The sequence below is a fragment of the Ovis canadensis genome, chromosome 7, assembly GCF_042477335.2.
Source record: "Ovis canadensis isolate MfBH-ARS-UI-01 breed Bighorn chromosome 7, ARS-UI_OviCan_v2, whole genome shotgun sequence".
In the NCBI taxonomy this organism is placed as follows: domain Eukaryota; kingdom Metazoa; phylum Chordata; class Mammalia; order Artiodactyla; family Bovidae; genus Ovis; species Ovis canadensis.
The window spans coordinates 3423680-3493528 of record NC_091251.1 but is presented as its reverse complement, the minus strand read 5'-3'; positions in this window follow the sequence as shown (position 1 = coordinate 3493528).

The following is a 69849-nucleotide window of genomic DNA, read 5'->3' as shown; positions in this document are numbered from 1 at the left end:
CCTCGAGCAGCCTCAGCGGAAATGGGCCTCATCTCGCCTGGAGGGCAAAAATCGCCTGGATTTTCTCGACTTGCGGCAGGTGCTCTCGACTTACGACGGGGACCTCAGGGAACCGCTCTGGTGGCCTCAGGAAAGGCCAGTCCCCATGCGAGTTCCTCGGGGGCCTCTCGGGATTCCTCTCCCGTCGATGCCGGGGCCTAAGACCTTGTGTGGAGTCGGGGCCGGAACCTGAGGATTCCTCTCCAGTGCTGACATGGATCTTGGGGTACTTCTGGAGTCTCCCCAGGGAGTCAGTCCTCGTCTCGAATGCGGGCATGCACTTGCGCTTTCCTCCAGAACGGTAGCAGCAGTGTCACGCAGTCCGCCGCGTGGATCAAAGGATCTATGGTTTTCCCTCGAGTCTTTCCCACGAGGCTTTCCCACGAGGCTTTCCCACAGGGCTGTCCCACGTGCACACGTCGTGGGAGTCGATCCTCGGCTTGAACGTCAAGGCAGTGCAGGGAAAACAGGTTCCTCTGGAATGGACTGACACATCTGGGGGACTCTTGGAATGGTGGCACGACCCTGGAGTTCCTCTCACCTTTCCTGTGGAGAGCGCCTCCTCTTGATATGCGACGGGAACCCCGGCAATTCTTTCCCTACGAAACAGAGAAAGGATCCCTCATCTCGAGCTAGGAGGCGGAAACGGGGCTCCCCTGGATGTGTGCGGGACCCCACGTGCTTCCTCTCGAGTGGAGACGGGTATGTCGGGGAACTTCTTGAGTTGCATCAAGGGTGTGAAGGACCATTTGGAAGTTCCAGTGGTTAGATGTGATTGGCCTCGAGAAGCCTCAGCGGAAATGGGCCTCATCTCGCCTGGAGGGCAAAACCTCCTGGATTTTCTCGAGTTGCGGCAGGTGCTCTCGACTTACGACGGGGACCTCAGGGACCCGCTCTGGTGGCCTCAGGAAAGGCCAGTCCCCATGCGAGTTCCTCGGGGGCCTCTCGGGATTCCTCTCCCGTCGATGCCGGGGCCTAAGACCTTGTGTGGAGTCGGGGCCGGAACCTGAGGATTCCTCTCCAGTGCTGACATGGATCTTGGGGTACTTCTGGAGTCTCCCCAGGGGAGTCAGTCCTCGTCTCGAATGCGGGCATGCACTTGCGCTTTCCTCCAGAGCGGTAGCAGCAGTGTGACGCAGTCCGCCCAATGGATCAAAGGATCTATGGTTTTCCATCGAGTCTTTTCCACGAGGCTTTCCTCGAGGCTTTCTCACAGGGCTGTCCCACGTGCACACGTGGTGGGAGTCGATTCTCGGCTTGAACGTCAAGGCAGTGCAGGGAAAACATGTTCCTCTGGAATGGACTGACACATCTGGTGGACTCTTGGAATGGTGGCACGACCCTTCAGTTCCTCTCGCCTTTCCTGTGGAGAGCGCCTCCTCTTGAGATGCGACGGGAACGCCGGGAATTCTTTCCCTACCAAACAGGGAAAGGATCCCTCATCTCGAGCTAGGAGGCGGAAACGGGGCTCCACTGGATGTGTGCGGGAACCCACGTGCTTCCTCTCGAGTGGAGACGGGTATGTCGGGGAACTTCTTGAGGTGCAGCAATGGTGTGAAGGACCCTTTGGAAGTTCCAGTGGTTAGATGTGATTGGCCTCGAGAAGCCTCAGGGGAAATGGGCCTCATCTCGCCTGGACGGCAAAACCTCCTGGATTTTCTCGAGCTACGGCAGGTGCTCTCGACTTACGACGGGGACCTCAGGGACCCGCTCTGGTGGCCTCAGGAAAGGCCAGTCCCCATGCGAGTTCCTCGGGGGCCTCTCGGGATTCCTCTCCCGTCGATGCCGGGGCCTAAGACCTTGTGTGGAGTCGGGGCCGGAACCTGAGGATTCCTCTCCAGTGCTGACATGGATCTTGGGGTATTGTTGGAGTCTCCCCAGGGGAGTCAGTCCTCGTCTCGAATGCGGGCATGCACTTGGGCTTTCCTCCGGAGCGGTAGCAGCAGTGTCACGCAGTCCGCCGCGTGGATCAAAGGATCTATGGTTTTCCCTCGAGTCTTTCCCACGAGGCTTTCCCACGAGGCTTTCCCACAGGGCTGTCCCACGTGCACACGTGGTGGGAGTCGAACCTCGGCTTGAACGTCAAGGCAGTGCAGGGAAAACAGGTTCCTCTGGAATGGACTGACACATCTGGGGGACTCTTGGAATGGTGGCACGACCCTGGAGTTCCTCTCGCCTTTCCTGTGGAGAGCGCCTCCTCTTGAGATGCGACGGGAACGCCGGGAATTCTTTCCCTAAGAAACAGGGAAAGGATCCCTCATCTCGAGCTAGGAGGCGGAAACGGGGCTCCCCTGGATGTGTGCGGGACCCACGTGCTTCCTCTCGAGTGGAGACGGGTATGTCGGGGAACTTCTTGAGTTTCAGCAAGGGTGTGAAGGACCCTTTGGAAGTTCCAGTGGTTAGACGTGATTAGCCTCGAGAAGCCTCATCGGAAATGGGCCTCATCTCGCCTGGAGGGCAAAACCTCCTGGATTTTCTCGAGTTGCGGCAGGTGCTCTCGACTTACGACGGGGACCTCAGGGACCCGATCTGGTAGCCTCAGGAAAAGCCAGTCCTCATGCGAGTTCCTCGGGGGCCTCTCGGGATTCCTCTCCCGTCGATGCCGGGGCCTAAGACCTTGTGTGGAGTCGGGGCCGGAACCTGAGGATTCCTCTCCAGTGCTGACATGGATCTTGGGGTACTTCTGGAGTCTCCCCAGGGGAGTCAGTCCTCGTCTCGAATGCGGGCATGCACTTGCGCTTTCCTCCAGAGCGGTAGCAGCAGTGTCACGCAGTCCGCCGCGTGGATCAAAGGATCTATGGTTTTCCCTCGAGTCTTTCCCACGAGGCTTTCCCACAGGGCTGTCCCACGTGCACACGTGGTGGGAGTCGATCCTCGGCTTGAACGTCAATTCAGTGCAGGGAAAACAGGTTCCTCTGGAATGGACTGACACATCTGGGGGACTGTTGGAATGGTGGCACGACCCTGGAGTTCCTCTCGCCTTTCCTGTGGAGAGCGCCTCCTCTTGAGATGCGACGGGAACGCCGGGAATTCTTTCCCTACGAAACAGGGAAAGGATCCCTCATCTCGAGCTAGGAGGCGGAAACGGGGCTCCCCTGGATGTGTGCGGGACCCCACGTGCTTCCTCTCGAGTGGAGACGGGTATGTCGGGGACCTTCTTGAGTTGCAGCAAGGGTGTGAAGGACCCTTTGGAAGTTCCAGTGGTTAGACGTGATTAGCCTCGAGAAGCCTCAGCGGAAATGGGCCTCATCTCGCCTGGAGGGCAAAACCTCCTGGATTTTCTCGAGTTGCGGCAGGTGCTCTGGACTTACGACGGGGACCTCAGGGACCCGATCTGGTGGCCTCAGGAAAGGCCAGTCCCCATGCGAGTTCCTCGGGGGCCTCTCGGGATTCCTCTCCCGTCGATGCCGGGGCCTAAGACCTTGTGTGGAGTCGGGGCCGGAACCTGAGGATTCCTCTCCAGTGCTGACATGGATCATGGGGTACTTCTGGAGTCTCCCCAGGGGAGTCAGTCCTCGTCTCGAATGCGGGCATGCACTTGCGCTTTCCTCCAGAGCGGTAGCAGCAATGTCACGCAGTCCGCCGCGTGGATCAAAGGATCTATGGTATTCCCTCGTGTCTTTCCCAGGATGCTTTCCCACGAGGCTTTCCCACAGGGCTGTCCCACGTGCACACGTGGTGGGAGTCGAACCTCGGCTTGAACGTCAAGGCAGTGCAGGGAAAACAGGTTCCTCTGGAATGGACTGACACATCTGGGGGACTCTTGGAATGGTGGCAAGACCCTGGAGTTCCTCTCGCCTTTCCTGTGGAGAGCGCCTCCTCTTGAGATGCGACGGGAACGCCGGGAATTCTTTCCCTACGAAACAGGGAAAGGATCCCTCATCTCGAGCTAGGAGGCGGAAACGGGGCTCCCCTGGATGTGTGGGGGACCCCACGTGCTTCCTCTCGAGTGGAGACGGGTATGTCGGGGAACTTCTTGAGTTGCAGCAAGGGTGTGAAGGACCCTTTGGAAGTTCCAGTGGTTAGATGTGATTGGCCTCGAGAAGCCTCAGCGGAAATGGGCCTCATCTCGCCTGGAGGGCAAAACCTCCTGGATTTTCTCGAGTTGCGGCAGGTGCTCTCGACTTACGACGGGGACATCAGGGACCCGCTCTGGTGGCCTCAGGAAAGGCCAGTCCCCATGCGAGTTCCTCGGGGACCTCTGGGGATTCCTCTCCCGTCGATGCCGGGGCCTAAGTCCTTGTGTGGAGTCGGGGTCGGAACCTGAGGATTCCTCTCCAGTGCTGACATGGATCTTGGGGTACTTCTGGAGTCTCCCCAGGGGAGTCAGTCTTCGTCTCGAATGCGGGCATGCACTTGCGCTTTCCTCCAGAGCGGTAGCAGCAATGTCACGCAGTCCGCCGCGTGGATCAAAGGATCTATGGTTTTCCCTCGAGTCTTTTCCCCGAGGCTTTCCCAGAGGCTTTCCCACAGGGCTGTCCCACGTGCACACGTGGTGGGAGTCGATCCTTGGCTTGAACGTCAAGGCAGTGCAGGGAAATCAGGTTCCTCTGGAATGGACTGACACATCTGGGGGACTCTTGGAATGGTGGCACGACCCTGGAGTTCCTCTCGCCTTTCCTGTGGAGAGCGCCTCCTCTTGAGATGCGACGGGAACGCCGGGAATTCTTTCCCTACGAAACAGGGAAAGGATCCCTCATCTCGAGCTAGGAGTCGGAAATGGAGCTCCCCTGGATGTGGGCGGGACACCACGTGCTTCCTCTCGAGTGGAGACGGGTATGTCGGGGAACTTCTTGAGTTGCAGCAAGGGTGTGAAGGACCCTTTGGAAGTTCCAGTGGTTTTACGTGATTAGCCTCGAGAAGCATCAGCGGAAATGGGCCTCATCTCGCCTGGAGGGCAAAACCGCCTGGATTTTCTCGAGTTGCGGCAGGTGCTCTCGACTTACGACGGGGACCTCAGGGACCCGCTCTGGTGGCCTCAGGAAAGGCCAGTCCCCATGCGAGTTCCTCGGTGGCCTCTCGGGATTACTCTCCCGACGATGCCGGGTCCTAAGACCTTGTGTGCAGTCGGAGCCGGAAACTGAGGATTCCTCTCCAGTGCTGACATGGATCTTGGGGTACTTCTGGAGTCTCCCCAGGGGAGTCAGTCCTCGTCTCGAATGCGGGCATGCACTTGCGCTTTCCTCCAGAGCGGTAGCAGCAGTGTCACGCAGTCCGCCGCGTGGATCAAAGGATCTATGGTTTTCCCTCGAGTCTTTCCCACGAGGCTTTCCCACGAGGCTTTCCCACAGGGCTGTCCCACGTGCACACGTGGTGGGAGTCGATCCTCGGCTTGAACGTCAAGGCAGTGCAGGGAAAACAGGTTCCTCTGGAATGGACTGACACATCTGGGGGACTCTTGAAATGGTGGCATGACCCTGGAGTTCCTCTCGCCTTTCCTGTGGAGAGCGCCTCCTCTTGAGATGCGACGGGAACGCCGGGAATTCTTTCCCTACGAAACAGGGAAAGGATCCCTCATCTCGAGCTATGAGGCGGAAACGGGGCTCCCCTGGATGTGTGCGGGACACCACGTGCTTCCTCTCGAGTGCAGACGGGTATGTCGGGGAAGTTCTTGAGTTGCAGCAAGGGTGTGAAGGACCCTTTGGAAGTTCCAGTGGTTAGATGTGATTGGCCTCGAGAAGCCTCATCGGAAATGGGCCTCATCTCGCCTGGAGGGCAAAACCTCCTGGATTTTCTCGAGTTGCGGCAGGTGCTCTCGACTTACGACGGGGACCTCAGGGACCCAATCTGGTAGCCTCAGGAAAGGCCAGTCCCCATGCGAGTTCCTCGGGGGCCTCTCGGGATTCCTCTCCCGTCGATGCCGGGGCCTAAGACCTTGTGTGGAGTCGGGGCCGGAACCTGAGGATTCCTCTCCAGTGCTGACATGGATCTTGGGGTACTTCTGGAGTCTCCCCAGGGGAGTCAGTCCTCGTCTCGAATGCGGGCATGCACTTGCGCTTTCCTCCAGAGCGGTAGCAGCAGTGTCACGCAGTCCGCCGCGTGGATCAAAGGATCTATGGTTTTCCCTCGAGTCTTTCCCACGAGGCTTTCCCACAGGGCTGTCCCACGTGCACACGTGGTGGGAGTCGATCCTCGGCTTGAACGTCAATTCAGTGCAGGGAAAACAGGTTCCTCTGGAATGGACTGACACATCTGGGGGACTGTTGGAATGGTGGCACGACCCTGGAGTTCCTCTCGCCTTTCCTGTGGAGAGCGCCTCCTCTTGAGATGCGACGGGAACGCCGGGAATTCTTTCCCTACGAAACAGGGAAAGGATCCCTCATCTCGAGCTAGGAGGCGGAAACGGGGCTCCCCTGGATGTGTGCGGGACCCCACGTGCTTCCTATCGAGTGGAGACGGGTATGTCGGGGACCTTCTTGAGTTGCAGCAAGGGTGTGAAGGACCCTTTGGAAGTTCCAGTGGTTAGATGTGATTGGCCTCGAGAAGCCTCATCGGAAATGGGCCTCATCTCGCCTTGAGGGCAAAACTTCCTGGATTTTCTCGAGTTGTGGCAGGTGCTCTCGACTTACGACGGGGACCTCAGGGACCCGCTCTGGTGGCCTCAGGAAAGGCCAGTCCCCATGCGAGTTCCTCGGGGGCCTCTCGGGATTCCTCTCCCGTCGATGCCGGGGCCTAAGACCTTGTGTGGAGTCGGGGCCGGAACCTGAGGATTCCTCTCCAGTGCTGACATGGATCTTGGGGTACTTCTGGAGTCTCCCCAGGGGAGTCAGTCCTCGTCTCAAATGCGGGCATGCACTTGCGCTTTCCTCCAGAGCGGTAGCAGCAGTGTCACGCAGTCCGCCGCGTGGATCAAAGGATCTATGGTATTCCCTCGAGTCTTTCCCAGGATGCTTTCCCACGAGGCTTTCCCACAGGGCTGTCCCACGTGCACACGTGGTGGGAGTCGAACCTCGGCTTGAACGTCAAGGCAGTGCAGGGAAAACAGGTTCCTCTGGAATGGACTGACACATCTGGGGGACTCTTGGAATGGTGGCACGACCCTGGAGTTCCTCTCGCCTTTCCTGTGGAGAGCGCCTCCTCTTGAGATGCGACGGGAACGCCGGGAATTCTTTCCCTACGAAACAGGGAAAGGATCCCTCATCTCGAGCTAGGAGGCGGAAACGGGGCTCCCCTGGATGTGTGCGGGACCCCACGTGCTTCCTCTCGAGTGGAGACGGGTATGTCGGGGAACTTCTTGAGTTGCAGCAAGGGTGTGAAGGACCCTTTGGAAGTTCCAGTGGTTAGATGTGATTGGCCTCGAGAAGCCTCAGCGGAAATGGGCCTCATCTTGCCTGGAGGGCAAAACCTCCTGGATTTTCTCGAGTTGCGGCAGGTGCTCTCGACTTAGGACGGGAAAGGCCAGTCCCCATGCGAGTTCCTCGGGGGCCTCTGGGGATTCCTCTCCCGTCGATGCCGGGGCCTAAGTCCTTGTGTGGAGTCGGGGCCGGAACCTGAGGATTCCTCTCCAGTGCTGACATGGATCTTGGGGTACTTCTGGAGTCTCCCCAGGGGAGTCAGTCCTCGTCTCGAATGCGGGCATGCACTTGCGCTTTCCTCCAGAGCGGTAGCAGCAGTGTCACGCAGTCCGCCGCGTGGATCAAAGGATCTATGGTTTTCCCTCGAGTCTTTCCCACGAGGCTTTCCCACGAGGCTTTCCCACAGGGCTGTCCCACGTGCACACGTGGTGGGAGTCGATCCTCGGCTTGAACGTCAAGGCAGTGCAGGGAAAACAGGTTCCTCTGGAATGGACTGACACATCTGGGGGACTCTTGAAATGGTGGCATGACCCTGGAGTTCCTTTCGCCTTTCCTGTGGAGAGCGCCTAATCTTGAGATGCGACGGGAACGCCGGGAATTCTTTCCCTACAAAACAGGGAAAGGATCCCTCATCTCGAGCTAGGAGGCGGAAACGGGGCTCCCCCGGATGTGTGCGGGACACCACGTGCTTCCTCTCGAGTGCAGACGGGTATGTCGGGGAAGTTCTTGAGTTGCAGCAAGGGTGTGAAGGACCCTTTGGAAGTTCCAGTGGTTAGATGTGATTGGCCTCGAGAAGCCTCAGCGGAAATGGGCCTCATCTCGCCTGGAGGGCAAAACCTCCTGGATTTTCTCGAGTTGCGGCAGGTGCTCTCGACTTACGACGGGGACCTCAGGGACCCAATCTGGTAGCCTCAGGAAAGGCCAGTCCCCATGCGAGTTCCTCGGGGGCCTCTCGGGATTCCTCTCCCGTCGATGCCGGGGCCTAAGACCTTGTGTGGAGTCGGGGCCGGAACCTGAGGATTCCTCTCCAGTGCTGACATGGATCTTGGGGTACTTCTGGAGTCTCCCCAGGGGAGTCAGTCCTCGTCTCGAATGCGGGCATGCACTTGCGCTTTCCTCCAGAGCGGTAGCAGCAGTTTCACGCAGTCCGCCGCGTGGATCAAAGGATCTATGGTTTTCCCTCGAGTCTTTCCCACGAGGCTTTCCCACGAGGCTTTCCCACAGGGCTGTCCCACGTGCACACGTGGTGGGAGTCGATCCTCGGCTTGAACGTCAAGGCAGTGCAGGGAAAACAGGTTCCTCTGGAATGGACTGACACATCTGGGGGACTCTTGGAATGGTGGCACGACCCTGGAGTTCCTCTCGCCTTTCCTGTGGAGAGCGCCTCCTCTTGAGATGCGACGGGAACGCCGGGAATTCTTTCCCTACGAAACAGGGAAAGGATCCCTCATCTCGAGCTAGGAGGCGGAAACGGGGCTCCCCTGGATGTGTGCGGGACACCACATGCTTCCTCTCGAGTGGAGACGGGTATGTCGGGGAACTTCTTGAGTTGCAGCAAGGGTGTGAAGGACCCTTTGGAAGTTCCAGTGTTTAGACGTGATTGGCCTCGAGAAGCCTCAGCGGAAATGGGCCTCATCTCGCCTGGAGGGCAAAACCTCCTGGATTTTCTCGAGTTGCGGCAGGTGCTCTCGACTTACGACGGGGACCTCAGGGACCCTCTCTGGTGGCCTCAGGAAAGGCCAGTCCCCATGCGAGTTCCTCGGGGGCCTCTCGGGATTCCTCTCCCGTCGATGCTGGGGCCTAAGACCTTGTGTTTAGTCGGGGCCGGAACCTGAGGATTCCTCTCCAGTGCTGACATGGATCTTGGGGTACTTCTGGAGTCTCCCCAGGGGAGTCAGTCCTCGTCTCGAATGCGGGCATGCACTTGCGCTTTCCTCCAGAGCGGTAGCAGCAGTGTCACGCAGTCCGCCGCGTGGATCAAAGGTTCTATGGTTTTCCCTCGAGTCTTTCCCACGAGGCTTTCCCACGAGGCTTTCCCACAGGGCTGTCCCACGTGCACACGTGGTGGGAGTCGATCCTCGGCTTGAACGTCAAGGCAGTGCAGGGAAAACAGGTTCCTCTGGAATGGACTGACACATCTGGGGGACTCTTGGAATGGTGGCACGACCCTGGAGTTCCTCTCGCCTTTCCTGTGGAGAGCGCCTCCTCTTGAGATGCGTCGGGAACGCCGGGAATTCTTTCCCTACGAAACAGGGAAAGGATCCCTCATCTCGAGCTAGGAGGCGGAAACGGGGCTCCCCTGGAGGTGTGCGGGACACCACATGCTTCCTCTCGATTGGAGACGGGTATGTCGGGGAACTTCTTGAGTTGCAGCAAGGGTGTGAAGGACCCTTTGGAAGTTCCAGTGGTTAGACGTGATTGGCCTCGAGAAGCCTCAGCGGAAATGGGCCTCATCTCGCTTGGAGGGCAAAACCTCCTGGATTTTCTCGAGTTGCGGCAGGTGCTCTCGACTTACGACGGGGACCTCAGGGACCCTCTCTGCTGGCCTCAGGAAAGGCCAGTCCCCATGCGAGTTCCTCGGGGGCCTCTCGGGATTCCTCTCCCGTCTATGCCGGGGCCTAAGACCTTGTGTGGAGTCGGGGGCGGAACCTGAGGATTCCTCTCCAGTGCTGACATGGATCTTGGGGTATTTCTGGAGTCTCCCCAGGGGAGTCAGTCCTCGTCTCGAATGCGGGCATGCACTTGCGCTTTCCTCCAGAGCGGTAGCAGCAGTGTCACGCAGTCCGCCGCGTGGATCAAAGGATCTATGGTTTTCCCTCGAGTCTTTCCCACGAGGCTTTCCCACGAGGCTTTCCCACAGGGCTGTCCCACGTGCACACGTGGTGGGAGTCGATCCTCGGCTTGAACGTCAAGGCAGTGCAGGGAAAACAGGTTCCTCTGGAATGGACTGACACATCTGGGGGACTCTTGGAATGGTGGCACGACCCTGGAGTTCCTCTCGCCTTTCCTGTGGAGAGCGCCTCCTCTTGAGATGCGACGGGAACGCCGGGAATTCTTTCCCTACGAAACAGGGAAAGGATCCCTCATCTCGAGCTAGGAGGCGGAAACGGGGCTCCCCTGGATGTGGGCGGGACACCACGTGCTTCCTCTCGAGTGGAGACGGGTATGTCGGGGAACTTCTTGAGTTGCAGCAATGGTGTGAAGGACCCTTTGGAAGTTCCAGTGGTTAGATGTGATTGGCCTCGAGAAGCCTCAGCGGAAATGGGCCTCATCTCGCCTGGAGGGCAAAACCTCCTGGATTTTCTCGAGTTGCGGCAGGTGCTCTCGACTTACGACGGGGATCTCAGGGACCCGCTCTGGTGGCCTCAGGAAAGGCCAGTCCCCATGCGAGTTCCTCGGGGGCCTCTCGGGATTCCTCTCCCGTCGATGCCGGGGCCTAAGACCTTGTGTGGAGCCGGGGCCGGAACCTGAGGATTCCTCTCCAGTGCTGACCTGGATCTTGGGGTACTTCTGGAGTCTCCCCAGGGGAGTCAGTCCTCGTCTCGAATGCGGGCATGCACTTGCGCTTTCCTCCAGAGCGGTAGCAGCAGTGTCACGCAGTCCGCCGCGTGGATCAAAGGATCTATGGTTTTCCCTCGAGTCTTTCCCACGAGGCTTTCTCACGAGGCTTTCCCACAGGGGTGTCCCACGTGCACACGTGGTGGGAGTCGATCCTCGGCTTGAACGTCAAGGCAGTGCAGGGAAAACAGGTTCCTCTGGAATGGACTGACACATCTGGGGGACTCTTGGAATGGTGGCACGACCTTGGAGTTCCTCTCGCCTTTCCTGTGGAGAGCGCCTCCTCTTGAGATGCGACGGGAACGCCGGGAATTCTTTCCCTACGAAACAGGAAAAGGATCCCTCATCTCGAGCTAGGAGGCGGAAACGGGGCTCCCCTGGATGTTTGCGGGACCCCACGTGCTTCCTCTCGAGTGGAGACGGGTATGTCGGGGAACTTCTTGAGTTGCAGCAAGGGTGTGAAGGACCCTTTGGAAGTTCCAGTGGTTAGATGTGATTGGCCTCGAGAAGCCTCAGCGGAAATGGGCCTCATCTCGCCTGGAGGGCAAAACCTCCTGGATTTTCTCGAGTTGCGGCAGGTGCTCTCGACTTACGACGGGGATCTCAGGGAACCGCTCTGGTGGCCTCAGGAAAGGCCAGTCCCCATGCGAGTTCCTCGGGGGCGTCTCGGGATTCCTCTCCCGTCGATGCCAGGGCCTAAGACCTTGTGTGGAGTCGGGGCCGGAACCTGAGGATTCCTCTCCAGTGCTGACCTGGATCTTGGGGTAATTTTGGAGTCTCCCCAGGGGAGTCAGTCCTCGTCTCGAATGCGGGCATGCACTTGCGCTTTCCTCCAGAGCGGTAGCAGCAGTGTCACGCAGTCCCCGCGTGGATCAAAGGATCTATGGTTTTCCCTCGAGTCTTTCCCACGAGGCTTTCCCACGAGGCTTTCCCACAGGGCTGTCCCACGTGCACACGTGGTGGGACTCGATCCTCGGCTTGAACGTCAAGGCAGTGCAGGGAAAACAGGTTCCTCTGGAATGGACTGACACATCTGGGCGACTCTTGGAATGGTGGCACGACCCTGGAGTTCCTCTCGACTTTCCTGTGGAGAGCGCCTCCTCTTGAGATGCGACGGGAACGCCGGGAATTCTTTCCCTACGAAACAGGGAAAGGATCCCTCATCTCGAGCTAGGAGGCGGAAGCAGGGCTCCCCTGGATGTGTGCGGGACACCACGTGCTTCCTCTCGAGTGGAGACGGGTATGTCGGGGAACTTCTTGAGTTGCAGCAAGGGTGTGAAGGACCCTTTGGAAGTTCCAGTGGTTAGATGTGATTGGCCTCGAGAAGCCTCAGCGGAAATGGGCCTCATCTCGCCTGGAGGGCAAAACCTCCTGGATTTTCTCGAGTTGCGGCAGGTGCTCTCGACTTACGACGGGGATCTCAGGGAACCGCTCTGGTGGCCTCAGGAAAGGCCAGTCCCCATGCGAGTTCCTCGGGGGCGTCTCGGGATTCGTCTCCCGTCGATGCCGGGGCCTAAGACCTTGTGTGGAGTCAGGGCCGGAACCTGAGGATTCCTCTCCAGTGCTGACATGGATCTTGGGGTACTTCTGGAGTCTCCCCAGGGGAGTCAGTCCTCGTCTCGAATGCGGGCATGCACTTGCGCTTTCCTCCAGAGCGGTAGCAGCAGTGTCACGCAGTCCGCCGTGTGGATCAAAGGATCTATGGTTTTCCCTCGAGTCTTTCACACGAGGCTTTCCCACGAGGCTTTCCCACAGGGCTGTCCCACGGGGACAGGTGGTGGGAGTCGATCCTCGGCTTGAACGTCAAGGCAATGCAGGGAAAACAGGTTTCTCTGGAATGGACTGACACATCTGGGCGTCTCTTGGAATGGTGGCACGACCCTGGAGTTCCTCTCGCCTCTCCTGTGGAGAGCGCCTCCTCTTGAGATGCGACGGGAACGCCGGGAATTCTTTCCCTACGAAACAGGGAAAGGATCCCTCATCTCGAGCTAGGAGACGGAAACGGGGCTCCCCTGGATGTGTGCGGGACCCCACGTGCTTCCTCTCGAGTGGAGACGGGTATGTCGGGGAACTTCTTGAGTTGCAGCAATGGTGTGAAGGACCCTTTGGAAGTTCGAGTGGTTAGATGTGATTGGCCTCGAGAAGCCTCAGCGGAAATGGGCCTCATCTCGCCTGGAGGGCAAAACCTCCTGGATTTTCTCGAGTTGCGGCAGGTGCTCTCGACTTATGACAGGGACCTCAGGGAACCGCTCTGGTGGCCTCAGGAAAGGCCAGTCCCCATGCGAGTTCCTCGGGGGCGTCTCGGGATTCCTCTCCCGTCGATGCCGGGGCCTAAGACCTTGTGTGGAGTCGGGGCCGGAACCTGAGGATTCCTCTCCAGTGCTGACATGGATCTTGGGGTACTTCTGGAGTCTCCCCAGGGGAGTCAGTCCTCGTCTCGAATGCGGGCATGCACTTGCGCTTTCCTCCAGAGCGGTAGCAGCAGTGTCACGCAGTCCGCCGCGTGGATCAAAGGATCTATGGTTTTCCCTCGAGTCTTTCCCACGAGGCTTTCCCACGAGGCTTTCCCACAGGGCTGTCCCACGTGCACACGTCGTGGGAGTCGATCCTCGGCTTGAACGTCAAGGCAGTGCAGGGAAAACAGGTTCCTCTGGAATGGACTGACACATCTGGGGGACTCTGGAATGGTGTCTCGACCCTGGAGTTCCTCTCGCCTTTCCTGTGGAGAGCGCCTCCTCTTGAGATGCGACGGGAACGCCGGGAATTCTTTCCCTACGAAACAGGGAAAGGATCCCTCATCTCGAGCTAGGAGGCTGAAACGGGGCTCCCCTGGATGTGTGCGGGACCCCACGTGCTTCCTCTCGAGTGGAGACGGGTATGTCGGGGAACTTCTTGAGTTGCAGCAAGGGTGTGAAGGACCCTTTGGAAGTTCCAGTGGTTAGATGTGATTGGCCTCGAGAAGCCTCAGCGGAAATGTGCCTCATCTCGCCTGGAGGGCAAAACCTCCTGGATTTTCTCGAGTTGCGGCAGGTGCTCTCGACTTACGACGGGGATCTCAGGGAACCGCTCTGGTGGCCTCAGGAAAGGCCAGTCCCCATGCGAGTTCCTCGGGGGCCTCTGGGGATTCCTCTCCCGTCGATGCCGGGGCCTAAGTCCTTGTGTGGAGTCGGGGTCGGAACTTGAGGATTCCTCTCCAGTGCTGACATGGATCTTGGGGTACTTCTGGAGTCTCCCCAGGGGAGTCAGTCTTCGTCTCGAATGCGGGCATGCACTTGCGCTTTCCTCCAGAGCGGTAGCAGCAGTGTCACGCAGTCCGCCGCGTGGATCAAAGGATCTATGGTTTTCCCTCGAGTCTTTTCCCCGAGGCTTTCCCAGAGGCTTTCCCACAGGGCTGTCCCAAGTGCACACGTGGTGGGAGTCGATCCTTGGCTTGAACGTCAAGGCAGTGCAGGGAAATCAGGTTCCTCTGGAATGGACTGACACATCTGGGGGACTCTTGGAATGGTGGCACGACCCTGGAGTTCCTCTCGCCTTTCCTGTGGAGAGGGCCTCCTCTTGAGATGCGACGGGAACGCCGGGAATTCTTTCCCTACGAAACAGGGAAAGGATCCCTCATCTCGAGCTAGGAGTCGGAAACGGAGCTCCCCTGGATGTGGGCGGGACACCACGTGCTTCCTCTCGAGTGGAGACGGGTATGTCGGGGAACTTCTTGAGTTGCAGCAATGGTGTGAAGGACCCTTTGGAAGTTCCAGTGGTTAGACGTGATTAGCCTCGAGAAGCCTCAGCGGAAATGGGCCTCATCTCGCCTGGAGGGCAAAACCTCCTGGATTTTCTCGAGTTGCGGCAGGTGCTCTCGACTTACGACGGGGACCTCAGGGACCCGCTCTGGTGGCCTCAGGAAAGGCCAGTCCCCATGCGAGTTCCTCGGGGGCGTCTCGGGATTCCTCTCCAGTCGATGTCGGGGCCTAAGACCTTGTGTGGAGTCGGGGCCGGAACCTGAGGATTCCTCTCCAGTGCTGACATGGATCTTGGGGTACGTCTGGAGTCTCCCCAGGGGAGTCAGTCCTCGTCTCGAATGCGGGCATGCACTTGCGCTTTTCTCCAGAGCGGTAGCAGCAGTGTCACGCACTCCGCCGCGTGGATCAAAGGATCTATGGTTTTCCCTCGAGTCTTTCCCACGAGGCTTTCCCACGAGGCTTTCCCACAGGGCTTTCCCACGTGCACACGTGGTGGGAGTCGATCCTCGGCTTGAACGTCAAGGCAGTGCAGGGAAAACAGGTTCCTCTGGAATGGACTGACACATCTGGGGGACTCTTGGAATGGTGGCATGACCCTGGAGTTCCTCTCGCCTTTCCTGTCGAGAGCGCCTCGTCTTGAGATGCGACGGGAACGCCGGGAATTCTTTCCCTACGAAACAGGGAAAGGATCCCTCATCTCGAGCTAGGAGGCGGAAACGGGGCTCCCCTGGATGTGTGCGGGACACCACGTGCTTCCTCTCGAGTGCAGACGGGTATGTCGGGGAAGTTCTTGAGTTGCAGCAAGGGTGTGAAGGACCCTTTGGAAGTTCCAGTGGTTAGATGTGATTGGCCTCGAGAAGCCTCAGCGGAAATGGGCCTCATCTCGCCTGGAGGGCAAAACCTCCTGGATTTTCTCGAGTTGCGGCAGGTGCTCTCGACTTACGACGGGGACCTCAGGGACCCGCTCTGGTGGCCTCAGGAAAGGCCAGTCCCCATGCGAGTTCCTCGGGGGCCTCTGGGGATTCCTCTCCCTTCGATGCCGGGGCCTAAGTCCTTGTGTGGAGTCGGGGTCGGAACCTGAGGATTCCTCTCCAGTGCTGACATGGATCTTGGGGTACTTCTGGAGTCTCCCCAGGGGAGTCAGTCTTCGTCTCGAATGCAGGCATGCACTTGGGCTTTCCTCCAGAGCGGTAGCAGCAGTGTCACGCAGTCCGCCGCGTGGATCAAAGGATCTATGGTTTTCCCTCGAGTCTTTTCCACGAGGCTTTCCCACGAGGCTTTCCCACAGGGCTGTCCCACGTGCACACGTGGTGGGAGTGGATCCTTGGCTTGAACGTCAAGGCAGTGCAGGGAAAATGGTTCCTCTGGAATGGACTGACACATCTGGGGGACTCTTGGAATGGTGGCACGACCCTGGAGTTCCTCTCGCCTTTCCTGTGGAGAGCGCCTCGTCTTGAGATGCGACGGGAATGCCGGGAATTCTTTCCCTACGAAACAGGGAAAGGATCCCTCATCTCGAGCTAGGAGGCGGAAACGGGGCTCCCCTGGATGTGTGCGGGACCCCACGTGCCTCCTCTCGAGTGGAGACGGGTATGTCGGGGAACTTCTTGAGTTGCAGCAAGGGTGTGAAGGACCCTTTGGAAGTTCCAGTGGTTAGACGTGATTAGCCTCGAGAAGCCTCAGCGGAAATGGGCCTCATCTCGCCTGGAGGGCAAAACCTCCTGGATTTTCTCGAGTTGCGGCAGGTGCTCTCGACTTACGACGGGGACCTCAGGGACCCGCTCTGGTGGCCTCAGGAAAGGCCAGTCCCCATGCGAGTTCCTCGGGGGCCTCTCGGGATTCCTCTCCCGTCGATGCCGGGGCCTAAGACCTTGTGTGAAGTCGGGGCCGGAACCTGAGTATTCCTCTCCAGTGCTGACATGGATCTTGGGGTACTTCTGGAGTCTCCCCAGGGGAGTCAGTCCTCGTCTCGAATGCGGGCATGCACTTGCGCTTTCCTCCAGAGCGTTAGCAGCAGTGTCACGCAGTCCGCCCAATGGATCAAAGGATCTATGTTTTTCCCTCGAGTCTTTCCCACGAGGCTTTCCCACGAGGCTTACCCTCAGGGCTGTCCCACGTGCACACGTGGTGGGACTCGATCCTCGGCTTGAACGTCAAGGCAGTGCAGGGAAAACAGGTTCCTCTGGAATGGACTGACACATCTGGGGGACTCTTGGAATGGTGGCACGACCCTGGAGTTCCTCTCGCCTTTCCTGTGGAGAGCGCTCCTCTTGAGATGCGACGGGAACGTCGGGAATTCTTTCCCTACGAAACAGGGAAAGGATCCCTCATCTCGAGCTGGGAGGCGGAAACGGGGCTCCCCTGGATGTGTGCGGGACCCCACGTGCTTCCTCTCGAGTGGAGACGGGTATGTCGGGGAAGTTCTTGAGTTGCAGCAAGGGTGTGAAGGACCCTTTGGAAGTTCCAGTGGTTAGATGTGATTGGCCTCGAGAAGCCTCAGCGGAAATGGGCCTCATCTCGCCTGGAGGGCAAAACCTCCTGGATTTTCTCGAGTTGCGGCAGGTGCTCTCGACTTACGACGGGGACCTCAGGGACCCGCTCTGGTGGCCTCAGGAAAGGCCAGTCCCCATGCGAGTTCCTCGGGGGCGTCTCGGGATTCCTCTCCGGTCGATGCCGGGGCCTAAGACCTTGTGTGGAGTCGGGGCCGGAACCTGAGGATTCCTCTCCACTGCTGACATGGATCTTGGGGTACTTCTGGAGTCTCCCCAGGGGAGTCAGTCCTCGTCTCGAATGCGGACATGCACTTGCGCTTTCCTCCAGAGCGGTAGCAGCAGTGTCACGCAGTCCGCCGCGTGGATCAAAGGATCTATGGTTTTCCCTCGAGTCTTTCCCACGAGGCTTTCCCACGAGGCTTTCCCACAGGGCTGTCCCACGTGCACACGTGGTGGGAGTCGATCCTCGGCTTGAACGTCCAGGCAGTGCAGGGAAAACAGGTTCCTCTGGAATGGACTGACACATCTGGGGGACTCTTGGAATGGTGTCACGACCCTGGAGTTCCTCTCGCCTTTCCTGTGGAGAGCGCTCCTCTTGAGATGCGACGGGAACGTCGGGAATTCTTTCCCTACGAAACAGGGAAAGGATCCGTCATCTCGAGCTGGGAGGCGGAAACGGGGCTCCCCTGGATGTGTGCGGGACCCACGTGCTTCCTCTCGAGTGGAGACGGGTATGTCGGGGAACTTGTTGAGTTGCAGCAATGGTGTGAAGGACCCTTTGGAAGTTCCAGTGGTTAGATGTGATTGGCCTCGAGAAGCCTCAGCGGAAATGGGCCTCATCTCGCCTGGAGGACAAAACCTCCTGGATTTTCTCGAGTTGTGGCAGGTGCTCTCGACTTACGACGGGGATCTCAGGGAACCGCTCTGGTGGCCTCAGGAAAGGCCAGTCCCCATGCGAGTTCCTCGGGGGCGTCTCGGGATTCCTCTCCGGTTGATGCCGGGGCCTAAGACCTTGTGTGGCGTCGGGGCCGGAACCTGAGGATTCCTCTCCAGTGCTGACATGGATCTTGGGGTACTTCCGGAGTCTCCCCAGGGGAGTCAGTCCTCGTCTCGAATGCGGGCATGCACTTGCGCTTTCCTCCAGAGCGGTAGCAGCAGTGTCACGCAGTCCGCCGCGTGGATCAAAGGATCTATGGTTTTCCCTCGAGTCTTTCCCACGAGGCTTTCCCACGAGGCTTTCCCACAGGGCTGTCCCACGTGCACACGTCGTGGGAGTCGAACCTCGGCTTGAACGTCAAGGCAGTGCAGGGAAAACAGGTTCCTCTGGAATGGACTGACACATCTGGGGGACTCTTGGAATGGTGGCACGACCCTGGAGTTCCTCTCGCCTTTCCTGTGGAGAGCGCCTCCTCTTGAGATGCGACGGGATCGCCGGGAATTCTTTCCCTACGAAACAGGGAAAGGATCCCTCATCTCGAGCTAGGAGGTGGAAACGGGGCTCCCCTGGAGGTGTGCGGGACCCCACGTGCTTCCTCTCAATTGGAGACGGGTATGTCGGGGAACTTCTTGAGTTGCAGCAAGGGTGTGAAGGACCCTTTGGAAGTTCCAGTGGTTAGACGTGATTGGCCTCGAGAAGCCTCAGCGGAAATGGGCCTCATCTCGCTTGGAGGGCAAAACCTCCTGGATTTTCTCGAGTTGCGGCAGGTGCTCTCGACTTACGACGGGGACCTCAGGGACCCTCTCTGGTGGCCTCAGGAAAGGCCAGTCCCCATGCGAGTTCCTCGGGGGCCTCTCGGGATTCCTCTCCCGTCTATGCCGGGGCCTAAGACCTTGTGTGGAGTCGGGGGCGGAACCTGAGGATTCCTCTCCAGTGCTGACATGGATCTTGGGGTATTTCTGGAGTCTCCCCAGGGGAGTCAGTCCTCGTCTCGAATGCGGGCATGCACTTGCGCTTTCCTCCAGAGCGGTAGCCGCAGTGTCACGCAGTCCGCCGCGTGGATCAAAGGATCTATGGTTTTCCCTCGAGTCTTTCCCACGAGGCTTTCCCACGAGGCTTTCCCACAGGGCTGTCCCACGGGCACAGGTGGTGGGAGTCGATCCTCGGCTTGAACGTCAAGGCAATGCAGGGAAAACAGGTTTCTCTGTAATGGACTGACACATCTGGGCGTCTCTTGGAATGGTGGAACGACCCTGGAGTTCCTCTCGCCTCTCCTGTGGAGAGCGCCTCCTCTTGAGATGCGACGGGAACGCCGGGAATTCTTTCCCTACGAAACAGGGAAAGGATCCCTCATCTCGAGCTAGGAGGCGGAAACGGGGCTCCCCTGGAAGTGTGCGGGACCCCACGTGCTTCCTCTCGAGTGGAGACGGGTATGTCGGGGAACTTCTTGAGTTGCAGCAATGGTGTGAAGGACCCTTTGGAAGTTCGAGTGGTTAGATGTGATTGGCCTCGAGAAGCCTCAGCGGAAATGGGCCTCATCTCGCCTGGAGGGCAAAACCTCCTGGATTTTCTCGAGTTGCGGCAGGTGCTCTCGACTTACGACAGGGACCTCAGGGAACCGCTCTGGTGGCCTCAGGAAAGGCCAGTCCCCATGCGAGTTCCTCGGGGGCGTCTCGGGATTCCTCTCCCGTCGATGCCGGGGCCTAAGACCTTGTGTGGAGTCGGGGCCGGAACCTGAGGATTCCTCTCCAGTGCTGACATGGATCTTGGGGTAATTCTGGAGTCTCCCCAGGGGAGTCAGTCCTCGTCTCGATTGCGGGCATGCACTTGCGCTTTCCTCCAGAGCGGTAGCAGCAGTGTCACGCAGTCCGCCGCGTGGATCAAAGGATCTATGGTTTTCCCTCGAGTCTTTCCCACGAGGCTTTCCCACGAGGCTTTCCCACAGGGCTGTCCCACGTGCACACGTGGTGGGAGTCGATCCTCGGCTTGAACGTCAAGGCAGTGCAGGGAAAACAGGTTCCTCTGGAATGGACTGACACATCTGGGAGACTCTGGAATGGTGTCTCGACCCTGGAGTTCCTCTCGCCTTTCCTGTGGAGAGCGCCTCCTCTTGAGATGCGACGGGAACGCCGGGAATTCTTTCCCTACGAAACAGGGAAAGGATCCCTCATCTCGAGCTAGGAGGCGGAAACGGGGCTCCCCTGGATGTGTGCGGGACCCCACGTGCTTCCTCTCGAGTGGAGACGGGTATGTCGGGGAACTTCTTGAGTTGCAGCAAGGGTGTGAAGGACCCTTTGGAAGTTCCAGTGGTTAGATGTGATTGGCCTCGAGAAGCCTCAGCGGAAATGGGCCTCATCTCGCCTGGAGGGCAAAACCTCCTGGATTTTCTCGAGTTGCGGCAGGTGCTCTCGACTTACGACGGGGATCTCAGGGTACCGCTCTGGTGGCCTCAGGAAAGGCCAGTCCCCATGCGAGTTCCTCGGGGGCGTCTCGGGATTCCTCTCCCATCGATGCCGGGGCCTAAGACCTTGTGTGGAGTCGGGGCCGGAACCTGAGGATTCCTCTCCAGTGCTGACCTGGATCTTGGGGTAATTCTGGAGTCTCCCCAGGGGAGTCAGTCCTCGTCTCGAATGCGGGCATGCACTTGCGCTTTCCTCCAGAGCGGTAGCAGCAGTGTCACGCAGTCCCCGCGTGGATCAAAGGATCTATGGTTTTCCCTCGAGTCTTTCCCACGAGGCTTTCCCACGAGGCTTTCCCACAGGGCTGTCCCACGTGCACACGTGGTGGGACTCGATCCTCGGCTTGAACGTCAAGGCAGTGCAGGGAAAACAGGTTCCTCTGGAATGGACTGACACATCTGGGGGACTCTTGGAATGGTGGCACGACCCTGGAGTTCCTCGCGACTTTCCTGTGGAGAGCGCCTCCTCTTGAGATGCGACGGGAACGCCGGGAATTCTTTCCCTACGAAACAGGGAAAGGATCCCTCATCTCGAGCTAGGAGGCGGAAACGGGGCTCCCCTGGATGTGTGCGGGACCCCACGTGCTTCCTCTCGAGTGGAGACGGGTATGTCGGGGAACTTCTTGAGTTGCAGCAATGGTGTGAAGGACCCTTTGGAAGTTCGAGTGGTTAGATGTAATTGGCCTCGAGAAGCCTCAGCGGAAATGGGCCTCATCTCGCCTGGAGGGCAAAACCTCCTGGATTTTCTCGAGTTGCGGCAGGTGCTCTCGACTTACGACAGGGACCTCAGGGAACCGCTCTGGTGGCCTCAGGAAAGGCCAGTCCCCATGCGAGTTCCTCGGGGGCGTCTCGGGATTCCTCTCCCGTCGATGCCGGGGCCTAAGACCTTGTGTGGAGTCGGGGCCGGAACCTGAGGATTCCTCTCCAGTGCTGACATGGATCTTGGGGTACTTCTGGAGTCTCCCCAGGGGAGTCAGTCCTCGTCTCGAATGCGGGCATGCACTTGCGCTTTCCTCCAGAGCGGTAGCCGCAGTGTCACGCAGTCCGCCGCGTGGATCAAAGGATCTATGGTTTTCCCTCGAGTCTTTCCCACGAGGCTTTCCCACGAGGCTTTCCCACAGGGCTGTCCCACGTGCAAACGTGGTGGGAGTCGATCCTCGGCTTGAACGTCAAGGCAGTGCAGGGAAAACAGGTTCCTCTGGAATGGACTGACACATCTGGGGGACTCTGGAATGGTGTCTCGACCCTGGAGTTCCTCTCGCCTTTCCTGTGGAGAGCGCCTCCTCTTGAGATGCGACGGGAAAGCCGGGAATTCTTTCCCTACGAAACAGGGAAAGGATCCCTCATCTCGAGCTAGGAGGCGGAAACGGGGCTCCCCTGGATGTGTGCGGGACCCCACGTGCTTCCTCTCGAGTGTAGACGGGTATGTCGGGGAACTTCTTGAGTTGCAGCAATGGTGTGAAAGACCATTTGGAAGTTCCAGTGGTTAGATGTGATTGGCCTCGAGAAGCCTCAGCGGGAATGGGCCTCATTTCGCCTGGAGGGCAAAACCTCCTGGATTTTCTCGAGTTGCGGCATGTGCTCCCGACTTACGACGGGGACCTCAGGGACCCGCTCTGGTGGCCTCAGGAAAGGCCAGTCCCCATGCGAGTTCCTCGGGGGCGTCTCGGGATTCCTCTCCCGTCGATGCCGGGGCCTAAGACCTTGTGTGGAGTCGGGGCCGGAACCTGAGGATTCCTCTCCAGTGCTGACATGGATCTTGGGGTACTTCTGGAGTCTCCCCAGGGGAGTCAGTGCTCGTCTCGAATGCGGGCATGCACTTGCGCTTTCCTCCAGAGCGGTAGCAGCAGTGTCACGCACTCCGCGGCGTGGATCAAAGGATCTATGGTTTTCCCTCGAGTCTTTCCCACGAGGCTTTCCCACGAGGCTTTCCCACAGGGCTGTCCCACGTGCACACGTGGTGGGAGTCGATCCTCGGCTTGAACGTCAAGGCAGTGCAGGGAAAACAGGTTCCTCTGGAATGGACTGACACATCTGGGGGACTCTTGGAATGGTGGCACGACCCTGGAGTTCCTCTCGCCTTTCCTGTAGAGAGCGCCTCCTCTTGAGATGCGACGGGAATGCCGGGAATTCTTTCCCTAGGAAACAGGGAAAGGATCCCTCATCTCGAGCTAGGAGGCGGAAACGGGGCTCCCCTGGATGTGTGCGGGACACCACGTGCTTCCTCTCGAGTGGAGACGGGTATGTCGGGGAACTTCTTGAGTTGCAGCAAGGGTGTGAAGGACCCTTTGGAAGTTCCAGTGGTTAGATGTGATTGGCCTCGAGAAGCCTCAGCGGAAATGGGCCTCATCTCGCCTGGAGGGCAAAACCTCCTGGATTTTCTCGAGTTGCGGCAGGTGCTCTCGACTTACGACTGGGACCTCAGGGACCCGCTCTGGTGGCCTCAGGAAAGACCAGTCCCCATGCGAGTTCCTCGGGGGCGTCTCGGGATTCCTTTCCCGTCGATGCCGGGGCCTAAGACCTTGTGTGGAGTCGGGGCCGGAACCTGAGGATTCCTCTCCAGTGCTGACATGGATCTTGGGGTACTTCTGGAGTCTCCCCAGGGGAGTCAGTCCTCGTCTCGAATGCGGGCATGCACTTGCGCTTTCCTCCAGAGCGGTAGCAGCAGTGTCACCCAGTCCGCCGCATGGATCAAAAGATCTATGGTTTTCCCTCGAGTCTTTCCCACGAGGCTTTCCCACGAGGCTTTACCACAGGGCTGTCCCACGTGCACACGGTGTCGGAGTCGATCCTCGGCTTGAACGTCAAGGCAGTGCAGGGAAAACAGGTTCCTCTGGAATGGACTGACACATCTGGGGGACTCTTGGAATGGTGTCACGACCCTGGAGTTCCTCTCGCCTTTCCTGTGGAGAGCGCCTCCTCTTGAGATGCGACGGGAACGCCGGGAATTCTTTCCTTACGAAACAGGGAAAGGATCCCTCATCTCGAGCTAGGAGGCGGAAACGGGGCTCCCCTGGATGTGTGCGGGACCCCACGTGCTTCCTCTCGAGTTTAGACGGGTATGTCGGGGAACTTGTTGAGTTGCAGCAATGGTGTGAAGGACCCTTTGGAAGTTCCAGTGGTTAGATGTGATTGGCCTCGAGAAGCCTCAGCGGAAATGGGCCTCATCTCGCCTGGAGGGCAAAACCTCCTGGATTTTCTCGAGTTGTGGCAGGTGCTCTCGACTTACGACGGGGATCTCAGGGACCCGCTCTGGTGGCCTCAGGAAAGGCCAGTCCCCATGCGAGTTCCTCGGGGGCGTCTCGGGATTCCTCTCCCGTCGATGCCGGGGCCTAAGACCTTGTGTGGAATCGGGGCCGGAACCTGAGGATTCCTCTCCAGTGCTGACCTGGATCTTGGGGAACTTCTGGAGTCTCCCCAGGGGAGTCAGTCCTCGTCTCGAATGCGGGCATGCACTTGCGCTTTCCTCCAGAGCGGTAGCCGCAGTGTCACGCAGTTCGCCGCGTGGATCAAAGGATCTATGGTTTTCCCTCGAGTCTTTCCCACGAGGCTTTCCCACGAGGCTTTCCCACAGGGCTGTCCCACGTGCACACGTGGTGGGAGTCGATCCTCGGCTTGAACGTCAAGGCAGTGCAGGGAAAACAGGTTCCTCTGGAATAGACTGACACATCTGGGGGACTCTTGGAATGGTGGCACGACCCTGGAGTTCCTCTCGCCTTTCCTGTGGATAGCGCCTCCTCTTGAGATGCGACGGGAACGCTGGGAATTCTTTCCCTACGAAACAGGGAAAGGATACCTCATCTCGAGCTAGGAGGCTGAAACGGGCCTCCCCTGGATGTATGCGGGACACCACATGCTTCCTCTCGAGTGGAGACGGGTATGTCGGGGAACTTCTTGAGTTGCAGCAAGGGTGTGAAGGACCATTTGGATGTTCCAGTGGTTAGACGTGATTGGTCTCTAGAAGCCTCAGCGGAAATGGGCCTCATCTCCCCTGGAGGGCAAAACCTCCTGGATTTTCTCGAGTTGCGGCAGGTGCTCTCGACTTACTACGGGGACCTCAGGGACCCTCTCTGGTGGCCTCAGGAAAGGCCAGTCCCCATGCGAGTTTTCGGGGGCGTCTCGGGATTCCTCTCCCGTCGATGCCGGGGCCTAAGACCTTGTGTGGAGTCGGGGCCGGAACCTGAGGATTCCTCTCCAGTGCTGACATGGATCTTGGGGTACTTCTGGAGTCTCCCCAGGGGAGTCAGTCCTCGTCTCGAATGCGGCCATGCACTTGCGCTTTCCTCCAGAGCGGTAGCAGCAGTGTCACGCAGTCCGCCGCGTGGATCAAAGGATCTATGGTTTTCCCTCGAGTCTTTCCCACGAGGCTTTCCCACGAGGCTTTCCCACAGGGCTGTCCCACGTTCACACGAGGTGGGAGTCGATCCTCGGCTTGAACGTCAAGGCAGTGCAGGGAAAACAGGTTCCTATGGAATGGACAGACACATCTGGGGGACTCTTGGAATGGTGTCACGACCCTGGAGTTCCTCTCGCCTTTCCTGTGGAGAGCGCATCCTCTTGAGATGCGACGGGAACGCCGGGAATTCTTTCCCTACGAAACAGGGAAAGGATCCCTCATCTCGAGCTAGGAGGCGGAAACGGGGCTCCCCTGGATGTGTGCGGGACCCCACGTGCTTCCTCTCGAGTGGAGACGGGTATGTCGGGGAACTTCTTGAGTTGCAGCAAGGGTGTGAAGGACCCTTTGGAAGTTCCAGTGGTTAGATGTGATTGGCATCGAGAAGCCTCAGCGGAAATGGGCCTCATCTCGCCTGGAGGGCAAAACCTCCTGGATTTTCTCGAGTTGCGGCAGGTGCTCTCGACTTACGACGGGGATCTCAGAGAACCGCTCTGGTGGCCTCAGGAAAGCCCAGTCCCCATGCGAGTTCCTCGGGGGCGTCTCGGGATTCCTCTCCCGTCGATGCCGGGGCCTAAGACCTTGTGTGGAGTCGGGGCCAGAACCTGAGGATTCCTCTCCAGTGCTGACATGGATCTTGGGGTACTTCTGGAGTCTTCCCAGGGGAGTCAGTCCTCGTCTCGAAAGCGGGCATGCACTTGCGCTTTCCTCCAGAGCGGTAGCAGCAGTGTCACGCAGTCCGCCGCGTGGATCAAAGGATCTATGGTTTTCCCTCGAGTCTTTCCCACGAGGCTTTCCCACAGGGCTGTCCCTCGTGCACACGTGGTGGGAGTCGATCCTCGGCTTGAACGTCCAGGCAGTGCAGGGAAAACAGGTTCCTCTGGAATGGACTGACACATCTGGGGGACTCTTGGAATGGTGTCACGACCCTGGAGTTCCTCTCGCCTTTCCTGTGGAGAGCGCTCCTCTTGAGATGCGACGGGAACGCGGGGAATTCTTTCCCTACGAAACAGGGAAAGGATCCCTCATCTCGAGCTGGGAGGCGGAAACGGGGCTCCCCTGGATGTGTGCGGGACCCCACGTGCTTCCTCTCGAGTGGAGACGGGTATGTCGGGGAACTTCTTGAGTTGCAGCAATGGTGTGAAGGACCCTTTGGAAGTTCCAGTGGTTAGATTTGATTGGCCTCGAGAAGCCTCAGCGGAAATGGGCCTCATCTCGCCTGGAGGGCAAAACCTCCTGGATTTTCTCGAGTTGCGGCAGGTGCTCTCGACTTACGACGGGGACCTCAGGGACCCGCTCTGGTGGCCTCAGGAAAGGCCAGTCCCCATGCGAGTTCCTCGGGGGCCTCTCGGGATTCCTCTCCCGTCGATGCCGGGGCCTAAGACCTTGTGTGGAGTCGGGGCCGGAACCTGAGGATTCCTCTCCAGTGCTGACATGGATCTTGGGGTACTTCTGGAGTCTCCCCAGGGGAGTCAGTCCTCGTCTCGAATGCGGGCATGCACTTGCGCTTTCCTCCAGAGCGGTAGCAGCAGTGTCACGCAGTCCGCCGCGTGGATCAAAGGATCTATGGTTTTCCCTCGAGTCTTTCCCACGAGGCTTTCCCACGAGGCTTTCCCACAGGGCTGTCCCACGTGCACACGTGTTGGGAGTCGATCCTCGGCTTGAACGTCAAGGCAGTGCAGGGAAAACAGGTTCCTCTGGAATGGACTGACACATCTGGGGGACTCTTGGAATGGTGGCACGACCCTGGAGTTCCTCTCGCCTTTCCTGTGGAGAGCGCCTCCTCTTGAGATGCGACGGGAACGCCGGGAATTCTTTCCCTACGAAACAGGGAAAGGATCCCTCATCTCGAGCTAGGAGGCGGAAATGGGGCTCCCCTGAATGTGTGCGGGACACCACGTGCTTCCTCTCGAGTGCAGACGGGTATGTCGGGGAACTTCTTGAGTTGCAGCAAGGGTGTGAAGGACCCTTTGGAAGTTCCAGTGGTTAGATGTGATTGGCCTCGAGAAGCCTCAGCGGAAATGGGCCTCATCTCGCCTGGAGGGCAAAACCTCCTGGATTTTCTCGAGTTGCGGCAGGTGCTCTCGACTTACGACGGGGACCTCAGGGACCCGCTCTGGTGGCCTCAGGAAAGGCCAGACCCCATGCGAGTTCCTCGGGGGCGTCTCGGGATTCCTCTCCCGTCGATGCCGGGGCCTAAGACCTTGTGTGGAGTCGGGGCCGGAACCTGAGGATTCCTCTCCAGTGCTGACATGGATCTTGGGGTACTTCTGGAGTCTCCCCAGGGGAGTCAGTCCTCGTCTCGAATGCGGGCATGCACTTGCGCTTTCCTCCAGAGCGGTAGCAGCAGTGTCACGCAGTCCGCCGCGTGGATCAAAGGATCTATGGTTTTCCCTCGAGTCTTTCCCACGAGGCTTTCCCACGAGGCTTTCCCACAGGGCTGTCCCACGTGCACACGTGGTGGGAGTCGATCCTCGGCTTGAACGTCAAGGCAGTGCAGGGAAAACAGTTTCCTCTGGAATGGACTGACACATCTGGGGGACTCTTGGAATGGTGGCACGACCCTGGAGTTCCTCTCGCCTTTCCTGTGGAGAGCGCCTCCTCTTGAGATGCGACGGGAACGCCGGGAATTCTTTCCCTACGAAACAGGGAAAGGATCCCTCATCTCGAGCTAGGAGGCGGAAACGGGGCTCCCCTGGATGTGTGCGGGACACCACGTGCTTCCTCTCGAGTGGAGACTGGTATGTCGGGGAACTTCTTGAGTTGCAGCAATGCTGTGAAGGACCCTTTGGAAGTTCCAGTGGTTAGATGTGATTGGCCTCGAGAAGCCTCAGCGGAAATGGGCCTCATCTCGCCTGGAGGTCAAAACCTCCTGGATTTTCTCGAGTTGCGGCAGGTGCTCTCGACTTACGACGGGGACCTCAGGGACCCGCTCTGGTGGCCTCAGGAAAGGCCAGTCCCCATGCGAGTTCCTCGGGGGCCTCTCGGGATTCCTCTCCCGTTGATGCCGGGGTCTAAGACCTTGTGTGGAGTCGGGGCCGGAACCTGAGGATTCCTCTCCAGTGCTGACATGGATCTTGGGGTACTTCTGGAGTCTCCCCAGGGGAGACAGTCCTCGTCTCGAATGCGGGCATGCACTTGCGCTTTCCTCCAGAGCGGTAGCAGCAGTGTCACGCAGTCCGCCGCGTGGATCAAAGAATCTATGGTTTTCCCTCGAGTCTTTCCCACGAGGCTTTCCCACGAGGCTTTCCCACAGGGCTGTCCCACGTGCACACGTGGTGGGAGTCGATCCTCGGCTTGAACGTCAAGGCAGTGCAGGGAAAACAGGTTCCTCTGGAATGGACTGACACATCTGGGGGACTCTTGGAATGGTGGCACGACCCTGGAGTTCCTCTCGCCTTTCCTGTGGAGAGCGCCTCCTCTTGAGATGCGACGGGAACGCCGGGAATTCTTTCCCTACGAAACAGGGAAAGGATCCCTCATCTCGAGCTAGGAGGCGGAAATGGGGCTCCCCTGAATGTGTGCGGGACACCACGTGCTTCCTCTCGAGTGCAGACGGGTATGTCGGGGAACTTCTTGAGTTGCAGCATGGGTGTGAAGGACCCTTTGGAAGTTCCAGTGGTTAGATGTGATTGGCCTCGAGAAGCCTCAGCGGAAATGGGCCTCATCTCGCCTGGAGGGCAAAACCTCCTGGATTTTCTCGAGTTGCGGCAGGTGCTCTCGACTTACGACGGGGACCTCAGGGACCCGCTCTGGTGGCCTCAGGAAAGGCCAGACCCCATGCGAGTTCCTCGGGGGCGTCTCGGGATTCCTATCCCGTCGATGCCGGGGCCTAAGACCTTGTGTGGAGTCGGGGCCGGAACCTGAGGATTCCTCTCCAGTGCTGACATGGATCTTGGGGTACTTCTGGAGTCTCCCCAGGGGAGTCAGTCCTCGTCTCGAATGCGGGCATGCACTTGCGCTTTCCTCCAGAGCGGTAGCAGCAGTGTCACGCAGTCCGCCGCGTGGATCAAAGGATCTATGGTTTTCCCTCGAGTTTTCCCACGAGGCTTTCCCACGAGGCTTTCCCACAGGGCTGTCCCACGTGCACACGTGGTGGGAGTCGATCCTCGGCTTGAACGTCAAGGCAGTGCAGGGAAAACAGTTTCCTCTGGAATGGACTGACACATCTGGGGGACTCTTGGAATGGTGGCACGACCCTGGAGTTCCTCTCGCCTTTCCTGTGGAGAGCGCCTCCTCTTGAGATGCGACGGGAACGCCGGGAATTCTTTCCCTACGAAACAGGGAAAGGATCCCTCATCTCGAGCTAGGAGGCGGAAACGGGGCTCCCCTGGATGTGTGCGGGACACCACGTGCTTCCTCTCGAGTGGAGACTGGTATGTCGGGGAACTTCTTGAGTTGCAGCAATGCTGTGAAGGACCCTTTGGAAGTTCCAGTGGTTAGATGTGATTGGCCTCGAGAAGCCTCAGCGGAAATGGGCCTCATCTCGCCTGGAGGTCAAAACCTCCTGGATTTTCTCGAGTTGCGGCAGGTGCTCTCGACTTACGACGGGGACCTCAGGGACCCGCTCTGGTGGCCTCAGGAAAGGCCAGTCCCCATGCGAGTTCCTCGGGGGCCTCTCGGGATTCCTCTCCCGTTGATGCCGGGGTCTAAGACCTTGTGTGGAGTCGGGGCCGGAACCTGAGGATTCCTCTCCAGTGCTGACATGGATCTTGGGGTACTTCTGGAGTCTCCCCAGGGGAGACAGTCCTCGTCTCGAATGCGGGCTTGCACTTGCGCTTTCCTCCAGAGCGGTAGCAGCAGTGTCACGCAGTCCGCCGCGTGGATCAAAGAATCTATGGTTTTCCCTCGAGTCTTTCCCACGAGGCTTTCCCACGAGGCTTTCCCACAGGGCTGTCCCACGTGCACACGTGGTGGGAGTCGATCCTCGGCTTGAACGTCAAGGCAGTGCAGGGAAAACAGGTTCCTCTGGAATGGACTGACACATCTGGGGGACTCTTGGAATGGTGGCACGACCCTGGAGTTCCTCTCCCCTTTCCTGTGGAGAGCGCCTCCTCTTGAGATGCGACGGGAACGCCGGGAATTCTTTCCCTACGAAATAGGGAAAGGATCCCTCATCTCGAGCTAGGAGGCGGAAACGGGGCTCCCCTGGATGTGTGCGGGACACCACGTGCTTCCTCTCGAGTGGAGACGAGTATGTCTGGGAACTTCTTGAGTTGCAGCAAGGGTGTGAAGGACCCTTTGGAAGTTCCAGTGGTTAGATGTGATTGGCCTCGAGAAGCCTCAGCGGAAATGGGCCTCATCTCGCCTGGAGGGCAAAACCTCCTGGATTTTCTCGAGTTGCGGCAGGTGCTCTCGACTTACGACGGGGACCTCAGGGAACCGCTCTGGTGGCCTCAGGAAAGGCCAGTCCCCATGCGAGTTCCTCGGTGGCCTCTGGGGATTCCTCTCCCGTCGATGCCGGGGCCTAAGATATTGTGTGGAGTCGCGGCCGGAACCTGAGGATTCCTCTCCAGTGCTGACATGGATCTTGGGGTACTTCTGGAGTCTCCCAAGGGGAGTCAGTCCTCGTCTCGAATGCGGGCATGCACTTGCGCTTTCCTCCAGAGAGGTAGCAGCAGTGTCACACAGTCCGCCGCGTGGATCAAAGGATCTATGGTTTTCCCTCGAGTCTTTCCCACGAGGCTTTCCCACGAGGCTTTCCCACAGGGCTGTCCCACGTGCACACGTGGTGGGAGTCGATCCTCGGCTTGAACATCAAGGCAGTGCAGGGAAAACAGGTTCCTATGGAATGGACTGACACATCTGGGGGACTCTTGGAATGGTGGCACGACCCTGGAGTTCCTCTCGCCTTTCCTGTGGAGAGCGCCTCCTCTTGAGATGCGACGGGAACGCCGGGAATTCTTTCCCTACGAAACAGGGAAAGGATCCCTCATCTCGAGCTAGGAGGCGGAAACGGGGCTCCCCTGGATGTGTGCGGGATACCACGTGCTTCCTCTCGAGTGGAGACGGGTATGTCGGGGAACTTCTTGAGTTGCAGCAATGGTGTGAAGGACCCTTTGGAAGTTCCAATGGTAAGATGTGATTGGCCTCGAGAAGCCTCAGCGGAAATGGGCCTCATCTCGCCTGGAGGGCAAAACCTCCTGGATTTTCTCGAGTTGCGGCAGGTGCTCTCGACTTACGACGGGGACCTCAGGGACCCGCTCTGGTGGCCTCAGGAAAGGCCAGTCCCCATGCGAGTTCCTCGGGGGCCTCTCGGGATTCCTCTCCCGTCGATGCCGGGGCCTAAGACCTTGTGTGGAGTCGGGGCCGGAACCTGAGGATTCCTCTCCAGTGCTGACATGGATTTTGGGGTACTTCTGGAGTCTCCCCAGGGGAGTCAGTCCTCGTCTCGAATGCGGGCATGCACTTGCGCTTTCCTCCAGAGCGGTAGCAGCAGTGTCACGCAGTCCGCCGCGTGGATCAAAGGATGTATGGTTTTCCCTCGAGTCTTTCCCACGAGTCTTTCCCACGAGGCTTTCCCACGAGGCTTTCCCACAGGGCTGTCCCACGTGCACACGTGGTGGGAGTCGATCCTCGGCTTGAACGTCAAGGCAGTGCAGGGAAAACAGGTTCCTCTGGAATGGACTGACACATCTGGGGGACTCTTGGAATGGTGGCACGACCCTGGAGTTCCTCTCGCCTTTCCTGTGGAGAGCGCCTCCTCTTGAGATGCGACGGGAACGCCGGGAATTCTTTCCCTACGAAACAGGGAAAGGATCCCTCATCTCGATCTAGGAGGCGGAAACGGGGCTCCCCTGGATGTGTGCGGGACCCCACGTGCTTCCTCTCGAGTGGAGACGGGTATGTCGGGGAACTTCTTGAGTTGCAGCAATGGTGTGAAGGACCCTTTGGAAGTTCCAGTGGTTAGATGTGATTGGCCTCGAGAAGCCTCAGCGGAAATGGGCCTCATCTCGCCTGGAGGGCAAAACCTCCTGGATTTTCTCGAGTTGCGGCAGGTGCTCTCGACTTACGACGGGAACCTCAGGGACCCGCTCTGGTGGCCTCAGGAAAGGCCAGTCCCCATGCGAGTTCATCGGGGGCCTCTCGGGATTCCTCTCCCGTCGATGCCGGAGCCTAAGACCTTGTGTGGAGTCGGGGCCGGAACCTGAGGATTCCTCTCCAGTGCTGACATGGATCTTGGGGTACTTCTGGAGTCTCCCCAGGGGGGTCAGTCCTCGTCTCGAATGCGGGCATGCACTTGCGCTTTCCTCCAGAGCGGTAGCAGCAGTGTCACACAGTCCGCCGCGTGGATCAAAGGATGTATGGTTTTCCCTCGAGTCTTTCCCACGAGGCTTTCCCACGAGGCTTTCCCACAGGGGTGTCCCACGTGCACACATGGTGGGAGTCGATCCTCGGCTTGAACGTCAAGGCAGTGCAGGGAAAACAGGTTCCTCTGGAATGGACTGACACATCTGGGGTACTCTTGGAACGGTGGCACGACCCTGGAGTTCCTCTCGCCTTTCCTGTGGAGAGCGCCTCGTCTTGAGATGCGACGGGAACGCCGGGAATTCTTTCCCTACGAAACAGGGAAAGGATCCCTCATCTCGAGCTAGGAGGCGGAAACGGGGCTCCCCTGGATGTGTGCGGAACACCACGTGCTTCCTCTCGAGTGGAGACTGGTATGTCGGGGATCTTCTTGAGTTGCAGCAATGGTGTGAAAGACCCTTTGGAAGTTCCAGTGGTTAGATGTGATTGGCCTCGAGAAGCCTCAGCGGAAATGGGCCTCATCTCGCCTGGAGGGCAAAACCTCCTGGATTTTCTCGAGTTGGGGCAGGTGCTCTCGACTTAGGACGGGGACCTCAGGGACCCGCTCTGGTGGCCTCAGGAAAGGCCAGTCCCCATGCGAGTTCCTCAGGGGCCTCTCGGGATTCCTCTCCCGTCGATGCCGGGGCCTAAGACCTTGTGTGGAGTCGGGGCCGGAACCTGAGGATTCCTCTCCAGTGCTGACATGGATCTTGGGGTACTTCTGGAGTCTCCCCAGGGGAGTCAGTCCTCGTCTCGAATGCGGGCATGCACTTGCAATTTCCTCCAGAGCGGTAGCAGCAGTGTCACGCAGTCCGCCGCGTGGATCAAAGGATCTATGGTTTTCCATCGAGTCTTTCCCACGAGGCTTTCCCACGAGGCTTTCCCACAGGGCTGTCCCAAGTGCACACGTGGTGGGAGTCGATCCTCGGCTTGAACGTCAAGGCAGTGCAGGGAAAACAGGTTCCTCTGGAATGGACTGACACATCTGGGGGACTCTTGGAATGGTGGCACGACCCTGGAGTTCCTCTCGCCTTTCCTGTGGAGAGCGCCTCCTCTTGAGATGCGACGGGAACGCCGGGAATTCTTCCCTACGAAACAGGGAAAGGATCCCTCATCTCGATCTAGGAGGCGGAAACGGGGCTCCCCTGGATGTGTGCGGGACCCCACGTGCTTCCTCTCGAGTGGAGACGGGTATGTCGGGGAACTTCTTGAGTTGCAGCAATGGTGTGAAGGACCCTTTGGAAGTTCCAGTGGTTAGATGTGATTGGCCTCGAGAAGCCTCAGCGGAAATGGGCCTCATCTCGCCTGGAGGGCAAAACCTCCTGGATTTTCTCGAGTTGCGGCAGGTGCTCTCGACTTACGACGGGAACCTCAGGGACCCGCTCTGGTGGCCTCAGGAAAGGCCAGTTCCCATGCGAGTTCCTCGGGGGCCTCTCGGGATTCCTCTCCCGTCGATGCCGGAGCCTAAGACCTTGTGTGGAGTCGGGGCCGGAACCTGAGGATTCCTCTCCAGTGCTGACATGGATCTTGGGGTACTTCTGGAGTCTCCCCAGGGGGGTCAGTCCTCGTCTCGAATGCGGGCATGCACTTGCGCTTTCCTCCAGAGCGGTAGCAGCAGTGTCACACAGTCCGCCGCGTGGATCAAAGGATGTATGGTTTTCCCTCGAGTCTTTTCCACGAGGCTTTCCCACGAGGCTTTCCCACAGGGGTGTCCCACGTGCACACATGGTGGGAGTCGATCCTCGGCTTGAACGTCAAGGCAGTGCAGGGAAAACAGGTTCCTCTGGAATGGACTGACACATCTGGGGGACTCTTGGAATGGTGGCACGACCCTGGAGTTCCTCTCGCCTTTCCTGTGGAGAGCGCCTCGTCTTGAGATGCGACGGGAACGCCGGGAATTCTTTCCCTACGAAACAGGGAAAGGATCCCTCATCTCGAGCTAGGAGGCGGAAACGGGGCTCCCCTGGATGTGTGCGGGACACCACGTGCTTCCTCTCGAGTGGAGACTGGTATGTCGGGGATCTTCTTGAGTTGCAGCAATGGTGTGAAGGACCCTTTGGAAGTTCCAGTGGTTAGATGTGATTGGCCTCGAGAAGCCTCAGGGGAAATGGGCCTCATCTCGCCTGGAGGGCAAAACCTCCTGGATTTTCTCGAGTTGGGGCAGGTGCTCTCGACTTAGGACGGGGACCTCAGGGACCCGCTCTGGTGGCCTCAGGAAAGGCCAGTCCCCATGCAAGTTCCTCAGGGGCCTCTCGGGATTCCTCTCCGGTCGATGCCGGGGCCTAAGACCTTGTGTGGAGTCGGGGCCGGAACCTGAGGATTCCTCTCCAGTGCTGACATGGATCTTGGGGTACTTCTGGAGTCTCCCCAGGGGAGTCAGTCCTCGTCTCGAATGCGGGCATGCACTTGCAATTTCCTCCAGAGCGGTAGCAGCAGTGTCACGCAGTCCGCCGCGTGGATCAAAGGATCTATGGTTTTCCATCGAGTCTTTCCCACGAGGCTTTCCCACGAGGCTTTCCCACAGGGCTGTCCCAAGTGCACACGTGGTGGGAGTCGATCCTCGGCTTGAACGTCAAGGCAGTGCAGGGAAAACAGGTTCCTCTGGAATGGACTGACACATCTGGGGGACTCTTGGAATGGTGGCACGACCCTGGAGTTCCTCTCGCCTTTCCTGTGGAGAGCGCCTCCTCTTGAGATGCGACGGGAACGCCGGGAATTCTTCCCTACGAAACAGGGAAAGGATCCCTCATCTCGATCTAGGAGGCGGAAACGGGGCTCCCCTGGATGTGTGCGGGACCCCACGTGCTTCCTCTCGAGTGGAGACGGGTATGTCGGGGAACTTCTTGAGTTGCAGCAATGGTGTGAAGGACCCTTTGGAAGTTCCAGTGGTTAGATGTGATTGGCCTCGAGAAGCCTCAGCGGAAATGGGCCTCATCTCGCCTGGAGGGCAAAACCTCCTGGATTTTCTCGAGTTGCGGCAGGTGCTCTCGACTTACGACGGGAACCTCAGGGACCCGCTCTGGTGGCCTCAGGAAAGGCCAGTTCCCATGCGAGTTCCTCGGGGGCCTCTCGGGATTCCTCTCCCGTCGATGCCGGAGCCTAAGACCTTGTGTGGAGTCGTGGCCGGAACCTGAGGATTCCTCTCCAGTGCTGACATGGATCTTGGGGTACTTCTGGAGTCTCCCCAGGGGGGTCAGTCCTCGTCTCGAATGCGGGCATGCACTTGCGCTTTCCTCCAGAGCGGTAGCAGCAGTGTCACACAGTCCGCCGCGTGGATCAAAGGATGTATGGTTTTCCCTCGAGTCTTTTCCACGAGGCTTTCCCACGAGGCTTTCCCACAGGGGTGTCCCACGTGCACACATGGTGGGAGTCGATCCTCGGCTTGAACGTCAAGGCAGTGCAGGGAAAACAGGTTCCTCTGGAATGGACTGACACATCTGGGGGACTCTTGGAATGGTGGCACGACCCTGGAGTTCCTCTCGCCTTTCCTGTGGAGAGCGCCTCGTCTTGAGATGCGACGGGAACGCCGGGAATTCTTTCCCTACGAAACAGGGAAAGGATCCCTCATCTCGAGCTAGGAGGCGGAAACGGGGCTCCCCTGGATGTGTGCGGGACACCACGTGCTTCCTCTCGAGTGGAGACTGGTATGTCGGGGATCTTCTTGAGTTGCAGCAATGGTGTGAAGGACCCTTTGGAAGTTCCAGTGGTTAGATGTGATTGGCCTCGAGAAGCCTCAGGGGAAATGGGCCTCATCTCGCCTGGAGGGCAAAACCTCCTGGATTTTCTCGAGTTGGGGCAGGTGCTCTCGACTTAGGACGGGGACCTCAGGGACCCGCTCTGGTGGCCTCAGGAAAGGCCAGTCCCCATGCGAGTTCCTCAGGGGCCTCTCGGGATTCCTCTCCCGTCGATGCCGGGGCCTAAGACCTTGTGTGGAGTCGGGGCCGGAACCTGAGGATTCCTCTCCAGTGCTGACATGGATCTTGGGGTACTTCTGGAGTCTCCCCAGGGGAGTCAGTCCTCGTCTCGAATGCGGGCATGCACTTGCGCTTTCCTCCAGAGCGGTAGCAGCAGTGTCACGCAGTCCGCCGCGTGGATCAAAGGATCTATGGTTTTCCATCGAGTCTTTCCCACGAGGCTTTCCCACGAGGCTTTCCCACAGGGCTGTCCCACGTGCACACGTGGTGGGAGTCGATCCTCGGCTTGAACGTCAAGGCAGTGCAGGGAAAACAGGTTCCTCTGGAATGAACTGACACATCTGGGGGACTCTTGGAATGGTGGCACGACCCTGGAGTTCCTCTCGCCTTTCCTGTGGAGAGCGCCTCCTCTTGAGATGTGACGGGAACGCCGTGAATTCTTTCCCTACCAAACAGGGAAAGGATCCCTCATCTCGAGCTAGGAGGCGGAAACGGGGCTCCCCTGGATGTGTGCGGGACCCCACGTGCTTCCTCTCGAGTAGAGACGGGTATGTCGGGGAACTTCTTGAGTTGCAGCAAGGGTGTGAAGGACCCTTTGGAAGTTCCAGTGGTTAGATGTGATTGGCCTCGAGAAGCCTCAGCGGAAATGGGCCTCATCTCGCCTGGAGGGCAAAACCTCCTGGATTTTCTCGAGTTGCGGCAGGTGCTCTCGACTTACGACGGGGACCTCAGGGACCCGCTCTGGTGGCCTCAGGAAAGGCCAGTCCCCATGCGAGTTCCTCGGGGGCCTCTCGGGATTCCTCTCCCGTCGATGCCGGGGCCTAAGACCTTGTGTGGAGTCGGGGCCGGAACCTGAGGATTCCTCTCCAGTGCTGACATGGATCTTGGGGTACTTCTGGAGTCTCCCCAGGGGAGTCAGTCCTCGTCTCGAATGCGGGCATGCACTTGCGCTTTCCTCCAGAGCGGTAGCAGCAGTGTCACGCAGTCCGCCGCGTGGATCAAAGGATCTATGGTTTTCCCTCGAGTCTTTCCCACGAGGCTTTCCCACGAGGCTTTCCCACAGGGCTGTCCTACGTGCACACGTGGTGGGAGTCGATCCTCGGCTTGAACGTCAAGGCAGTGCAGGGAAAACAGGTTCCTCTGGAATGGACTGACACATCTGGGGGACTCTTGGAATGGTGTCACGACCCTGGAGTTCCTCTCGCCTTTCCTGAGGAGAGCGCCTCCTCTTGAGATGCGACGGCAACGCCGGGAATTCTTTCCCTACGAAACAGGGAAAGGATCCCTCATCTCCAGCTAGGAGGCGGAAACGGGGCTCCCCTGGACGTGTGCGCAACCCCACGTGCTTCCTCTCGAGTGGAGACGGGTATGTCGGGGAACTTCTTGAGTTGCAGCAATGGTGTGAAGGACCCTTTGGAAGTTCCAGTGGTTAGACGTGATTGGCCTCGAGAAGCCTCAGCGGAAATGGGCCTCATCTCGCCTGGAGGGCAAAACCTCCTGGATTTTCTCGAGTTGCGGCAGGTGCTCTCGACTTACGACGGGGACCTCAGGGACCCGCTCTGGTGGCCTCAGGAAAGGCCAGTCCCCATGCGAGTTCCACGGGGGCCTCTCGGGATTCCTCTCCCGTCGATGCCGGGGCCTAAGACCTTGTGTGGAGTCGGGGCCGGAACCTGAGGATTCCTCTCCAGTGCTGACATGGATCTTGGGGTACTTCTGGAGTCTCCCCAGGGGAGTCAGTCCTCGTCTCGAATGCGGGCATGCACGTGCGCTTTCCTCCAGAGCGGTAGCAGCAGTGTCACGCAGTCCGCCGCGTGGATCAAAGGATCTATGGTTTTCCCTCGAGTCTTTCCCACGAGGCTTTCCCACGAGGCTTTCCCACAGGGCTGTCCCACGTGCACACGTGGTGGGAGTCGATCCTCGGCTTGAACGTCAAGGCAGTGCAGGGAAAACAGGTTCCTCTGGAATGGACTGACACATCTGGGGGACTCTTGGAATGGTGGCACGACCCTGGAGTTCCTCTCGCCTTTCCTGTGGAGAGCGCCTCCTCTTGAGATGCGACGGGAACGCCGGGAATTCTTTCCCTACGAAACAGGGAAAGGATCCCTCATCTCGAGCTAGGAGGCGGAAACGGGGCTCCCCTGGATGTGTGCGGGACCCCACGTGCTTCCTCTCGAGTGGAGATGGGTATGTCGGGGAACTTCTTGAGTTGCAGCAATGGTGTGAAGGACCCTTTGGAAGTTCCAGTGGTTAGACGTGATTGGCCTCGAGAAGCCTCAGCGGAAATGGGCCTCATCTCGCCTGGAGGGCAAAACCTCCTGGATTTTCTCGAGTTGCGGCAGGTGCTCTCGACTTACGACGGGGACCTCAGGGACCCGCTCTGGTGGCCTCAGGAAAGGCCAGTCCCCATGCGAGTTCCTCGGGGGCCTCTCGGGATTCCTCTCCCGTCGATGCCGGGGCCTAAGACCTTGTGTGGAGTCGGGGCTGGAACCTGAGGATTCCTCTCCAGTGCTGACATGGATCTTGGGGTACTTCTGGAGTCTCCCCAGGGGAGTCAGTCCTCGACTCGAATGCGGGCATGCACTTGCGCTTTCCTCCAGAGCGGTAGCAGCAGTGTCACGCAGTCCGCCGCGTGGATCAAAGGATCTATGGTTTTCCCTCGAGTCTTTCCCACGAGGCTTTCCCACGAGGCTTTCCCACAGGGCTGTCCCACGTGCACACGTGGTGGGAGTCGATCCTCGGCTTGAACGTCAAGGCAGTGCAGGGAAAACAGGTTCCTCTGGAATGGACTGACACATCTGGGGGACTCTTGGAATGGTGTCACGACCCTGGAGTTCCTCTCGCATTTCCTGTGGAGAGCGCCTCCTCTTGAGATGCGACGGGAACGCCGGGAATTCTTTCCCTACGAAACAGGAAAAGGATCCCTCAACTCGAGCTAGGAGGCGGAAACGGGGCTCCCCTGGGTGTGTGAGGGACCCCACGTGCTTCCTCTCGAGTGGAGACGGGTATGTCGGGGAACTTCTTGAGTTGCAGCAAGGGTGTGAAGGACCCTTTGGAATTTCCAGTGGTTAGACGTGATTGGCCTCGAGAAGCCTCAGCGGAAATGGGCCTCATCTCGCCTGGAGGGCAAAACCTCCTGGATTTTCTCGAGTTGCGGCAGGTTCTCTCGACTTACGACGGGGACCTCAGGGACCCGCTCTGGTGGCCTCAGGAAAGACCAGTCCCCCTGCGAGATCCTCGGGGGCCTCTCGGGATTCCTCTCCCGTCGATGCCGGGGCCTAAGACCTTGTGTGGAGTCGGGGCCGGAACCTGAGGATTCCTTTCAAGTGCGGACATGGATCTTGGGGTACTTCTGGAGTCTCCCCAGGGGAGTCAGTCCTCGTCTCGAATGCGGGCATGCACTTGCGCTTTCCTCCAGAGCGGTGGCAGCAGTGTCACGCAGTCTGCCGCGTGGATCAAAGTACCTATGGTTTTCCCTCGAGTCTTTCCCACGAGGCTTTCCCACAGGGCTGTCCCACGTGCACACGTGGTGGGAGTCGATCCTCGGCTTCAACGTCAAGGCAGTGCAGGGAAAACAGGTTCCTCTGGAATGGACTGACACATCTGGGGGACTCTTGGAATGGTGGCACGACCATGGAGTTCCTCTCGCCTTTCCTGTGGAGAGCGCCTCCTCTTGAGATGCGACGGGAACGCCGGGAATTCTTTCCCTACGAAACAGGGAAAGGATCCCTCATCTCGAGCTAGGAGGCGGAAACGGGGCTCCCCTGGATGTGTGCGGGACCCCACGTGCTTCCTCTCGAGTGGAGACGGGTATGTCGGGGAACTTCTTGAGTTGCAGCAATGGTGTGAAAGACCCTTTGGAAGTTCCGGTGGTTAGATGTGATTGGCCTCGAGAAGCCTCAGCGTAAATGGGCCTCATCTCGCCTGGAGGGCAAAACCTCCTGGATTTTCTCGAGTTGCGGCAGGTGCTCTCGACTTACGACGGGGACCTCAGGGACCCGCTCTGGTGGCCTCAGGAAAGGCCAGTCCCCATGCGAGTTCCTCGGGGGCCTCTCGGGATTCCTCTCCCGTCGATGCCGGGGCCTAAGACCTTGTGTGGAGTCGGGGCCGGAACCTGAGGATTCCTCTCCAGTGCTGACATGGATCTTGCGGTACTTCTGGAGTCTCCCCAGGGGAGTCAGTCCTCGTCTCGAATGCGGGCATGCACTTGCGCTTTCCTCCAGAGCGGTGGCAGCAGTGTCACGCAGTCCGCCGCGTGGATCAAAGGATCTATGGTTTTCCCTCGAGTCTTTCCCACGAGGCTTTCCCACGAGGCTTTCCCACAAGGCTGTCCCACGTGCACACGTGGTGGGAGTCGATCCTCGGCTTGAACGTCAAGGCAGTGCAGGGAAAACAGGTTCCTCTGGAATGGACTGACACATCTGGGGGACTCTTGGAATGGTGTCACGACCCTGGAGTTCCTCTCGCATTTCCTGTGGAGAGCGCCTCCTCTTGAGATGCGACGGGAACGCCGGGAATTCTTTCCCTACGAAACAGGAAAAGGATCCCTCAACTCGAGCTAGGAGGCGGAAACGGGGCTCCCCTGGGTGTGTGAGGGACCCCACGTGCTTCCTCTCGAGTGGAGACGGGTATGTCGGGGAACTTCTTGTGTTGCAGCAAGGGTGTGAAGGACCCTTTGGAAGTTCCAGTGGTTAGACGTGATTGGCCTCGAGAAGCCTCAGCGGAAATGGGCCTCATCTCGCCTGGAGGGCAAAACCTCCTGGATTTTCTCGAGTTGCGGCAGGTTCTCTCGACTTACGACGGGGACCTCAGGGACCCGCTCTGGTGGCCTCAGGAAAGACCAGTCCCCCTGCGAGATCCTCGGGGGCCTCTCGGGATTCCTCTCCCGTCGATGCCGGGGCCTAAGACCTTGTGTGGAGTCGGGGCCGGAACCTGAGGATTCCTTTCAAGTGCGGACATGGATCTTGGGGTACTTCTGGAGTCTCCCCAGGGGAGTCAGTCCTCGTCTCGAATGCGGGCATGCACTTGCGCTTTCCTCCAGAGCGGTGGCAGCAGTGTCACGCAGTCCGCCGCGTGGATCAAAGTACCTATGGTTTTCCCTCGAGTCTTTCCCACGAGGCTTTCCCACAGGGCTGTCCCACGTGCACACGTGGTGGGAGTCGATCCTCGGCTTCAACGTCAAGGCAGTGCAGGGAAAACAGGTTCCTCTGGAATGGACTGACACATCTGGGGGACTCTTGGAATGGTGGCACGACCATGGAGTTCCTCTTGCCTTTCCTGTGGAGAGCGCCTCCTCTTGAGATGCGACGGGAACGCCGGGAATTCTTTCCCTACGAAACAGGGAAAGGATCCCTCATCTCGAGCTAGGAGGCGGAAACGGGGCTCCCCTGGATGTGTGCGGGACCCCACGTGCTTCCTCTAGAGTGGAGACGGGTATGTCGGGGAACTTCTTGAGTTGCAGCAATGGTGTGAAAGACCCTTTGGAAGTTCCGGTGGTTAGATGTGATTGGCCTCGAGAAGCCTCAGCGTAAATGGGCCTCATCTCGCCTGGAGGGCAAAACCTCCTGGATTTTCTCGAGTTGCGGCAGGTGCTCTCGACTTACGACGGGGACCTCAGGGACCCGCTCTGGTGGCCTCAGGAAAGGCCAGTCCCCATGCGAGTTCCTCGGGGGCCTCTCGGGATTCCTCTCCCGTCGATGCCGGGGCCTAAGACCTTGTGTGGAGTCGGGGCCGGAACCTGAGGATTCCTCTCCAGTGCTGACATGGATCTTGGGGTACTTCTGGAGTCTCCCCAGGGGAGTCAGTCCTCGTCTCGAATGCGGGCATGCACTTGCGCTTTCCTCCAGAGCGGTAGCAGCAGTGTCACGCAGTCCACCGCGTGGATCAGAGGATCTATGGTTTTCCCTCGAGTCTTTCCCACGAGGCTTTCCCACGAGGCTTTCCCACAGGGCTGTCCCACGTGCACACGTGGTGGGAGTCGATCCTCGGCTTGAACGTCAAGGCAGTGCAGGGAAAACAGGTTCCTCTGGAATGGACTGACACATCTGGGGGACTCTTGGAATGGTGGCATGACCCTGGAGTTCCTCTCGCCTTTCCTGTGGAGAGCGCCTCCTCTTGAGATGCGACGGGAACGCCGGGAATTCTTTCCCTACGAAACAGCGAAAGGATCCCTCATCTCGAGCTAGGAGGCGGAAACGGGGCTCCCCTGGATGTGTGCGGGACCCCACGTGCTTCCTCTCGAGTGGAGACGGGTATGTCGGGGACCTTCTTGAGTTGCAGGAAGGGTGTGAAGGACCCTTTGGAAGTTCCAGTGGTTAGATGTGATTGGCCTCGAGAAGCCTCAGCGGAAATGGGCCTCATCTAGCCTGGAGGTGAAAACTTCCTGGATTTTCTCGAGTTGCGGCAGGTGCTCTCGACTTACGACGGGGACCTCAGGGACCCGCTCTGGTGGCCTCAGGAAAGGCCAGTCCCCATGCGAGTTCCTCGGGGGCCTCTCGGGATTACTCTCCCATCGATGATGGGGCCTAAGACCTTGTGTGGAGTCGGGGCCGGAAACTGAGTATTCCTCTCCAGTGCTGACATGGATCTTGGGGTACTTCTGGAGTCTCCCCAGGGGAGTCAGTCCTCGTCTCGAATGCGGGCATGCACTTGCGCTTTCCTCCAGAGCGGTAGCAGCAGTGTCACGCAGTCCGCCGCGTGGATCAAAGGATCTATGGTTTTCCCTCGAGTCTTTCCCACGAGACTTTCCCACAGGGCTGTCCCACGTGCACACGTGGTGGGAGTCGATCCTCGGCTTGAACGTCAAGGCAGTGCAGGGAAAACAGGTTCCTCTGGAATGGACTGACACATCTGGGGGACTGTTGGAATGGTGACACGACCCTGGAGTTCCTCTCGCCTTTCCTGTGGAGAGCGCCTCCTCTTGAGATGCGACGGGAACGCCGGGAATTCTTTCCCTACGAAACAGGGAAAGGATCCCTCATCTCGAGCTAGGAGGCGGAAACGGGGCTCCCCTGGATGTGTGCGGGACCCCACGTGCTTCCTCTCGAGTGGAGACGGGTATGTCGGGGAAGTTCTTGAGTTGCAGCAAGGGTGTGAAGGACCCTTTGGAAGTTCCAGTGGTTAGACGTGATTAGCCTCGAGAAGCCTCAGCGGAAATGGGCCTCATCTCGCCTGGAGGGCAAAACCTCCTGGATTTTCTCGAGTTGCGGCAGGTGCTCTCGACTTACGACGGGGACCTCAGGGACCCGCTCTGGTGGCCTCAGGAAAGGCCAGTCCCCATGCGAGTTCCTCGGGGGCCTCTCGGGATTCCTCTCCCGTCGATGCCGGGGCCTAAGACCTTGTGTGGAGTCGGGGCCGGAACCTGAGTATTCCTCTCCAGTGCTGACATGGATCTTGGGGTACTTCTGGAGTCTCCCCAGGGGAGTCAGTCCTCGTCTCGAATGCGGGCATGCACTTGCGCTTTCCTCCAGAGCGTTAGCAGCAGTGTCACGCAGTCCGCCCAATGGATCAAAGGATCTATGTTTTTCCCTCGAGTCTTTCCCACGAGGCTTTCCCACGAGGCTTACCCTCAGGGCTGTCCCACGTGCACACGTGGTGGGACTCGATCCTCGGCTTGAACGTCAAGGCAGTGCAGGGAAAACAGGTTCCTCTGGAATGAACTGACACATCTGGGGGACTCTTGGAATGGTGGCACGACCCTGGAGTTCCTCTCGCCTTTCCTGTGGAGAGCGCCTCCTCTTGAGATGCGACGGGAACGCCGTGAATTCTTTCCCTACCAAACAGGGAAAGGATCCCTCATCTCGAGCTAGGAGGCGGAAACGGGGCTCCCCTGGATGTGTGCGGGACCCCACGTGCTTCCTCTCGAGTAGAGACGGGTATGTCGGGGAACTTCTTGAGTTGCAGCAAGGGTGTGAAGGACCCTTTGGAAGTTCCAGTGGTTAGATGTGATTGGCCTCGAGAAGCCTCAGCGGAAATGGGCCTCATCTCGCCTGGAGGGCAAAACCTCCTGGATTTTCTCGAGTTGCGGCAGGTGCTCTCGACTTACGACGGGGACCTCAGGGACCCGCTCTGGTGGCCTCAGGAAAGGCCAGTCCCCATGCGAGTTCCTCGGGGGCCTCTCGGGATTCCTCTCCCGTCGATGCCGGGGCCTAAGACCTTGTGTGGAGTCGGGGCCGGAACCTGAGGATTCCTCTCCAGTGCTGACATGGATCTTGGGGTACTTCTGGAGTCTCCCCAGGGGAGTCAGTCCTCGTCTCGAATGCGGGCATGCACTTGCGCTTTCCTCCAGAGCGGTAGCAGCAGTGTCACGCAGTCCGCCGCGTGGATCAAAGGATCTATGGTTTTCCCTCGAGTCTTTCCCACGAGGCTTTCCCACGAGGCTTTCCCACAGGGCTGTCCTACGTGCACACGTGGTGGGAGTCGATCCTCGGCTTGAACGTCAAGGCAGTGCAGGGAAAACAGGTTCCTCTGGAATGGACTGACACATCTGGGGGACTCTTGGAATGGTGTCACGACCCTGGAGTTCCTCTCGCCTTTCCTGAGGAGAGCGCCTCCTCTTGAGATGCGACGGCAACGCCGGGAATTCTTTCCCTACGAAACAGGGAAAGGATCCCTCATCTCCAGCTAGGAGGCGGAAACGGGGCTCCCCTGGACGTGTGCGCAACCCCACGTGCTTCCTCTCGAGTGGAGACGGGTATGTCGGGGAACTTCTTGAGTTGCAGCAATGGTGTGAAGGACCCTTTGGAAGTTCCAGTGGTTAGACGTGATTGGCCTCGAGAAGCCTCAGGGGAAATGGGCCTCATCTCGCCTGGAGGGCAAAACCTCCTGGATTTTCTCGAGTTGCGGCAGGTGCTCTCGACTTACGACGGGGACCTCAGGGACCCGCTCTGGTGGCCTCAGGAAAGGCCAGTCCCCATGCGAGTTCCACGGGGGCCTCTCGGGATTCCTCTCCCGTCGATGCCGGGGCCTAAGACCTTGTGTGGAGTCGGGGCCGGAACCTGAGGATTCCTCTCCAGTGCTGACATGGATCTTGGGGTACTTCTGGAGTCTCCCCAGGGGAGTCAGTCCTCGTCTCGAATGCGGGCATGCACGTGCGCTTTCCTCCAGAGCGGTAGCAGCAGTGTCACGCAGTCCGCCGCGTGGATCAAAGGATCTATGGTTTTCCCTCGAGTCTTTCCCACGAGGCTTTCCCACGAGGCTTTCCCACAGGGCTGTCCCACGTGCACACGTGGTGGGAGTCGATCCTCGGCTTGAACGTCAAGGCAGTGCAGGGAAAACAGGTTCCTCTGGAATGGACTGACACATCTGGGGGACTCTTGGAATGGTGGCACGACCCTGGAGTTCCTCTCGCCTTTCCTGTGGAGAGCGCCTCCTCTTGAGATGCGACGGGAACGCCGGGAATTCTTTCCCTACGAAACAGGGAAAGGATCCCTCATCTCGAGCTAGGAGGCGGAAACGGGGCTCCCCTGGATGTGTGCGGGACCCCACGTGCTTCCTCTCGAGTGGAGATGGGTATGTCGGGGAACTTCTTGAGTTGCAGCAATGGTGTGAAGGACCCTTTGGAAGTTCCAGTGGTTAGACGTGATTGGCCTCGAGAAGCCTCAGCGGAAATGGGCCTCATCTCGCCTGGAGGGCAAAACCTCCTGGATTTTCTCGAGTTGCGGCAGGTGCTCTCGACTTACGACGGGGACCTCAGGGACCCGCTCTGGTGGCCTCAGGAAAGGCCAGTCCCCATGCGAGTTCCTCGGGGGCCTCTCGGGATTCCTCTCCCGTCGATGCCGGGGCCTAAGACCTTGTGTGGAGTCGGGGCTGGAACCTGAGGATTCCTCTCCAGTGCTGACATGGATCTTGGGGTACTTCTGGAGTCTCCCCAGGGGAGTCAGTCCTCGACTCGAATGCGGGCATGCACTTGCGCTTTCCTCCAGAGCGGTAGCAGCAGTGTCACGCAGTCCGCCGCGTGGATCAAAGGATCTATGGTTTTCCCTCGAGTCTTTCCCACGAGGCTTTCCCACGAGGCTTTCCCACAGGGCTGTCCCACGTGCACACGTGGTGGGAGTCGATCCTCGGCTTGAACGTCAAGGCAGTGCAGGGAAAACAGGTTCCTCTGGAATGGACTGACACATCTGGGGGACTCTTGGAATGGTGTCACGACCCTGGAGTTCCTCTCGCATTTCCTGTGGAGAGCGCCTCCTCTTGAGATGCGACGGGAACGCCGGGAATTCTTTCCCTACGAAACAGGAAAAGGATCCCTCAACTCGAGCTAGGAGGCGGAAACGGGGCTCCCCTGGGTGTGTGAGGGACCCCACGTGCTTCCTCTCGAGTGGAGACGGGTATGTCGGGGAACTTCTTGAGTTGCAGCAAGGGTGTGAAGGACCCTTTGGAAGTTCCAGTGGTTAGACGTGATTGGCCTCGAGAAGCCTCAGCGGAAATGGGCCTCATCTCGCCTGGAGGGCAAAACCTCCTGGATTTTCTCGAGTTGCGGCAGGTTCTCTCGACTTACGACGGGGACCTCAGGGACCCGCTCTGGTGGCCTCAGGAAAGACCAGTCCCCCTGCGAGATCCTCGGGGGCCTCTCGGGATTCCTCTCCCGTCGATGCCGGGGCCTAAGACCTTGTGTGGAGTCGGGGCCGGAACCTGAGGATTCCTTTCAAGTGCGGACATGGATCTTGGGGTACTTCTGGAGTCTCCCCAGGGGAGTCAGTCCTCGTCTCGAATGCGGGCATGCACTTGCGCTTTCCTCCAGAGCGGTGGCAGCAGTGTCACGCAGTCTGCCGCGTGGATCAAAGTACCTATGGTTTTCCCTCGAGTCTTTCCCACGAGGCTTTCCCACAGGGCTGTCCCACGTGCACACGTGGTGGGAGTCGATCCTCGGCTTCAACGTCAAGGCAGTGCAGGGAAAACAGGTTCCTCTGGAATGGACTGACACATCTGGGGGACTCTTGGAATGGTGGCACGACCATGGAGTTCCTCTCGCCTTTCCTGTGGAGAGCGCCTCCTCTTGAGATGCGACGGGAACGCCGGGAATTCTTTCCCTACGAAACAGGGAAAGGATCCCTCATCTCGAGCTAGGAGGCGGAAACGGGGCTCCCCTGGATGTGTGCGGGACCCCACGTGCTTCCTCTCGAGTGGAGACGGGTATGTCGGGGAACTTCTTGAGTTGCAGCAATGGTGTGAAAGACCCTTTGGAAGTTCCGGTGGTTAGATGTGATTGGCCTCGAGAAGCCTCAGCGTAAATGGGCCTCATCTCGCCTGGAGGGCAAAACCTCCTGGATTTTCTCGAGTTGCGGCAGGTGCTCTCGACTTACGACGGGGACCTCAGGGACCCGCTCTGGTGGCCTCAGGAAAGGCCAGTCCCCATGCGAGTTCCTCGGGGGCCTCTCGGGATTCCTCTCCCGTCGATGCCGGGGCCTAAGACCTTGTGTGGAGTCGGGGCCGGAACCTGAGGATTCCTCTCCAGTGCTGACATGGATCTTGCGGTACTTCTGGAGTCTCCCCAGGGGAGTCAGTCCTCGTCTCGAATGCGGGCATGCACTTGCGCTTTCCTCCAGAGCGGTGGCAGCAGTGTCACGCAGTCCGCCGCGTGGATCAAAGGATCTATGGTTTTCCCTCGAGTCTTTCCCACGAGGCTTTCCCACGAGGCTTTCCCACAAGGCTGTCCCACGTGCACACGTGGTGGGAGTCGATCCTCGGCTTGAACGTCAAGGCAGTGCAGGGAAAACAGGTTCCTCTGGAATGGACTGACACATCTGGGGGACTCTTGGAATGGTGTCACGACCCTGGAGTTCCTCTCGCATTTCCTGTGGAGAGCGCCTCCTCTTGAGATGCGACGGGAACGCCGGGAATTCTTTCCCTACGAAACAGGAAAAGGATCCCTCAACTCGAGCTAGGAGGCGGAAACGGGGCTCCCCTGGGTGTGTGAGGGACCCCACGTGCTTCCTCTCGAGTGGAGACGGGTATGTCGGGGAACTTCTTGTGTTGCAGCAAGGGTGTGAAGGACCCTTTGGAAGTTCCAGTGGTTAGACGTGATTGGCCTCGAGAAGCCTCAGCGGAAATGGGCCTCATCTCGCCTGGAGGGCAAAACCTCCTGGATTTTCTCGAGTTGCGGCAGGTTCTCTCGACTTACGACGGGGACCTCAGGGACCCGCTCTGGTGGCCTCAGGAAAGACCAGTCCCCCTGCGAGATCCTCGGGGGCCTCTCGGGATTCCTCTCCCGTCGATGCCGGGGCCTAAGACCTTGTGTGGAGTCGGGGCCGGAACCTGAGGATTCCTTTCAAGTGCGGACATGGATCTTGGGGTACTTCTGGAGTCTCCCCAGGGGAGTCAGTCCTCGTCTCGAATGCGGGCATGCACTTGCGCTTTCCTCCAGAGCGGTGGCAGCAGTGTCACGCAGTCCGCCGCGTGGATCAAAGTACCTATGGTTTTCCCTCGAGTCTTTCCCACGAGGCTTTCCCACAGGGCTGTCCCACGTGCACACGTGGTGGGAGTCGATCCTCGGCTTCAACGTCAAGGCAGTGCAGGGAAAACAGGTTCCTCTGGAATGGACTGACACATCTGGGGGACTCTTGGAATGGTGGCACGACCATGGAGTTCCTCTTGCCTTTCCTGTGGAGAGCGCCTCCTCTTGAGATGCGACGGGAACGCCGGGAATTCTTTCCCTACGAAACAGGGAAAGGATCCCTCATCTCGAGCTAGGAGGCGGAAACGGGGCTCCCCTGGATGTGTGCGGGACCCCACGTGCTTCCTCTCGAGTGGAGACGGGTATGTCGGGGAACTTCTTGAGTTGCAGCAATGGTGTGAAAGACCCTTTGGAAGTTCCGGTGGTTAGATGTGATTGGCCTCGAGAAGCCTCAGCGTAAATGGGCCTCATCTCGCCTGGAGGGCAAAACCTCCTGGATTTTCTCGAGTTGCGGCAGGTGCTCTCGACTTACGACGGGGACCTCAGGGACCCGCTCTGGTGGCCTCAGGAAAGGCCAGTCCCCATGCGAGTTCCTCGGGGGCCTCTCGGGATTCCTCTCCCGTCGATGCCGGGGCCTAAGACCTTGTGTGGAGTCGGGGCCGGAACCTGAGGATTCCTCTCCAGTGCTGACATGGATCTTGGGGTACTTCTGGAGTCTCCCCAGGGGAGTCAGTCCTCGTCTCGAATGCGGGCATGCACTTGCGCTTTCCTCCAGAGCGGTAGCAGCAGTGTCACGCAGTCCACCGCGTGGATCAGAGGATCTATGGTTTTCCCTCGAGTCTTTCCCACGAGGCTTTCCCACGAGGCTTTCCCACAGGGCTGTCCCACGTGCACACGTGGTGGGAGTCGATCCTCGGCTTGAACGTCAAGGCAGTGCAGGGAAAACAGGTTCCTCTGGAATGGACTGACACATCTGGGGGACTCTTGGAATGGTGGCATGACCCTGGAGTTCCTCTCGCCTTTCCTGTGGAGAGCGCCTCCTCTTGAGATGCGACGGGAACGCCGGGAATTCTTTCCCTACAAAACAGGGAAAGGATCCCTCATCTCGAGCTAGGAGGCGGAAACGGGGCTCCCCTGGATGTGTGCGGGACCCCACGTGCTTCCTCTCGAGTGGAGACGGGTATGTCGGGGACCTTCTTGAGTTGCAGGAAGGGTGTGAAGGACCCTTTGGAAGTTCCAGTGGTTAGATGTGATTGGCCTCGAGAAGCCTCAGCGGAAATGGGCCTCATCTAGCCTGGAGGTGAAAACTTCCTGGATTTTCTCGAGTTGCGGCAGGTGCTCTCGACTTACGACGGGGACCTCAGGGACCCGCTCTGGTGGCCTCAGGAAAGGCCAGTCCCCATGCGAGTTCCTCGGGGGCCTCTCGGGATTACTCTCCCATCGATGATGGGGCCTAAGACCTTGTGTGGAGTCGGGGCCGGAAACTGAGTATTCCTCTCCAGTGCTGACATGGATCTTGGGGTACTTCTGGAGTCTCCCCAGGGGAGTCAGTCCTCGTCTCGAATGCGGGCATGCACTTGCGCTTTCCTCCAGAGCGGTAGCAGCAGTGTCACGCAGTCCGCCGCGTGGATCAAAGGATCTATGGTTTTCCCTCGAGTCTTTCCCACGAGACTTTCCCACAGGGCTGTCCCACGTGCACACGTGGTGGGAGTCGATCCTCGGCTTGAACGTCAAGGCAGTGCAGGGAAAACAGGTTCCTCTGGAATGGACTGACACATCTGGGGGACTGTTGGAATGGTGACACGACCCTGGAGTTCCTCTCGCCTTTCCTGTGGAGAGCGCCTCCTCTTGAGATGCGACGGGAACGCCGGGAATTCTTTCCCTACGAAACAGGGAAAGGATCCCTCATCTCGAGCTAGGAGGCGGAAACGGGGCTCCCCTGGATGTGTGCGGGACCCCACGTGCTTCCTCTCGAGTGGAGACGGGTATGTCGGGGAAGTTCTTGAGTTGCAGCAAGGGTGTGAAGGACCCTTTGGAAGTTCCAGTGGTTAGACGTGATTAGCCTCGAGAAGCCTCAGCGGAAATGGGCCTCATCTCGCCTGGAGGGCAAAACCTCCTGGATTTTCTCGAGTTGCGGCAGGTGCTCTCGACTTACGACGGGGACCTCAGGGACCCGCTCTGGTGGCCTCAGGAAAGGCCAGTCCCCATGCGAGTTCCTCGGGGGCCTCTCGGGATTCCTCTCCCGTCGATGCCGGGGCCTAAGACCTTGTGTGGAGTCGGGGCCGGAACCTGAGTATTCCTCTCCAGTGCTGACATGGATCTTGGGGTACTTCTGGAGTCTCCCCAGGGGAGTCAGTCCTCGTCTCGAATGCGGGCATGCACTTGCGCTTTCCTCCAGAGCGTTAGCAGCAGTGTCACGCAGTCCGCCCAATGGATCAAAGGATCTATGTTTTTCCCTCGAGTCTTTCCCACGAGGCTTTCCCACGAGGCTTACCCTCAGGGCTGTCCCACGTGCACACGTGGTGGGACTCGATCCTCGGCTTGAACGTCAAGGCAGTGCAGGGAAAACAGGTTCCTCTGGAATGGACTGACGCATCTGGGGGACTCTTGGAATGGTGTCACGACCCTGGAGTTCCTCTCGCCTTTCCTGTGGAGAGCGCTCCTCTTGAGATGCGACGGGAACGTCGGGAATTCTTTCCCTACGAAACAGGGAAAGGATCCCTCATCTCGAGCTGGGAGGCGGAAACGGGGCTCCCCTGGATGTGTGCGGGACCCCACGTGCTTCCTCTCGAGTGGAGACGGGTATGTCGGGGAAGTTCTTGAGTTGCAGCAAGGGTGTGAAGGACCCTTTGGAAGTTCCAGTGGTTAGATGTGATTGGCCTCGAGAAGCCTCAGCGGAAATGGGCCTCATCTCGCCTGGAGGGCAAAACCTCCTGGATTTTCTCGAGTTGCGGCAGGTGCTCTCGACTTACGACGGGGACCTCAGGGACCCGCTCTGGTGGCCTCAGGAAAGGCCAGTCCCCATGCGAGTTACTCGGGGGCGTCTCGGGATTCCTCTCCGGTCGATGCCGGGGCCTAAGACCTTGTGTGGAGTTGGGGCCGGAACCTGAGGATTCCTCTCCACTGCTGACATGGATCTTGGGGTACTTCTGGAGTCTCCCCAGGGGAGTCAGTCCTCGTCTCGAATGCGGGCATGCACTTGCGCTTTCCTCCAGAGCGGTAGCAGCAGTGTCACGCAGTCCGCCGCGTGGATCAAAGGATCTATGGTTTTCCCTCGAGTCTTTCCCACGAGGCTTTCCCACGAGGCTTTCCCACAGGGCTGTCCCACGTGCACACGTGGTGGGAGTCGATCCTCGGCTTGAACGTCCAGGCAGTGCAGGGAAAACAGGTTCCTCTGGAATGGACTGACACATCTGGGGGACTCTTGGAATGGTGGCACGACCCTGGAGTTCCTCTCGCCTTTCCTGTGGAGAGCGCTCCTCTTGAGATGCGACGGGAACGTCGGGAATTCTTTCCCTACGAAACAGGGAAAGGATCCGTCATCTCGAGCTGGGAGGCGGAAACGGGGCTCCCCTGGATGTGTGCGGGACCCACGTGCTGCCTCTCGAGTGGAGACGGGTATGTCGGGGAACTTGTTGAGTTGCAGCAATGGTGTGAAGGACCCTTTGGAAGTTCCAGTGGTTAGATGTGATTGGCCTCGAGAAGCCTCAGCGGAAATGGGCCTCATCTCGCCTGGAGGACAAAACCTCCTGGATTTTCTCGAGTTGTGGCAGGTGCTCTCGACTTACGACGGGGATCTCAGGGAACCGCTCTGGTGGCCTCAGGAAAGGCCAGTCCCCATGCGAGTTCCTCGGGGGCGTCTCGGGATTCCTCTCCGGTTGATGCCGGGGCCTAAGACCTTGTGTGGCGTCGGGGCCGGAACCTGAGGATTCCTCTCCAGTGCTGACATGGATCTCGGGGTACTTCCGGAGTCTCCCCAGGGGAGTCAGTCCTCGTCTCGAATGCGGGCATGCACTTGCGCTTTCCTCCAGAGCGGTAGCAGCAGTGTCACGCAGTCCGCCGCGTGGATCAAAGGATCTATGGTTTTCCCTCGAGTCTTTCCCACGAGGCTTTCCCACGAGGCTTTCCCACAGGGCTGTCCCACGTGCACACGTGGTGGGAGTCGATCCTCGGCTTGAACGTCAAGGCAGTGCAGGGAAAACAGGTTCCTCTGGAATGGACTGACACATCTGGGGGACTCTTTGAATGGTGGCATGACCCTGGAGTTCCTCTCGCCTTTCCTGTGGAGAGCGCCTCCTCTTGAGATGCGACGGGAACGCCGGGAATTCTTTCCCTACGAAACAGGAAAGTATCCCTCATCTCGAGCTAGGAGGCGGAAACGGGGCTCCCCTGGATGTGTGCGGGACACCACGTGCTTCCTCTCGAGTGCAGACGGGTATGTCGGGGAACTTCTTGAGTTGCAGCAAGGGTGTGAAGGACCCTTTGGAAGTTCCAGTGGTTAGATGTGATTGGCCTCGAGAAGCCTCAGCGGAAATGGGCCTCATCTCGCCTGGAGGGCAAAACCTCCTGGATTTTCTCGAGTTGCGGCAGGTGCTCTCGACTTACGACGGGGACCTCAGGGACCCGCTCTGGTGGCCTCAGGACAGGCCAGTCCCCATGCGAGTTCCTCGGGGGCCTCTCGGGATTCCTCTCCCGTCGATGCCGGGGCCTAAGACCTTGTGCGGAGTCGGGGCCGGAACCTGAGGATTCCTCTCCAGTGTTGACTTGGATCTTGGGGTACTTCTGGAGTCTCCCCAGGGGAGTCAGTCGTCGTCTCGAATGCGGGCATGCACTTGTGCTTTCCTCCAGAGCGGTAGCGGCAGTGTCACGCAGTCCGCCGCGTGGATCAAAGGATCTATGGTTTTCCCTCGTGTCTTTCCCACGAGGCTTTCCCACGAGGCTTTCCCACAGGGCTGTCCCACGTGCACACGTGGTGGGAGTCGATCCTCGGCTTGAACGTCAAGGCAGTGCAGGGAAAACAGGTTCCTCTGGAATGGACTGACACATCTGGGGGACTCTTTGAATGGTGGCATGACCCTGGAGTTCCTCTCGCCTTTCCTGTGGAGAGCGCCTCCTCTTGAGATGCGACCGGAACGCCGGGAATTCTTTCCCTACGAAACAGGGAAAGGATCCCTCATCTCGAGCTAGGAGGCGGAAACGGGGCTCCCCTGGATGTGTGCGGGACACCACGTGCTTCCTCTCGAGTGCAGACGGGTATGTCGGTGAACTTCTTGAGTTGCAGCAAGGGTGTGAAGGACCCTTTGGAAGTTCCAGTGGTTAGACGTCATTGGCCTCGAGAAGCCTCAGCGGAAATGGGCCTCATCTCGCCTGGAGGGCAAAACCTCCTGGATTTTCTCGAGTTGCGGCAGGTGCTCTCGACTTACGACGGGGACCTCAGGGACCCGCTCTGGTGGCCTCAGGACAGGCCAGTCCCCATGCGAGTTCCTCGGGGGCCTCTCGGGATTCCTCTCCCGTCGATGCCGGGGCCTAAAACCTTGTGCGGAGTCGGGGCCGGAACCTGAGGATTCCTCTCCAGTGCTGACATGGATCTTGGGGTACTTCTGGAGTCTCCCCAGGGGAATCAGTCCTCGTCTCGAATGCGGGCATGCACTTGCGCTTTCCTCCAGAGCGGTAGCAGCAGTGTCACGCAGTCCGCCGCGTGGATCAAAGGATCTATGGTTTTCCCTCGAGTCTTTCCCACGAGGCTTTCCCACGAGGCTTTCCCACAGGGCTGTCCCACGTGCACACGTGGTGGGACTCGATCTTCGGCTTGAACGTCAAGGCAGTGCAGGGAAAACAGGTTCCTCTGGAATGGACTGACACATCTGGGGGACTCTTGGAATGGTGGCACGACCCTGGAGTTCCTCTCGCCTTTCCTGTGGAGAGCGCCTCCTCTTGAGATGCGACGGGAACGCCGGGAATTCTTTCCCTACGAAACAGGGAAAGGATCCCTCATCTCGAGCTAGGAGGCGGAAACGGGTCTCCCCTGGATGTGTGCCGGACACCACGTGCTTCCTCTCGAGTGCAGACGGGTATGTCGGGGAACTTCTTGAGTTGCAGCAAGGGTGTGAAGGACCCTTTGGAAGTTCCAGTGGTTAGATGTGATTGGCCTCGAGAAGCCTCAGCGGAAATGGGCCTCATCTCGCCTGGAGGGCAAAACCTCCTGGATTTTCTCGAGTTGCGGCAGGTGCTCTCGACTTACGACGGGGACCTCAGGGACCCGCACTGGTGGCCTCAGGAAAGGCCAGTCCCCATGCGAGTTCCTCGGGGGCCTCTCGGGATCACTCTCCCGTCGATGCCGGGGCCTAAGACCTTGTGTGGAGTCGGGGCCGGAACCTGAGGATTCCTCTCCAGTGCTGACATGGATCTTGGGGTACTTCTGGAGTCTCCCCAGGGGAGTCAGTCCTCGTCTCGAATGCGGGCATGCACTTGCGCTTTCCTCCAGAGCGGTAGCAGCAGTGTCACGCAGTCTGCCGTGTGGATCAAAGGATCTATTGTTTTCCCTCGAGTCTTTCCCACGAGGCTTTCCCACGAGGCTTTCCCACAGGGCTGTCCCACGTGCACACGTGGTGGGAGTCGATCCTCGGCTTGAACGTCAAGGCAGTGCAGGGAAAACAGGTTCCTCTGGAATGGACTGACACATCTGGGGGACTCTTGGAATGGTGGCACGACCCTGGAGTTCCTCTCGCCTTTCCTGTGGAGAGCGCCTCCTCTTGAGATGCGACGGGAACGCCGGGAATTCTTTCCCTACGAAACCGGGAAAGGATCCCTCATCTCGAGCTAGGAGGCGGAAACGGGGCTCCCCTGGATGTGTGCGGGACACCACATGCTTCCTCTCGAGTGGAGACGGGTATGTCGGGGAACTTCTTGAGTTGCAGCAAGGATGTGAAGGACCCTTTGGAAGTTCCAGTGGTTAGACGTGATTGGCCTCGATAAGCCTCAGCGGAAATGGGCCTCTTCTCGCCTGGAGGGCAAAACCTCCTGGATTTTCTCGAGTTGCGGCAGGTGCTCTCGACTTACGACGGGGACCTCAGGGACCCGCTCTGGTGGCCTCAGGAAAGGCCAGTCCCCATGCGAGTTCCTCGGGGGCCTCTCGGGATTCCTCTCCCGTCGATGCCGGGGCCTAAGACCTTGTGTGGAGTCGGGGCCGGAACCTGAGGATTCCTCTCCAGTGCTGACATGGATCTTGGGGTACTTCTGGAGTCTCCCCAGGGGAGTCAGTCCTCGTCTCGAATCCGGGCATGCCCTTGCGCTTTCCTCCAGAGCGGTAGCAGCAGTGTCACGCAGTCCGCCGCGTGGATCAAAGGATCTATGTTTTTCCCTCGAGTCTTTCCCACGAGGCTTTCCCACGAGGCTTTCCCACAGGGCTGTCCCACGTGCACACGTGGTGGGAGTCGATCCTCGGCTTGAACGTCAAGGCAGTGCAGGGAAAAAATGTTCCTCTGGAATGCACTGACACATCTGGGGGACTCTTGGAATGGTGTCTCGACCCTGGAGTTCCTCTCGCCTTTCCTGTTGAGAGCGCCTCCTCTTGAGATACGACGGGAAAGCCGGGAAATCTTTCCCTACGAAACAGGGAAAGGATCCCTCATCTCGAGCTAGGAGGCGGAAACGGGGCTCCCCTGGATGTGTGCGGGACCCCACGTGCTTCCTCTCGAGTGCAGACGGGTAAGTCGGGGAACTTCTTGAGTTGCAGCAAGGGTGTGAAGGACCCTTTGGAAGTTCCAGTGGTTAGACGTGATTGGCCTCGAGAAGCCTCAGCGGAAATGGGCCTCATCACGCCTGGAGGGCAAAACCTCCTGGATTTTCTCGAGTTGCGGCAGGTGCTCTCGACTTACGACGGGGACCTCAGGGACCCGCTCTGGTGGCCTCAGGAAAGGCCCGTCCCCATGCGAGTTTCTCGGGGGCCTCTCGGGATTCCTCTCCCGTCGATGCCGGGGCCTAAGACCTTGTGTGGAGTCGGGGCCGGAACCTGAGGATTCCTCTCCAGTGCTGACATGGATCTTGGGGTACTTCTGGAGTCTCCCCAGGGGAGTCAGTCCTCGTCTCGAATGCGGGCATGCACTTGCGCTTTCCTCCAGAGCGGTAGCAGCAGTGTCACGCAGTCCGCCGCGTGGATCAAAGGATGTATGGTTTTCCCTCGAGTCTTTCCCACGAGGCTTTCCCACGAGGCTTTCCCACAGGGCTGTCCCACGTGCACACGTGGTGGGAGTCGATCCTCGGCTTGAACGTCAAGGCAGTGCAGGGAAAACAGGTTCCTCTGGAATGGCCTGACACATCTGGGGGACTCTTGGAATGGTGGCATGACCCTGGAGTTCCACTCGCCTTTCCTGTGGAGAGCGCCTCCTCTTGAGATGCGACGAGAACGCCGGGAATTCTTTCCCTACGAAACAGGGAAAGGATCCCTCATCTCGAGCTAGGAGGCGGAAACGGGGCTCCCCTGGATGTGTGCGGGACACCACGTGCTTCCTCTCGAGTGGAGACGGGTAAGTCGGGGAACTTCTTGAGTTGCAGCAAGGGTGTGAAGGACCCTTTGGAAGTTCCAGTGGTTAGACGTGATTGGCCTCGAGAAGCCTCCGCGGAAATGGGCCTCATCTCGCCTGGAGGGCAAAACCTCCTGGATTTTCTCGAGTTGCGGCAGGTGCTCTAGACTTCCGACGGGGACCTCAGGGACCCGCTCTGGTGGCCTCAGGAAAGGCCCGTCCCCATGCGAGTTCCTCGAGGGCCTCTCGGGATTCCTCTCCCGTCGATGCCGGGGCCTAAGACCTTGTGTGGAGTCGGGGCCGGAACCTGAGGATTCCTCTCCAGTGCTGACATGGATCTTGGGGTACTTCTGGAGTCTCCCCAGGGGAGTCAGTCGTCGTCTCGAATGCGGGCATGCACTTGCGCTTTCCTCCAGAGCGGTAGCAGCAGTGTCACGCAGTCCGCCGCGTGGATCAAAGGATCTATGGTTTTCCCTCGAGTCTTTCCCACGAGGCTTTCCCACGAGGCTTTCCCACAGGGCTGTCCCACGTGCACACGTGGTGGGATTCGATCCTCGGCTTGAACGTCAAGGCAGTGCAGGGAAAACAGGTTCCTCTGGAATGGACTGACACATCTGGGGGACTCTTGGAATGGTGTCTCGACCCTGGAGTTCCTCTCGCCTTTCCTGTGGAGAGCGCCTCCTCTTGAGATGCGACGGGAACGCCGGGAATTCTTTCCATACGAAACAGGGAAAGGATCCCTCATTTCGAACTAGGAGGCGGAAACAGGGCTCCCCTGGATGTGTGCGGGACCCACGTGCTTCCTCTCGAGTGGAGACGGGTATGTCGGGGAACTTCTTGAGTTGCAGCAAGGGTGTGAAGGACCCTTTGGAAGTTCCAGTGGTTAGACGTGATTAGCCTCGAGAAGCCTCAGCGGAAATGGGCCTCATCTCGCCTGGAGGGCAAAACCTCCTGGATTTTCTCGAGTTGCGGCAGTTGCTCTCGACTTACGACGGGGACCTCAGGGACCCGCTCTGGTGGCCTCAGGAAAGGCCAGTCCCCATGCGAGTTCCTCGGGGGCCTCTCGGGATTCCTCTCCCGTCGATGCCGGGGCCTAAGACCTTGTGTGGAGTCGGGGCCGGAACCTGAGGATTCCTCTCCAGTGCTGACATGGATCTTGGGGTACTTCTGGAGTCTCCCCAGGGGAGTCAGTCCTCGTCTCGAATGCGGGCATGCACTTGCGCTTTCCTCCAGAGCGGTAGCAGCAGTGTCACGCAGTCCGCCGCGTGGATCAAAGGATCTATGGTTTTCCCTCGAGTCTTTCCCACGAGGCTTTCCCACGAGGCTTTCCCACAGGGCTGTCCCACGTGCACACGTGGTGGGAGTCGATCCTCGGCTTGAACGTCAAGGCAGTGCAGGGAAAACAGGTTCCTCTGGAATGGACTGACACATCTGGGGGACTCTTGGAATGGTGTCTCGACCCTGGAGTTCCTCTCGCCTTTCCTGTGGAGAGCGCCTCCTCTTGAGATGCGACGGGAACGCCTGGAATTCTTTCCATAAGAAACAGGGAAAGGATCCCTCATTTCGAACTAGGAGGCGGAAACAGGGCTCCCCTGGATGTGTGCGGGACCCACGTGCTTCCTCTCGAGTGGAGACGGGTATGTCGGGGAACTTCTTGAGTTGCAGCAAGGGTGTGAAGGACCCTTTGGAAGTTCCAGTGGTTAGATGTGATTGGCCTCGAGAAGCCTCAGCGGAAATGGGCCTCATCTCGCCTGGAGGGCAAAACCTCCTGGATTTTCTCGAGTTGCGGCAGGTGCTCTCGACTTACGACGGGGACCTCAGGGACCCGCTCTGGTGGCCTCAGGAAAGGCCAGTCCCCATGCGAGTTACTCGGGGGCGTCTCGGGATTCCTCTCCGGTCGATGCCGGGGCCTAAGACCTTGTGTGGAGTTGGGGCCGGAACCTGAGGATTCCTCTCCACTGCTGACATGGATCTTGGGGTACTTCTGGAGTCTCCCCAGGGGAGTCAGTCCTCGTCTCGAATGCGGGCATGCACTTGCGCTTTCCTCCAGAGCGGTAGCAGCAGTGTCACGCAGTCCGCCGCGTGGATCAAAGGATCTATGGTTTTCCCTCGAGTCTTTCCCACGAGGCTTTCCCACGAGGCTTTCCCACAGGGCTGTCCCACGTGCACACGTGGTGGGAGTCGATCCTCGGCTTGAACGTCCAGGCAGTGCAGGGAAAACAGGTTCCTCTGGAATGGACTGACACATCTGGGGGACTCTTGGAATGGTGGCACGACCCTGGAGTTCCTCTCGCCTTTCCTGTGGAGAGCGCTCCTCTTGAGATGCGACGGGAACGTCGGGAATTCTTTCCCTACGAAACAGGGAAAGGATCCGTCATCTCGAGCTGGGAGGCGGAAACGGGGCTCCCCTGGATGTGTGCGGGACCCACGTGCTGCCTCTCGAGTGGAGACGGGTATGTCGGGGAACTTGTTGAGTTGCAGCAATGGTGTGAAGGACCCTTTGGAAGTTCCAGTGGTTAGATGTGATTGGCCTCGAGAAGCCTCAGCGGAAATGGGCCTCATCTCGCCTGGAGGACAAAACCTCCTGGATTTTCTCGAGTTGTGGCAGGTGCTCTCGACTTACGACGGGGATCTCAGGGAACCGCTCTGGTGGCCTCAGGAAAGGCCAGTCCCCATGCGAGTTCCTCGGGGGCGTCTCGGGATTCCTCTCCGGTTGATGCCGGGGCCTAAGACCTTGTGTGGCGTCGGGGCCGGAACCTGAGGATTCCTCTCCAGTGCTGACATGGATCTCGGGGTACTTCCGGAGTCTCCCCAGGGGAGTCAGTCCTCGTCTCGAATGCGGGCATGCACTTGCGCTTTCCTCCAGAGCGGTAGCAGCAGTGTCACGCAGTCCGCCGCGTGGATCAAAGGATCTATGGTTTTCCCTCGAGTCTTTCCCACGAGGCTTTCCCACGAGGCTTTCCCACAGGGCTGTCCCACGTGCACACGTGGTGGGAGTCGATCCTCGGCTTGAACGTCAAGGCAGTGCAGGGAAAACAGGTTCCTCTGGAATGGACTGACACATCTGGGGGACTCTTTGAATGGTGGCATGACCCTGGAGTTCCTCTCGCCTTTCCTGTGGAGAGCGCCTCCTCTTGAGATGCGACGGGAACGCCGGGAATTCTTTCCCTACGAAACAGGAAAGTATCCCTCATCTCGAGCTAGGAGGCGGAAACGGGGCTCCCCTGGATGTGTGCGGGACACCACGTGCTTCCTCTCGAGTGCAGACGGGTATGTCGGGGAACTTCTTGAGTTGCAGCAAGGGTGTGAAGGACCCTTTGGAAGTTCCAGTGGTTAGATGTGATTGGCCTCGAGAAGCCTCAGCGGAAATGGGCCTCATCTCGCCTGGAGGGCAAAACCTCCTGGATTTTCTCGAGTTGCGGCAGGTGCTCTCGACTTACGACGGGGACCTCAGGGACCCGCTCTGGTGGCCTCAGGACAGGCCAGTCCCCATGCGAGTTCCTCGGGGGCCTCTCGGGATTCCTCTCCCGTCGATGCCGGGGCCTAAGACCTTGTGCGGAGTCGGGGCCGGAACCTGAGGATTCCTCTCCAGTGTTGACTTGGATCTTGGGGTACTTCTGGAGTCTCCCCAGGGGAGTCAGTCGTCGTCTCGAATGCGGGCATGCACTTGTGCTTTCCTCCAGAGCGGTAGCAGCAGTGTCACGCAGTCCGCCGCGTGGATCAAAGGATCTATGGTTTTCCCTCGAGTCTTTCCCACGAGGCTTTCCCACGAGGCTTTCCCACAGGGCTGTCCCACGTGCACACGTGGTGGGAGTCGATCCTCGGCTTGAACGTCAAGGCAGTGCAGGGAAAACAGGTTCCTCTGGAATGGACTGACACATCTGGGGGACTCTTTGAATGGTGGCATGACCCTGGAGTTCCTCTCGCCTTTCCTGTGGAGAGCGCCTCCTCTTGAGATGCGACCGGAACGCCGGGAATTCTTTCCCTACGAAACAGGGAAAGGATCCCTCATCTCGAGCTAGGAGGCGGAAACGGGGCTCCCCTGGATGTGTGCGGGACACCACGTGCTTCCTCTCGAGTGCAGACGGGTATGTCGGTGAACTTCTTGAGTTGCAGCAAGGGTGTGAAGGACCCTTTGGAAGTTCCAGTGGTTAGACGTCATTGGCCTCGAGAAGCCTCAGCGGAAATGGGCCTCATCTCGCCTGGAGGGCAAAACCTCCTGGATTTTCTCGAGTTGCGGCAGGTGCTCTCGACTTACGACGGGGACCTCAGGGACCCGCTCTGGTGGCCTCAGGACAGGCCAGTCCCCATGCGAGTTCCTCGGGGGCCTCTCGGGATTCCTCTCCCGTCGATGCCGGGGCCTAAAACCTTGTGCGGAGTCGGGGCCGGAACCTGAGGATTCCTCTCCAGTGCTGACATGGATCTTGGGGTACTTCTGGAGTCTCCCCAGGGGAATCAGTCCTCGTCTCGAATGCGGGCATGCACTTGCGCTTTCCTCCAGAGCGGTAGCAGCAGTGTCACGCAGTCCGCCGCGTGGATCAAAGGATCTATGGTTTTCCCTCGAGTCTTTCCCACGAGGCTTTCCCACGAGGCTTTCCCACAGGGCTGTCCCACGTGCACACGTGGTGGGACTCGATCTTCGGCTTGAACGTCAAGGCAGTGCAGGGAAAACAGGTTCCTCTGGAATGGACTGACACATCTGGGGGACTCTTGGAATGGTGGCACGACCCTGGAGTTCCTCTCGCCTTTCCTGTGGAGAGCGCCTCCTCTTGAGATGCGACGGGAACGCCGGGAATTCTTTCCCTACGAAACAGGGAAAGGATCCCTCATCTCGAGCTAGGAGGCGGAAACGGGTCTCCCCTGGATGTGTGCCGGACACCACGTGCTTCCTCTCGAGTGCAGACGGGTATGTCGGGGAACTTCTTGAGTTGCAGCAAGGGTGTGAAGGACCCTTTGGAAGTTCCAGTGGTTAGATGTGATTGGCCTCGAGAAGCCTCAGCGGAAATGGGCCTCATCTCGCCTGGAGGGCAAAACCTCCTGGATTTTCTCGAGTTGCGGCAGGTGCTCTCGACTTACGACGGGGACCTCAGGGACCCGCACTGGTGGCCTCAGGAAAGGCCAGTCCCCATGCGAGTTCCTCGGGGGCCTCTCGGGATCACTCTCCCGTCGATGCCGGGGCCTAAGACCTTGTGTGGAGTCGGGGCCGGAACCTGAGGATTCCTCTCCAGTGCTGACATGGATCTTGGGGTACTTCTGGAGTCTCCCCAGGGGAGTCAGTCCTCGTCTCGAATGCGGGCATGCACTTGCGCTTTCCTCCAGAGCGGTAGCAGCAGTGTCACGCAGTCTGCCGTGTGGATCAAAGGATCTATTGTTTTCCCTCGAGTCTTTCCCACGAGGCTTTCCCACGAGGCTTTCCCACAGGGCTGTCCCACGTGCACACGTGGTGGGAGTCGATCCTCGGCTTGAACGTCAAGGCAGTGCAGGGAAAACAGGTTCCTCTGGAATGGACTGACACATCTGGGGGACTCTTGGAATGGTGGCACGACCCTGGAGTTCCTCTCGCCTTTCCTGTGGAGAGCGCCTCCTCTTGAGATGCGACGGGAACGCCGGGAATTCTTTCCCTACGAAACCGGGAAAGGATCCCTCATCTCGAGCTAGGAGGCGGAAACGGGGCTCCCCTGGATGTGTGCGGGACACCACATGCTTCCTCTCGAGTGGAGACGGGTATGTCGGGGAACTTCTTGAGTTGCAGCAAGGATGTGAAGGACCCTTTGGAAGTTCCAGTGGTTAGACGTGATTGGCCTCGATAAGCCTCAGCGGAAATGGGCCTCTTCTCGCCTGGAGGGCAAAACCTCCTGGATTTTCTCGAGTTGCGGCAGGTGCTCTCGACTTACGACGGGGACCTCAGGGACCCGCTCTGGTGGCCTCAGGAAAGGCCAGTCCCCATGCGAGTTCCTCGGGGGCCTCTCGGGATTCCTCTCCCGTCGATGCCGGGGCCTAAGACCTTGTGTGGAGTCGGGGCCGGAACCTGAGGATTCCTCTCCAGTGCTGACATGGATCTTGGGGTACTTCTGGAGTCTCCCCAGGGGAGTCAGTCCTCGTCTCGAATCCGGGCATGCCCTTGCGCTTTCCTCCAGAGCGGTAGCAGCAGTGTCACGCAGTCCGCCGCGTGGATCAAAGGATCTATGTTTTTCCCTCGAGTCTTTCCCACGAGGCTTTCCCACGAGGCTTTCCCACAGGGCTGTCCCACGTGCACACGTGGTGGGAGTCGATCCTCGGCTTGAACGTCAAGGCAGTGCAGGGAAAAAATGTTCCTCTGGAATGCACTGACACATCTGGGGGACTCTTGGAATGGTGTCTCGACCCTGGAGTTCCTCTCGCCTTTCCTGTTGAGAGCGCCTCCTCTTGAGATACGACGGGAAAGCCGGGAAATCTTTCCCTACGAAACAGGGAAAGGATCCCTCATCTCGAGCTAGGAGGCGGAAACGGGGCTCCCCTGGATGTGTGCGGGACCCCACGTGCTTCCTCTCGAGTGCAGACGGGTAAGTCGGGGAACTTCTTGAGTTGCAGCAAGGGTGTGAAGGACCCTTTGGAAGTTCCAGTGGTTAGACGTGATTGGCCTCGAGAAGCCTCAGCGGAAATGGGCCTCATCACGCCTGGAGGGCAAAACCTCCTGGATTTTCTCGAGTTGCGGCAGGTGCTCTCGACTTACGACGGGGACCTCAGGGACCCGCTCTGGTGGCCTCAGGAAAGGCCCGTCCCCATGCGAGTTTCTCGGGGGCCTCTCGGGATTCCTCTCCCGTCGATGCCGGGGCCTAAGACCTTGTGTGGAGTCGGGGCCGGAACCTGAGGATTCCTCTCCAGTGCTGACATGGATCTTGGGGTACTTCTGGAGTCTCCCCAGGGGAGTCAGTCCTCGTCTCGAATGCGGGCATGCACTTGCGCTTTCCTCCAGAGCGGTAGCAGCAGTGTCACGCAGTCCGCCGCGTGGATCAAAGGATGTATGGTTTTCCCTCGAGTCTTTCCCACGAGGCTTTCCCACGAGGCTTTCCCACAGGGCTGTCCCACGTGCACACGTGGTGGGAGTCGATCCTCGGCTTGAACGTCAAGGCAGTGCAGGGAAAACAGGTTCCTCTGGAATGGCCTGACACATCTGGGGGACTCTTGGAATGGTGGCATGACCCTGGAGTTCCACTCGCCTTTCCTGTGGAGAGCGCCTCCTCTTGAGATGCGACGAGAACGCCGGGAATTCTTTCCCTACGAAACAGGGAAAGGATCCCTCATCTCGAGCTAGGAGGCGGAAACGGGGCTCCCCTGGATGTGTGCGGGACACCACGTGCTTCCTCTCGAGTGGAGACGGGTAAGTCGGGGAACTTCTTGAGTTGCAGCAAGGGTGTGAAGGACCCTTTGGAAGTTCCAGTGGTTAGACGTGATTGGCCTCGAGAAGCCTCCGCGGAAATGGGCCTCATCTCGCCTGGAGGGCAAAACCTCCTGGATTTTCTCGAGTTGCGGCAGGTGCTCTAGACTTCCGACGGGGACCTCAGGGACCCGCTCTGGTGGCCTCAGGAAAGGCCCGTCCCCATGCGAGTTCCTCGAGGGCCTCTCGGGATTCCTCTCCCGTCGATGCCGGGGCCTAAGACCTTGTGTGGAGTCGGGGCCGGAACCTGAGGATTCCTCTCCAGTGCTGACATGGATCTTGGGGTACTTCTGGAGTCTCCCCAGGGGAGTCAGTCGTCGTCTCGAATGCGGGCATGCACTTGCGCTTTCCTCCAGAGCGGTAGCAGCAGTGTCACGCAGTCCGCCGCGTGGATCAAAGGATCTATGGTTTTCCCTCGAGTCTTTCCCACGAGGCTTTCCCACGAGGCTTTCCCACAGGGCTGTCCCACGTGCACACGTGGTGGGATTCGATCCTCGGCTTGAACGTCAAGGCAGTGCAGGGAAAACAGGTTCCTCTGGAATGGACTGACACATCTGGGGGACTCTTGGAATGGTGTCTCGACCCTGGAGTTCCTCTCGCCTTTCCTGTGGAGAGCGCCTCCTCTTGAGATGCGACGGGAACGCCGGGAATTCTTTCCATACGAAACAGGGAAAGGATCCCTCATTTCGAACTAGGAGGCGGAAACAGGGCTCCCCTGGATGTGTGCGGGACCCACGTGCTTCCTCTCGAGTGGAGACGGGTATGTCGGGGAACTTCTTGAGTTGCAGCAAGGGTGTGAAGGACCCTTTGGAAGTTCCAGTGGTTAGACGTGATTAGCCTCGAGAAGCCTCAGCGGAAATGGGCCTCATCTCGCCTGGAGGGCAAAACCTCCTGGATTTTCTCGAGTTGCGGCAGTTGCTCTCGACTTACGACGGGGACCTCAGGGACCCGCTCTGGTGGCCTCAGGAAAGGCCAGTCCCCATGCGAGTTCCTCGGGGGCCTCTCGGGATTCCTCTCCCGTCGATGCCGGGGCCTAAGACCTTGTGTGGAGTCGGGGCCGGAACCTGAGGATTCCTCTCCAGTGCTGACATGGATCTTGGGGTACTTCTGGAGTCTCCCCAGGGGAGTCAGTCCTCGTCTCGAATGCGGGCATGCACTTGCGCTTTCCTCCAGAGCGGTAGCAGCAGTGTCACGCAGTCCGCCGCGTGGATCAAAGGATCTATGGTTTTCCCTCGAGTCTTTCCCACGAGGCTTTCCCACGAGGCTTTCCCACAGGGCTGTCCCACGTGCACACGTGGTGGGAGTCGATCCTCGGCTTGAACGTCAAGGCAGTGCAGGGAAGACAGGTTCCTCTGGAATGGACTGACACATCTGGGGGACTCTTGGAATGGTGTCTCGACCCTGGAGTTCCTCTCGCCTTTCCTGTGGAGAGCGCCTCCTCTTGAGATGCGACGGGAACGCCTGGAATTCTTTCCATACGAAACAGGGAAAGGATCCCTCATTTCGAACTAGGAGGCGGAAACAGGGCTCCCCTGGATGTGTGCGGGACCCACGTGCTTCCTCTCGAGTGGAGACGGGTATGTCGGGGAACTTCTTGAGTTGCAGCAAGGGTGTGAAGGACCCTTTGGAAGTTCCAGTGGTTAGACGTGATTAGCCTCGAGAAGCCTCAGCGGAAATGGGCCTCATCTCGCCTGGAGGGCAAAACCTCCTGGATTTTCTCGAGTTGCGGCAGGTGCTCTCGACTTACGACGGGGACCTCAGGGACCCGCTCTGGTGGCCTCAGGAAAGGCCAGTCCCCATGCGAGTTCCTCGGGGGCCTCTCGGGATTCCTCTCCCGTCGATGCAGGGGCCTAAGACCTTGTGTGGAGTCGGGGCCGGAACCTGAGGATTCCTCTCCAGTGCTGACATGGATCTTGGGGTACTTCTGGAGTCTCCCCAGGGGAGTCAGTCCTCGTCTCGAATGCGGGCATGCACTTGCGCTTTCCTCCAGAGCGGTAGCAGCAGTGTCACGCAGTCCGCCGCGTGGATCAAAGGATCTATGGTTTTCCCTCGAGTCTTTCCCACGAGGTTTTCCCACGAGGCTTTCCCACAGGGCTGTCCCACGTGCACACGTGGTGGGAGTCGATCCTCGGCTTGAACGTCAAGGCAGTGCAGGGAAAACAGGTTCCTCTGGAATGGACTGACACATCTGGGGGACTCTTGGAATGGTGTCACGACCCTGGAGTTCCTCTCGCCTTTCCTGTGGAGAGCGCCTCCTCTTGAGATGCGACGGGAACGCCGGGAATTCTTTCCCTACGAAACAGGGAAAGGATCCCTCATCTCGAGCTAGGAGGCGGAAACGGGGCTCCCCTGGATGTGTGCGGGACCCACGTCCTTCCTCTCGAGTGGAGACGGGTAGGTCGGGGAACTTCTTGAGTTGCAGCAAGGGTGTGAAGGACCCTTTGGAAGTTCCAGTGGTTAGACGTGATTAGCCTCGAGAAGCCTCAGCGGAAATGGGCCTCATCTCGCCTGGAGGGCAAAACCTCCTGGATTTTCTCGAGTTGCGGCAGGTGCTCTCCACTTACGACGGGGACCTCAGGGACCCGCTCTGGTGGCCTCAGGAAAGGCCAGTCCCCATGCGAGTTCCTCGGGGGCCTCTCGGGATTCCTCTCCTGTCGATGCCGGGGCCTAAGACCTTGTGTGGAGTCGGGGCCGGAACCTGAGGATTCCTCTCCAGTGCTGACATGGATCTTGGGGTACTTCTGGAGTCTCCCCAGGGGAGTCAGTCCTCGTCTCGAATGCGGGCATGCACTTGCGCTTTCCTCCAGAGCGGTAGCAGCAGTGTCACGCATTCCGCCGCGTGCATCAAAGGATCTATGGTTTTCCCTCGAGTCTTTCCCACGAGGCTTTCCCACGAGGCTTTCCCACAGGGCTGTCCCACGTGCACACGTGGTGGGAGTCGATCCTCGGCTTGAACGTCAAGGCAGTGCAGGGAAAACAGGTTCCTCTGGAATGGACTGACACATCTGGGGGACTCTTGGAATGGTGGCATGACCCTGGAGTTCCTCTCGCCTTTCCTGTGGAGAGCGCCTCCTCTTGAGATGCGACGGGAACGCCGGGAATTCTTTCAGTACGAAACAGGGAAAGGATCCCTCATCTCGAGCTAGGAGGCGGAAACGGGGCTCCCCTGGATGTGTGCGGGACACCACGTGCTTCCTCTCGAGTGGAGAAGGGTATGTTGGGGAACTTATTGAGTTGCAGCAAGGGTGTGAAGGAACCTTTGTAAGTTCCAGTGGTTAGATGTGATTGGCCTCGAGAAGCCTCAGCGGAAATGGGCCTCATCTCGCCTGGAGGGCAAAACCTCCTGGATTTTCTCGAGTTGCGGCAGGTGCTCTCGACTTACGACGGGGACCTCAGGTACCCGCTCTGGTGGCCTCAGGAAAGGCCAGTCCCCAAGCGAGTTCCTCGGGGGCCTCTCGGGATTCCTCTCCCGTCGATGCCGGGGCCTAAGACCTTGTGGGGAGTCGGGGCCGGAACCTGAGGATTCCTCTCCAGTGCTGACATGGATCTTGGGGTAATTCTGGAGTCTCCCCAGGGGAGTCAGTCCTCGTCTCGAATGCGGGCATGCACTTGCGCTTTCCTCCAGAGCGGTAGCAGCAGTGTCACGCAGTCCGCCGCGTGGATCAAATGATCGATGTTTTTCCCTCGAGTCTTTCCCACGAGGCTTTCCCACGAGGCTTTCCCACAGGGCAGTCCCACGTGCACACGTGGTGGGAGTCGATCCTCGGCTTGAACGTCAAGGCAGTGCAGGGAAAACAGGTTCCTCTGGAATGGACTGACACATCTGGGGGACTCTTGGAATGGTGGCACGACCCTGGAGTTCCTCTCGCCTTTCCTGTGGAGAGCGCCTCCTCTTGAGATGCGACGGGAACGCCGGGAATTCTTTCCCTACGAAACAGGGAAAGGATCCCTCATCTCGAGTTAGGAGGCGGAAACGGGGCTCCCCTGGATGTGTGCGGGACCCCACGTGCTTCCTCTCGAGTGGAGACGGGTATGTCGAGGAACTTCTTGAGTTGCAGCAGGGGTGTGAAGGACCCTTTGGAAGTTCCAGTGATTAGACGTGATTAGCCTCGAGAAGCCTCAGCGGAAATGGGCCTCATCTCGCCTGGAGGGCAAAATCTCCTGGATTTTCTCGAGTTGCGGCAGGTGCTCTCGACTTACGACGGGGACCTCAGGGACCCGCTCTGGTGGCCTCAGGAAAGGCCAGTCCCCATGCGAGTTCCTCGGGGGCCTCTCGGGATTCCTCTCCCGTCGATGCCGGGGCCTAAGACCTTGTGTGGAGTCGGGGCCGGAACCTGAGGATTCCTCTCCAGTGCTGACATGGATCTTGGGGTACTTCTGGAGTCTCCCCAGGGGAGTCAGTCCTCGTCTCGAATGCGGGCATGCACTTGCGCTTTCCTCCAGAGCGGTAGCAGCAGTGTCACGCAGTCCGCCGCGTGGATCAAAGGATCTATGGTTTTCCCTCGAGTCTTTCCCACGAGGCTTTCCCACGAGGCTTTCCCACAGGGCTGTCCCACGTGCACACGTGGTGGGAGTTGATCCTCGGCTTGAACGTCAAGGCAGTGCAGGGAAAACAGGTTCCTCTGGAATGGACTGACACATCTGGGGGACTCTTGGAATGGTGTCACGACCCTGGAGTTCCTCTCGCCTTTCCTGTGGAGAGCGCCTCCTCTTGAGAAGCGACGGGAACGCCGGGAATTCTTTCCCTACGAAACAGGGAAAGGATCCCTCATCTCGAGCTAGGAGGCGGAAACGGGGATCCCCTGGATGTGTGCGGGACACCACGTGCTTCCTCTCGAGTGCAAACGGGTATGTTGGGGAACTTATTGAGTTGCAGCAAGGGTGTGAAGGACCCTTTGGAAGTTCCAGTGGTTAGATGTGATTGGCCTCGAGAAGCCTCAGCGGAAATGGGCCTCATCTCGCCTGGAGGGCAAAACCTCCTGGATTTTCTCGAGTTGCGGCAGGTGCTCTCGACTTACGACGGGGACCTCAGGGACCCGCTCTGGTGGCCTCAGGAAAGGCCAGTCCCCATGCGAGTTCCTCGGGGGCCTCTCGGGATTCCTCTCCCGTCGATGCCGGGGCCTAAGACCTTGTGTGGAGTCGGGGCCGGAACCTGAGGATTCCTCTCCAGTGCTGACATGGATCTTGGGGTACTTCTGGAGTCTCCCCAGGGGAGTCAGTCCTCGTCTCGTTTGCGGGCATGCATTGCGCTTTCCTCCAGAGCGGTAGCAGCAGTGTCACGCATTCCCCGCGTGGATCAAAGGATCTATGGTTTTCCCTCGAGTCTTTCCCACGAGGCTTTCCCACGAGGCTTTCCCACAGGGCTGTCCCACGTGCACACGTGGTGGGAGTCGATCCTCGGCTTGAACG